Below are 72,089 nucleotides of genomic sequence, written 5' to 3' on the forward strand. Positions count from 1 at the left end.
ATTATTACCTTGAAAAGAGGTTATTTAAAAAAATTATTATAGAATTTTTATAACTTTAATTTCTTTTGATAGTGGTTTTTAAGATCAGTTTTGATTGATAGTAACTTCTAAATATTTAGGATCACCTTTGTTAGACATTGGTGACCTTTGAAAACTTATTTTGGTTCTCTTATTTGGTGTTTAAAGCATAAATTATATAAATCTTATAAGAAAAAGGGTTGAAGAAGGGTTTTAGTAGCAAAGACAGTTTAGAGCATCTATATAGATGAATGGAGATGGATGATAAAAATCTTCATTCCCATTGATCAAAAATCATGACCAATAGGCTTTGAGGAGGCTGTCCGAGGCCATATTAGAGATTAGAACTAGTTTTTCGGAGCCATTTGAGCTTTGAAGACTAAGATCAAAAATTTTAGGTTTTTGGCTATGGTTTTGGTGAAAATCTTGTATGATTTGGAGTTTATATGAAGGAGATATAGGTGCTCAAAGTTAAGGTGTTGATTTGGGAGCTATTGTCACTCTTTTTGACATAACGCACGCGTACAGAGGGCAATTGAGGAGTGGCGAGTGCATCTAAAGAGAACACTTTTGAAGCTACACTTTTTGCATATTTCTTGCTAGATTCTAAGTTGAAATAAAGGAGTTATTGGATTTTGAAGTCAGCACATGCAATCTAAGGGTAGTAAATGACCCGATTTACTAGTGGTTGTGTCTTGAGCTATATCTTGAGCAATTTGATAAGATTTTGGCTCAAAATATCAAAAAATGTGTAATTTCATGTTAATAAACTTTGTACATAAGTTTGATGATATTTGAGTATTGGGTTCTTGAGTTATTAAGAAAATAGTGCTCAAGTGCTTGTCAATTAGGATTTAGAGCATCTGCTAGGATTTCTTAGATGCCAAAAGATTGGAAGTGAATTTATAGTTGGTTTTTTTGTGATAAAACTTAAGGGTGAATTCTACCTATTCTATAAAACTGAAACAAACTAAACAGTTAGATCAAGAGTTATGAATTTTTAAAGTCTAAGAAGAAAAAATCCTTCGTGAGAAAAATATGTTTTAAAGGAATTTTGTTATATTTTGAATTTTATGCAAATCAAAGGAGTTTTAGAAACTAAGACAAGATTCATATAAAGGTTTAAGCTAAATTCTCTAGAGCTAGATATACAATGTATTTCTAGATAAAAAATCACATCATACAACAATGCTTTGCAATACCTTGGATACCTCCTTCTCACTTGCTTGTATTTTTTTTGTCTCTCCATGAACATTCTCAAAGCTAAAAATAAATCATTGGAACTTGTTCCTTTATTGCTACTTATATTGACTCTTCCAAAATTGTCCATCATCTTTAAATATCAAAAAATCTTTTACTTTTTTCTTTTTATTCTTGAATGTTTTTTTATACTCCAAACTTGCATCCTAGCTCCATAATTCCATTATGCTCCACTTATACTCTCAATTGCCTCAAAGATGCTCTCAATGGAAGCACCAAATTTATGTCAAGAAGATGAGCCTCCTCAAAAGAACACAAGGTCTTTGAATGCAAGTAGGTTGTATGAAGTACAATATTGCCCAAATGAAGTCAAATATAAAAGGATAGCCAAAGATCAAGTACAAAATTTAGACTAATTTCTTTCTTGTACCAAGATGAATCCAACCCTAATTCAAATCTTAAATCCAAACCTTATCTTATTAAAATATCTATAACTCACTTATTATTAATCTAATCTATGTAAAGTTTAGTTTGTCAAACTTAACTCAAGCTATAAACTTTAAATTATTAAAGTCTATAAATAAAATCTTGAAAAAATGAGAGCCAAATCAAGAAAAAAAAATTGGTCTCTTGCTACAGTCACTGCCTTCAAAACCTCCATCTACAAATTAGCTTGGATCTCTTTTATTATAGCTTTTCTTCTTGCATGCTAATGCTTCTTAAAAAGCTAAAAATTAGTTCTAGTTTTCACCGAATTCTTAGAATAAAAAGAAGAAAATCTAGTAAATTGCATAGAAAGTATCAAACCAATCTTGAATTCTACTACTTGGAAATTCTAGTAACCTTCTTTCTACAAATTCATATATATCTCCTTCATCATAGCTCTTCTTCTTGCGTAAAATATCTTCTTAAAAATCTAACAATAAGATCCATTTTTTTCCAAAATTTTAAAATAAAAAGATAAAAATTCAAGAAATGTAATAAAAGAACCTTGAATTAGTCTTGAATCTTGCTACCTAAAAACTCCATCAACTCCCTTCTTAAAAAATTTCTTAGATCTCCTTCTTCATAGCTCTTCTTTTTACATAAAATAGCTTGTTAGAAAGCTAACAATAAGATCTAAGTCTTTACAAAATCTCAGAATAAGAAGAAGAAAATACAAGAAGTGGCATAGAAATCCCTACTTAGTCTTGAATCTTATCGCTCAAAAATTCTAGTAACCTCACTTTTTACAAATTTGCATGGATTTCGTTCTTCATAGCTCCATTTTTTGTATACTATAGCTTGCTGGAAAGTTAACAATATAATCTATCTTCTTTAAAATTTTAGAATAAAAAGATAAAAATTCCATAAATGACCTTCAAAACCTCAAATGAGGCTTGAATCTTATCCCTCTCTAAAAATTTTCAACAAGCCTTCTTTTTTCTTTTTTCAACCTCCAACTCCCAAAAATTATAATCCTTCATACCAAAAATTCTTATTCCTAATCTTCTCCCAATATCCTTCTTGAACTACTATAGAGCTAGGTTTCTATCCTAAATGGCAATACCTTCAAGCTTGAATAATCCATTCAAGATAATAATTTTATATTCTAAACTCTATTCAAATTTGTAAATATATTAGCATTATATTCTTTCTCTTTCTTATAAGTAAAATTAATTATCCTCTAAATATCTTTGATATACTTAAATTAAGTATATCACAATACCGAGTGCTTAGATATAGAAGATAAAATGGAACTTATAATAAGATCCTAAAAATTCTAATAGAATCTTTAAAAAATTCTAATTAAATTATAATAATAGTAATAAATCTTTAATTAAACTATGAAATAGTCTTAAAAAATAGATAGAAGAAATTTAAAGAAATTATAAATTAATTTTAATAAAATACATATAATAAAGAAATTCTAAAGAAATATTTAAAATAAATATCTTAATTTAATTTTAATCAAATTCTAATATAATCTTCAAAAAATCCTTATAAAAATTCTAAATTAATTCTAATTTAATTCTAATAAAATCCTATTGAAATTTTAAATCAATTCTAACCAAATTCTAAACCAAATCTTAATGAAATCCTAACCAAATTCTACATCAAATTTTAATGAAGTCCTAAATAAATCCTAATCAAGTCTTAAATCTTAAATCCTGAATCCTAATGAAATCCTAACCAAATGCTAATGAAATCCTAATAAAAACTTGAACCAAATTCTAATCAAAATCTAACCAAATTTTAACCAAATTTTAACCAAATCCTAATCAAATCCTAAACCAAATCCTAATGAAACTCTATTGAGCTCTATTCAACGTTTAAATAAATTCTAAATTCTATAGTACATTTAAATATCAATAATTCATAATCAAATTATTAATTTTTATTCAAAATTCGTAATTTTTTTACTAACTAAGTTGATAATAAGTAAGAAAAATTTGGAAAAGATCAAATATACCAAATAAAAGATAATTCCTAAAATCTACTTGGATATTAGTCAGCCTCTTTATTTAATTTGATGCTGATATTTTAGAGCCAAAATCTCTTAATTTTACCATTCAATAGATTTTAAATTTTGAATAATTTTTAAAAATTAAGTTTATTACTTATATACAAAATTTTATTTCAATCTAATAGGTAAATTGATGGATATCTTAGAAACCCTCACTAGTCTTCTAAATCCCACTCCTAAGACCTCAATATGTTTGAGCTTCAAAAAACTTTGAATTAACCATTAAATCAAGCTTAAATAAGTAATACAAATGATATACAATAATAATCACTTAATTACAAAATTTCACCTATAGATCATCTACAAATCTCATGTAATTGTTTGAAGTACAAATTCCTTGAATTTTTTAAAATTCAAAGTCACTTAAAAATAATCTTAACTTTACAAACTCTTTATAAAGATCTTACGTACTTAAATCACTTGAAACCAATGCTTAAAAAACCCTAATTTGTTTACTCTCTAATCTTCTTCTTTAATCAACCAAAGAACCATGGATTTATCATGGGTGTGTATTTTTGTGCCTTGAGATTTGATTTTGATCTTGGTTTTTAATTGGTCCTTTCTAAGTATCAATTCTGTATATTTTAAGGTAATTTTTGCTAAAAGTTATTTTTAATCTTTTTCTAAATATGTCTAAATACTTTGATTTGGCTCATTTATAAAGTAATTACTTTGATATAGTAATTACTTTGATTTGGCTCATTTATATTTCTATAAAATAAATAGAAGTTTCTTCTACAAAAGACAATATTAAGAGTAAAATTTTTACTATCTTTTTATTATTTATCTTTATTTTTTAATATAATAAAATACTTTATTTCTTCTTTTATTTAATGGCTATATCACTACACAATAATACCTATTGCTATGGTTTGAACTCTATCTAAGATTTTCTAATTCATTCTCTTGGCTGTTCCATTTTGGTACAAAGTATGCAAATAATGCAAAGTAGCTAGTTGTCTTTTTATTCATGTCTATTTATAAAATATCAAAAAAAAATTAAACTTAAACTTACTATTCCTATTTATTCTAAGAATTTTAATCTACTCATAGCTATCATTTTCTCCATGTGCTTGAAAGCTCTTGAATTTTTTAAATGTTGAGCTTTTGGTCTTTAAAAAAATAATCCATGTCATCCTATTAAAATTATTTATAATAGTAAAAAAATACCTAAAGCTTCTTTAGAAGGTTTATAAGAATGGAATACATAGGTCAATAAGAAACAACTAATTTTTTTATTATTATACAAATAAAACTCTCTTTTAATATAAAATTTTTAGTGAACTTTTTTTAATTGTTTTTGTAGTAGAATGGCTTAAGAGATGAAATATATAGCATCTTTCTAACATATTTTATCATTGATAAATTATGAAAAGCTTAAAAATTTGAATGTCCAAGCTTTTTGTATAATAAGTTTGTAGAGATTAGCTCAGCAAGGTTTATTTTGATTTACGATAGTGTGATTAGCTACTTTGGTGCTAAGAAGCAATATAATCTAATGAGTAGATCATAAAATCTTTTTATTATTACTATCTTTGATTTTTTTTCTTCATAATTTAATATCTATTTTATATAAAAATCACCATGCACCCTTTATCAATAATTATGTCTATTGACAAAAGACTTTTCTAAACTCTAGATACATGAAGCACTCTTAATACTTCCTTTATCAAGTCTTCATGTTGGACTACCATTGTTTCTTCTCATTTGACTTCATGTATTTTTCTTGCTACTGACCTAATTTTATAATGTGATTTATATGGCATAGTGTTTGGTCTTATTACTACTGACATAGATGGTAGCATCATTATCTAAGTACCAATTTTTATTGTCATGATTAAGGTTGAGTACCAAAATTATTACATCAAAAATTATGATTTAGCCTTATTTTTTAGTTTCTATTGATTTTGATATTATTCATAATTTTTTGTTATAAGGTTTGCTTGAGCTTCCATGTTTGTATCCATCCATCTAATCCTTTTGAGCCATGGACATTCTCTACTGAAATCTCTCCATTCATTGTAATTATTGGTCCTTTTATTTTTATTTTTATTATTAATCTTAATACAAGAATCTACTACATAGTATTTCAAAGATCAAAAACTATTCTTGAGCTAGAATAGCTTGTATAAAATCTTTATAGCTTGATAGAAAAATATTGAATATCAAGTGGAGCAATCTAGAATCTTTGATGTTTTCACCAATTGTTGTGAGTTGGAATATTGTTTCTTTTACATGTGGTATAAACTCTTCAATTGATATTTTTTCTTGCATCCTTAAGATATAGAAAATATTAAATAATTACATTGTGTGTGCTATATTTTATCCTTTGTACATCTCATATAGGATTTTCTATGCTTTTACTAGATTGTTGTACTTTGCAATGTGGTGGATCATAGTATGCTTTATTGACATGATGATGATTAATATTGCCTTGTATTTGTTTTTTTCTTCTTTGACCTATATGTCTAGTGGTTTGAAATTGATGGTCATTAATTCTCCTTCCTAAATTGATCTCATCTGCAGTAGCTACCAAAGCCTCTTTCGCTACATCAATGTATAAATTTATATCTTTTAAACTAAGAAGTTCAAGATGTCTTTTAGCTTTATTGATTCTTATATAGTAAAGTTTTTTTTTTAATTCATTTTATTTTGTTGTGATAATCCTTGTCTTTTTAAAAATAAATATATACTTACTTTGATTACATAACTTTGTTCCAATGTCATTAATAAATATACTTTATGTAATTAGCTTCTTCTTTATAATCTATAATCATCTATGGCTCTAAGAAGCTTTATTAATTATTACTAGTATGTGACATCTATTTATGTGTAGTAGAAATTATCTTCTAATGTGGAATCTATTTCCTTTATTTTTGAATCTTATTATGATATCATGTTGTTGCAATTATATATTCTTGTCTCTTGAATGTGGAATGAAAAAATATTATCTTTTTGCATTAAGAAAGTCAAGCCTCAAGATTAATATTTATATATATATCAAGTTGCTAATCAACTTGTTTTTATAAGTGACAGCTATTGTAATTGTAAGATGATGCAATATGGGCATTGTTAGGTTGCTACAAGAGAAGCTACAGCCAAACACATGATAATAGCCACCTAGGTTTATTTTATTTGATTGTACAATCTAGCTAGTAGTAATTAGTTGTAGGTAGCAAACTACTTCTAAGTAATGTTAGATGGTATTGGAAATTGATGTGTAGTTCTTGCCGATAACAAGTTATTAGTTATGTCTCAAAAATAATATTGTAAAGTGAATCAATGTAATTGTACAAAATAAAAAATTAACTTATTTTGTATTACTGCCATTTAATTCATATTTATACATAATTAACTTTAATAGAATATGAACTTCTTTAACTTTATTGAATAGTGTAAATTACTCTTTTAAATTAATCTTTATTATGAGATTCTTTGAAAACAAGATTCTAGTATTTAAATTTTTTTTTTTTTTAATGATATTTTTACAAACTTCTTATTCAGTAGTTTTATTTCCTATTTTTATATTATTTTTTAAGTTTTATTGACTTCTTCTTTTTTACATATTTTTATTTTTTACTAAATATTTCTACCAACTTTTGACTAACTTTAAGAAAAATTCTATGTTAATTATACATTTTAATTACATTAACATTTTTTATCTTCTTATACTAACTTACATTTTTTACTATCTATTATCTAATTCGAAAACTTGTGAGTCATCAAATTGACTCACTTGTTATTTCAGGATAAAAATATGCATTTAGAATGCTTTAAATCATAATATATAGTGAGTAGTGTAGAAATCCTTTGAGAAATAGAAAATTAGAATGTTAGTGGTGGAGATGGAGTCTTAGTAAGTCTTGGAGGTAATTATCTTTATTGATTTAGTATTTTATTCATTATTGAGTATTAAAGATTATTTATTAAGACCAATATTTATATTGGTCTTCTATCTATATGTACTATTTATAAAAACTATAAATATTAGTAGTTAGAAGAAGCATGAGAAAGAACCTCATGACATTTTAGTTATTGATATAAAAAATAGGATTTATAGTGGATTTAAATTGATGTTTATTATTATTAAAAATTATGAAGGTAGAAAAATGTAGCTTTACATGGATATTAATATTAAAGAAACATTATAGGATTTTTCAGAATTTATTTAGAATTTACTTATAATTTTTTAGAAATTTTTAGAACAATATTTAAGATCTTAGTAAAAATGAGTTTTATCACTTCGGAAGCCATTGTGAAGAAAGAGAGTGAGATTTGAAGGCCACACTAAGTTCTCAAGCTAATTGGGTGTTTTTTAATACCATGTTGAAGTCAAAAATACAAAAAAATGAATTTTACTAGTAGAAAATAGGAGGACCAGCAGCTAGTCTAGTCCTTGTAGGAAGGAAGGTGCACAAGTTCCATATAGGTTGTATCACCTTGGATATAGGTAGGAAGATAAGACTAAGGCCTCAAGGCCTCTTTAGACAACTGATATACACTACAAGTGAGCCTTGGTGAGGTTCGAACCCTTGACCTATAAGCAAGTTACCCTTGAGGTAAAATATTTTTACTTAACTTTTATTTATTTACTTGTTATTTTTAAACCTTCATAACTTATTCATAGTAACTCGGATTTACATGTTTCTTACATCATTGGAAAATTTTAAAAATTAACTTCCTAAAAATATACTTTTACTTTTACTTTTTATTTTTTATTGGATGAAAACTCCATGAACAATATTTTGGAGTGTGTATTTGCTTATATACATTCCTTTCTCTGGTTTGTATTGTTTCTTCTTTTGTTCTTATTCATTGCATCTTCTACTTCACACTACCTATTACAAGCAACTCTTAATTGATGCCATCTTATAATTTGGATAGAGGGGTGAAATTTATACTCACAAAACTCATAAAAAAATGTAAGAAGTTTGGGATAAAAGTATTCAATAGTGATCAATTTTTTGTTTGAAATCCTCATATGAAAATCATTTTTTAAGCCAAAAAGATTTTTAGTGTTGTTACAAGACAAGAGCATAGACCAATTATGCCTGCTACATATAACAATCCAAAGTTTCAAGATTAAATAGATGTTTGGGATCAAAAAAATGTCAATACATGCATATTCATCACTTTTGGTATTTTTTTGTAATTTATATCAAAGTTAATCAGTTGTTCTATCGCCAAGATTATGTGAACGAAGTTATGTTTAATATATCTCTAACAAATTGCAAAAAACTTTTTTCAACAATCGTCAAATTTTCTAATTATAAAATGTCACAAAGTGATGACATTAGTTCATATATCCAAAAAAAAATTGAAAATATGGCTTTACACTGAAAGGATTTGCAATACAAAATATCAAAACACATGTTAATATCAAAGATAATGTTGAGCCTCCCACCAAGTTACAAGTTACAATAGTATCCTTGCCACTTGGACAAAAATTCCAAAGGAATAACAGACCATTACCACTTTGCAAGGATGCCTTCTGTGCTACAAAAGTCTCCTCCAAATGCAGAGAACACATGATGATTCAAGAAATTTAGCCTTTTTCACTTAAGGACGAGATACAAAAAATTCACGCCGGTAAGTTACTGGGAACAGCACCAGCCAAATGTTAAGTATATTAGTGACTTGAAAAGTCGGACCTGATGTTTTAACGGTGGTGTGAAAAGCCACTGGTCAGCTCATTGTCCGAAACCAAAGAAAAAGACTAAGGTGTTACTGCCGTTAAACCGATGCTTGTGCGTAATTAACTTCAATATATGCGCATCCGTTCAGATATTGGATTGAAGGTGGCGTTTTCTTTATGTTTATGCAGCTTGTTATGAAACCTATTCATTCACTGAGATTGGCCCTATTGAAATCGTACAGTTTCAAAAAAGCGAGGGATTACTGCGAATGCCAGGGGTCTCATTTTTTTGCGACGGTATATATGATGAGAGCTATTTTCACCAACAACCTGGCCCCGAGAAGTTTTAACATTTTCCATTTTTCCCCTTGAAATAAGGTAGCCTTCGGTTTTTCAGGCAGACGGTTGTCTGGGTTTCATTCTGAACATATCGATCATCATCATTCGATCAGTTCTTATGCGGATCTGTTGATGAAACCATGCTTGCGATACACTCAAATTCAGATCTCTATGGTCACAAATCGTAATGTCAGTGCTGCAATTTGTACGTCAGGCACTTCACCGGCAGGCTTCGAAACCGGAACAGTCAGCATTATCCGTAGGTGGTGTTTCAGGCATCTTTACAGTTGACCTGCGTGATGATATGTTATGAGGGATGTATGTACCGAAAGGACCAGTCAGCCTCATTGCAGGAACTCAGAAATGCAACCTGCAGGGTGCATCAACTCTGTATCGATGCCGAGGGATAGACTGCACTAGTAATCAGCCGATGTTCATGTTCGTATAGTAGATCGCTATCTTTTCCTGCCCTCTTCATCAAAATCCTTTGCTAGCCAGGAGAATATAGCTGGCCCAAGTGACGTATGGTTCACGGAGGATCTTGCAGGTTCTTCGATCAGAATCCCAAGAATCGACTCCAAAGCAGCGTAAGAGCGATCGTAGTGCTCAATGACAGCTTGGACTTTGTGGCTCAATCCTTCATTTCCGAAACGAAGATCGAGAGCGGGGCCACACCCTCAAATCCTCGCTGCCTTAGAAACCACGCTTGTAGTGTGTGTGTGCATCAGATTGGGAATCCTTCGTCGGGTGTTGCAAATTTCGATGGAGAACTAACTTTATCGGCTAAAGCAGTAGTCTTCTTCTTCTTCTTCTTCTTCTTCTTACTATCATTATTATTATTATTATAAATTTTATGACTGTTATTATTGTCTGCTTTCTGTGCAACACTTATGAGACATGTGCTGAGGTGAGGCGAAAGGATGACTGCCTCGGTATGTGCCCGTGTAGATGTTCCACTGCTCAGCAGCCCAGCTTTCTTCCTATTTTGCACAAGTGACATCCTTCTGATGTACTTCCGTTCCAGAATCGTCACATCTGAATGAGATCTAGTACCCAAGCCTTCTTTTCCATTGTTTCTTCTGTGCACAAACTTGTTAAAGCATAATAAAATAGCCTTGAAAGAAACATATTTCCGGCAATTTGTGCATGGTGATGTGGTAAGTGTGCTGAAATATTATAGTCAAAGATTTGAATATCTGTTTCTGAATGAATATGATCAATAACTTCTCAAGCAACTTCAGTATTCTTTGTAGAACTTATGTCTTCAAAGTAAGAAATGTAACCAATGCCTATATTACTCAGTAATTAGAATAAGTAGGAATAATTATAGATAAAAAATTTCTTTAAAAATTATTGAAGAAGTTTATTAGATGTAGATTAGATATATAAATTTTTTTAGATATATCACATGATCGTAATTTTTAGTTTTAGAAAAAAAAAATTATCTTAAAGAAGTTGTTAAGTGATTGGACTACAAGCCTTTTGGTTCTTAAAAAGCTTTCACTTGGCTATTTTGGTAGTTAGTAATATATAGAAGTAAGATTACTATTTTAGATATTTTTAATCTTGAATATTTTTACTTTATATTTTAAATTTAAGTCTCTTTAATTTCTTTGTATTTGATGATAGCCATTTTTTAAATTAAAAATCCAAAATTTAATATTTCTTCTTTATTTTTTTGATATTTTTTAAAGATTTATAAGTGTATTTGTTTTGATGATAAAATTTACTTCTCAACTTAAATTAAAAGAAAAATTTAATTAAAAGTTTTTAAAATTAGTATTATAATTTAATTGAAGAAAAAAATAAATACAAGTAAAAAAGGATAATAAAAGACAATTGAACTTAAAAACTAATTATAATGTGTACATTGCATTTTTACTTAATAATTTTAAAAAATAAAATAATATAATTAAATTAATAAAAATAATATAATATACTTATAAAATATTTTAATTTTTCTAATAAACTTTTCAAAGTAAATTAGAGTTAATATGATTAAATTATAATAATTTAAAAAATTATTTTAAAAATTAAAAAAATAATGAAATACTAAGAAATTCTAAATAAATTATAAATAAAAAAAGTAATATTATATCTACAACAATTTAATATCATGTCAAGTTTCCTCAAATGCATTTTTCGTGATTTATTTAAAGCAAAAAGCCCAAAACCAATAAAAAAAAAAAAAAAAAACAAAAAAAACAAACAAACAAACAAACAAACAAACAAACAAACTGAAAATCCCATTTTATACATAAATAAAATAAATTTTGTATTTTTATGCTTCTCTTATCTACTAAATATAATTCATGATTCTCTAAAAAGTAAAAAATATAAGAAAAATAAAATTTTAGATATTCTTTCAAGAACTTAGAAGAAATTATTACATTAAAGAGAAAAGCATAAAAATATAATACCAACTAGTGTTGATGCTTTTAAGACTTACTAAGAATTTGACTTAATAAATTATTATTCATTAAAAACCATTACATAAAAATAATATTATAAAACTAAATTAATACTTAAAAAATTAAATAATTCCTATGATATAATATTTAACTATCTTGATAATACTAAAGATAGATTTTTTGATGAATCTACTAATTAAAAAATATTTTCTAATTTATGTCTTAATTTTTTTTTTCTAATAATTTTTAAAAATTAAAAAATATATAATACCAAAATCTAATATTTTTTATAAAAGTAAATAATTAAAATATTTATATTAAAAGTAAATAATTAAAAGATTTAGAAATATTAAGAATTTTTTTAATAATTATATTGTCCTTATTAATCAATAAAAATTATCTATTCATACAACTTAAGTATAATTTTTGAATTTATCATCTCAAATGATAGTTTGTACATTGATTCTAAGAAAGTAAAAATTAGTGTAAATTAGACAACTCCAAGAAATTATGAAATATTTAATAATATTTATAATTTTAAAATTAAATATTTTTCAAATCTCTAATTCTTTTATAAGATAAATTATAAAGAAATTTTATAGTAGAATAGAGTTGTAAAAAAAAATCAATGCTTTAAAATAGTTTTATCTTAATTCTTATTTTATATTTTCCATAATATTCAAAGTTAATATATATATATATATATATAGATAATAAAAATTCTCAGAATATATATTTTTGTTACAAATAAATAAAATTCTAGAATTTATTTTGTAGCTTTTTATCCAAAAAATCTTTACTAATAAAGATTAAATATAAAATCCATAAAAAATAACTTGTCATTGCAATTTCATTTTAAATATTAGCACCGCATTTAAGAAGGCTCTTCTAATCTACTTAAATTTTATACATATTACAAGAACCTTGAGCATTTTATATCAACATGTGTCTTAAATCATCATCTAGCTAGTTGTCATGTTGCACTTAAGTAAAAATTTAGACAAAGACAAATTATATGGAAAGTACTAAAAAAAGATTAATAGATGTTTTTTTAAGGAATTAAAAATCATTGAACTAAGCATAGTTAAGAATTTAATTTTTTATATTTTTTAAAAGAGATCATTATTATTTAGAAATCTATAAATAGATAAAAAATATAGTGGAATAAAAAATATTAATAAAATTTGAAAAAAAAAGTAAGATATTAAATCTTTTACTAAATTTTAACTTTTAAACATTCTTTAATTTTTAGAAACTCCTTAAATTTTAAAAAGTATTTTAATTAAAGAATTTATAATCATTATACTTTCAAAGATAATAAAGATTAATGTGATTTCTTGAGAGATATTTGAAAATTTAAACTTAATCTATAATTAAATTTTTTATAAGTATATAGATGTACAAGCAAGGAACTTGACACTTGATTTTGGTTTTATTTTAATAATTTAATTAATAGATATTAGACTCCATGTACATGGAAATATTATAAAAAAAACAAATTGATGTGAGTTTCTAATATCTAGATATTAAAGCCACACAAAAATTGAGGTATATATTGAGGTATACTAAAATACAAGATTTGAGTATTAAAAGTTTCTAATAAATTTGGAGTAGAGATATAATTATTAATAGAAAATTTTATTTTTCATTATTTTATAATTTATAAGAAAAATATTTTTTTAATTGTGAGATTATATAAGGCTTATATAGAAACTTATGTATAAAATTTAAAAATAACTATGAAATGACATTAGAAGTAACAATCCATTAAAAGTTTTTTCTTGAAATCTATAATTTATTTTAGATTTAATAAGAATTTTTTGAAGATTTTTTAAATATTAATTTAGGATTTAATAGGATTTAGATATTATAGAATTCTAACAAAGATTCTATCTCAATAATAGTATCTAACTAATCATAAAGTTTTAAAAGATACTTTCTAAGATAACATAGCTAGATATTAAATTATTTTAAAATTTTTATTTTAAAATTAATCAATAAATAAAATACATATAATAAATATTTAAATAATATTATATATATATATATACTATTTTTATCTTATTTTTATCAATTTTTATCTTCTATAATTTCTTTAAATATAGAAATTATATAAATTTTATTAATAAAATAAATAATATTATATACAGATAATAAAAAATATTTAAAATGGTATTCTTTATTATGACTTACAATCTTTAGTTGAATCTATCTTCATCATCAATTATCTCAAGTTTAATAGAAACTAAACTTGAGATATTATCTCAACTTAAATATATTTTTGTAATTCCAGAAGTTCTTTTTCACTAGTTTTTTTTATTATATATAGAATGACTAAATTATATTTTTTGAATTTACTTCTATATTAGATATTATAGAAATTATATTTCTAATATTTTTTTTTAATTCAAATATATTTTTAATTCTTTTTTTACTTATCACCACATAAAATATCTTAGAAACTTTTAAATTTTTATTTTTATTATCTATTCACTACTAATTTAATCTAATATATCTAAAACAATAATTTTTTTTAAAAGTTTAAAGCATATTAACTATCATTTAATTTTCTTATAATTTCATTAAAAAAATTGATACTAACTATGCTAATTCTTATAACCTTATATTTAATGGAATTTTTTAAGAGTATATTTTTATTATTATATAAAATATAAGTAAAAAATCATTAACTTTAAGAGCATATATGATATAAGCAAAAAAAACAAAATATTTATATATTTCAAAAAAAATTATTTTTTTATGGTAATAATAAAATAATATCTAAATTCTTTATCTACATCTGTAAAAATACTTGTTTAAATTTATAAGTCTTTTTATCTTATTTTTTTAATTTAATTCTATATTTTTTTAAATATCTCTATTATCTTTAGTTATTCAAAAAAAATGTTTCAATATTGACATATTTTGAAAAGAATGGTGTATTATAGATGAATTGTAGTGAATAATGTCACATGGTTTATATAGCAAATAAAGTACTCCTTTACATCTACCAAATAATCCTAGGTTAAAAAGAATCTATTAAGTGATTGCACAGCTATAACCAATCTAATTTGGAATAGTATAGAAATAATTTTTTGAGTGTGGTATCTAATTTTTGGATTCTATCAATTACTCAATATTATAGCATTTTATCATCATCAGATATACTATGTCAATATTATTAATAATCTAATGACATCATTAATACTTATTAGCAGCTATAAAAGCACCATTCTTAATCACAATTCTTGGCATGGATATATTCCAAATTACCACATTCTAGGATCTTCTAGAATCTTCTATAAATTTTTAAAAACTTCCACAATCTTTTAGAAAATTCCATAAGCTTGTAGAAGCCTCTTTAGACTTCCAAAAGCTTCTCTAGACTTTTAGAAACTTCTATAGAAAATACCATAGACTTTTGTAACTTTCATTATAGTATAAATAGGAGCCTTTGGAACCACTTTTGCTATCAATCTCATTCTTTGTCTTTAATCTTGACATACTTCTTTATTAGATTCTCGTATCGTTGAAAATTCCTTAAACAACTATGAGATCTATTCTCTGCTCTCTTCAAGGCAACATCACCTTCAGTAAGACTATTTATGAGTTAATAAGTATTAATGTCAAAGAGAATTACCTTTAGTATGCCATATATTCAAAAACCTTCATATACGAAACATAAGATTTCTTGCCATTCCAAGCTTCTTATAGAGTCGTTGATGTGAGTGCACTTATAGGGCACATATTCTTTATATATGTTGCTATAACCACAACTTTTATCTAATATTCATACCTAAGATTTCATACTTGAAGCATATTCTTTGCCATCTCTACAATGGTATAATTTTTTCTTTTAACAACTTTATTTTGTTATGGCATATAAGGAATAGAAGTTTATCTTACAATGCCTTAAATCTTTAAAAAGTCATAAAAATTCTTTGACATATACTTACCTCCATTGTCTATGCACAACACTTTGATCTTGCACTCACATTGCTTTTCTACAAGTGCCTTAAATTCTTCAAATCTTAAAAAATACTCATTCTTAGCTTTAAGGATGTAAATCTATACCTTTCTTAAAAAATCATTAATAAATGTAATAAAGTACTTTACTCCTCTAATTGATGGCATCTTTATTGGTCTACAAACATCCAAATGTACAATCTCCAAAAATTTGGTAGCACATATTGCAATTCCTCTTAGAAATCAAGCCTTTTATTGTTTGCCTTAAATACAATCTTTACAAGTAAGTATCATGGCATTGTAATTGAATTGACTAAGTTCCAAGCCATATACCATGGATTAAAGCTCTTTTATGCTTTTGGCATTCAAATGACCAAGTTTTTGATGCCAAATTCTAAAATTTTCTTGTTTTTGTGGAAATTGAGCAAATATTGTCACTTCAATTCTATTCACCTTCTTATAATTGATAAAATAGAGGTTGCCATCTCTTAAGCCTTTGGCAATATGTTATCTACTCAATGTCTTTACAAAACAGTCATTCATATCAAATTAAACTTTATAACCATGTGATATAAATTTGCTCACCAAAAAAAGATTTTTCTTCATCTTTGGCATATGTAAGACTTCCTTCAATCTAATCTTTTTTATTTGATTTTTCTTAGTGATCTCCACTATAATAGAGCCAATTTTAATGGCTTGCACCATGACATTGTCTCTCAATCAAACATTTATTGCTGAAATTTCTTCATAAGTGTCAAATGAACACTTATATGGTATCATGTGTTTAGTAGCACCCGAATCTATAATCCACTTAGACATGGCAACCATGGAGGCTCTTTCACTTACCATGAAAGTATAATCATCTCCACCAAAACTATCACTAGCATTGTGTGCATTCTCCCTATCTCTTTTCTTACCTTGTAGTAATTTTTGGCAAAGTGACATGATTTTTTATAAATATAATAATTTTTATATTACTTTTTGAATTATTACATTGGTGAAAATAGCTACCTTTGCCTTAACTTGAAAATAGAACCGAATCATCACTTTGAAGCTCCTTTTCTTTCCTCTTAGTCACTTTATGGACAAATTTTGATGTGACATAATTCATGGTAAGTTCTTTCATGTTGATAGACTCGAATGCCACAATGAGGTAGTTATAGGACTTGAAAAGGCTCACAAATAATATCAATACAATGTCCTTATTATCAATTAACTTGTCAATAATTGCTAGTTGCTTTGCAAGTGCTTTTATCTTGTTGATATGAGCCATAAAATCATCTTCTTCTTCAATCTTTATCATTAAGAACTTCTTCCGTATCCATAGAATATTGACAAGGTTTCTACTCTCATAGATATGTCAAGGATAAGAACTCGATGAAAAACAATTCAGACAAGTGAGCCTTCACTCAAAGAGAGGTGACAAAATATAAATAAACAAGTATATATATTGAAAGAGAAACTGGAATGGCTATTGCCAAAAGACAAGAAAACTAGAGACCCTTGAAACTAGACTAGAAGCAAGAAAGGAGTTGACAAGAGTGAAGAAGCCTTCACTCTTGTCTCTATACATACTATCTAACTAGGGGCTACGTGGCGGCATTTTATACGACCTCTAATATGTGTTGACTTTGTAGGACACATGCCTTGACTTACAAGGCAAGTTTTTCTACGTGTGGGCCACATAGTTAGCTTGATCTTCAAGCTAACAATATGTGTGGCACATGGTCAACTTGTTGACCACGTTTCTAATCCAAAAAGTCAATTAAAGACACCTATGAAGTCAAAGCAGCATCTATAAAGCTTCTAAGAAGCTTCCATATTAAATATTATAGAATTAACTTACTTTTACCTAATTTTACTTACTTCTATCTATTTCTATATGTAATTATTAGCTTACATGATTATGGCCGTGATATTACCCCTCCTTCTAGAGACGAGTTCCATAAAGAGCGGTCATCATATGTTGAAGAAATCTATGATGCGACGAATTGAATTCGCCACATACTCTGATCTCTGTTCTCTTCGAAGATGATTGATAGGGCCTCTCAACCATCGGTAGTATCCCATATCAGGGCGGGAAGACCACCCAGTTATTTGATCATTGTTGAGGCCTTCGTAACTTCCTTCAAATAGAATATTTGGAACACCATTAGGAGTTGTTCCTACCTCTAGCAAAATCACCAAACATCGAGAGTCCCTTTCTAAATCGTGATACCAAACGCGTTGTATCTCACCATCTATTCGAAGAAGAATATGTCATTCTTGAAGATCTTCATCTCAATTGCGTCATCTTGAAGGTTGTGACAATCGTAATGTCTCGTCCGGCAGGTCAACAAATGAAGGCTCTTGAGTTGAATCCGCTGGTTGTTGGTTCTCCATCTCTTGAGTGCCAATACTACAACAAAGCTACGAACAAGAATTGAAAGTAGAATGTTATCTTACCTAGATGTTGTTTCTTCTATAAAGAAGGTTTTCATCTTGATTTTGATGGATTTCGTCGATGAAAAGCCTCCACCACCTTTGCTGCATTTACAAGATTCTTTATTGGCTCCCATGTGCGTTCACTCATACCATATTTGCGCCAATGGACAAGATATTCTAATTTATTTTGGCGTCGCCTTGAATCTAAGACTTCTTTTACTTCAAACTCTTCATTATTGTCGACTTCTATATGAGGAGTTGGAGCTTGTCATCTTCTTGATATGTCCACTTTCTTGTATGGTTCAAGAAGAGACACGTGGAATACTGGATGGATTTTTATTGACTCTGGTAGATGTAAACGATATGCAACTGGATTGATTTGTACAGAAATAGAAAATGGTCCCAGCCTTCGATAGTCCAACTTGTCACAAGAACGAGTGGTCTTGATATTGCGACAAAGTAGCCATACCTTATTACATAAGACAAATGATGGTTGTTCCTTTCGATAGACATCGGCATTGGCCTTTTGTTGTTCTTGAGCCTCTTTTAACTGCGCCTTCATCGTTGCATGTAGCTCTGATAAATGAATTGCCAAATCTTTCGCAGCAGGATTATCAACTTTTGAAAAGTCAAAAGTATCAAGTCGTAGATGATAACCATAATTAGCAAAGTAAGGTGTTTGTTTTATAGAAGAGTGTACCGTGTTATTCTAAGCAAACTCTGCCAATGGCAAAAGAGTTGTCCAATCATCTTGTTGGTAATTAATGGTACATCTTAAATATTGCTCCAAAACTTGATTAACACGATCCATTTGTCCATCAGTTTGAGGATGGAATACCGAAGATAGTTTTATATCCACTTTTAGAATCTTGAAAAGAGTCTGCCAAAATCTTGATACAAATTGAGTTCCCCTATCTGATATAATATCCTTGGATAATCCATGATAGCGATAGATATTGTCAAGAAAGAGCTTAGCTGTTTTTTCACCTGTGATAGATTTTGTACATGGTACAAAATGTGCCATCTTGGTAAAACGATCTACTATCATGAATATAGAGTCATAAGAACCTGAGATTGGAAGATCCGTGATGAAGTCCATAGAAACAGAAGACCATGGTTGTTTTGGAATGGATAATGGCTGAAGAAGTCCAAAAGGTCGATGACGAGGAATTTTCGATCTTGAGCAAACTTCACATGATTATACAAAATCTTTAACTACCTTCTACATTTGAGGCCACAAAAAATCCCTAGATATCAGCTCCAAAGTCTTACTATATCCAAAATGTCCTACTGCTGGGAAGTCATGACGAGCTTGAAGAACACGTAAACGAGCTTCTCCTTCTGGCACATATAGGCGTCCTTCGAAATAGAGTAGGTTGTTCTTGAATTCAAATTTAGATGGATCATGAGATTTAGAAGAATTATTCTTGATATCATGAACAAGAGGATCTGAAGACATACTTAACTGGACTTGCTTAAGGAAAGTTAAATCAACAGTCAATGTTGATTTTATTGCTCAAAGCTGAAATTGTTCCGGCTTCAAGAGAATCATTCTTTGTTACTCAAAAGCTGCATCTCCTTCTTTTGGTGCAAGTTAAGAACGTCTAGACAAGGCATCGGATAAACCTTGTTGTTTTTCTAGCCGATAAGTAATGATGAACTCGAATCTTGATAAAGACATGCTTCAACGAGCTTGGCGATGATTTAATACGCGTGCTGACATAAAATATTCGAGGTTCTTGTGATCCGTATACACGGTGACTAGACTAGAAGCACCTTCTAGATAATGACGCCATTTTTGAAAAGAATCCATAAGTGCAAGAAGTTCTTTGTCGTGGATCTCATAATTGATTTCTGTTGCTAAGAATTTTCTTGAATGAAAGGCTACTGAATGAAGTTTGTCATCTGTTCCCATTTGTGATAAAATCGCACCCAGAGCAAAGTCTGATGCATCTGTTTCCATAAAGAATGCTTTGAAAAAATCAACACGATACAAGATTGGTGAAGAAACAAACGTTGTCTTTAAAGATTCAAAAGCAACTTTCGCTTCTTGATTCCATTGGAGTTTGTCTTTACAAGTCAAACGTGTAAGTGGAGTTGCAACTCGAGAGAAGTTTTTGATGAAGATCCGATAGTAGTTGGCAAATCCCAAAAAACATTGGACATGTCTTACCATTTTTGGGATCTTCCAATCTATAATAGTTTAAACTTTCTTAGGATCCATCATAAGTCCATCATTTGAAATGATGTAACCTAAGAAATCGACTTGAGTAGTGTAGAATACACACTTTTCTATCTTGGCATAGAGTCTTGCATCTCTTAATTTTTGTAACATACGACGAACATGAAGTTCATGTTTTTTTGGATTCTTAGAATAGATCAAGATGTTGTCTACATAACAGACCACAAAATCGTCCAAAAACTCTCGAAAAACATCATTCATTAGATGTTGAAAAGCTACTAGTGCATTTGTAAGTCCAAAAGGCATGACGTTGTATTCAAAATGTCCATACCTAGTTCGAAACGTAGTCTTCCATTCATCTCCTTCTTTGATGCGTACTAGATTGTATGCTCCTCGAAGATCTATTTTTGTATAGATCTTAGCTTAATTCAGTTGATCAAGAAGTCCGGATATTAAAATTAGTGGATACCTATTTTTGATGGTAATCTTGTTGAATCCTCGATAATCAATACACATCCGCAATGATCCATCTTTTTTCTTCACAAATAGAATTGGAGCTCTTGCCGGAGATTTAGAATGGCGTATGAAATTCTTGGCTAGATTTTCTTCAACATACTCCTTGAGTTCAGCCAACTCATTTTGTGATAAACTATAGATTGGTCCGAATGGTGGTTGTGCTCCTTCTTGAAGGTCAATTGAGCAATTATAGGGATGATGTTCTTGGAGTGTATCCGCATTCTTTTTTTCGAATACATCTTGAAATTCTTGATATTGGCTTGGAATGCCACTTGAAGTCTTTTCACTAGTAGAAACGGGTATAACATAAATAATGTATGGTGATTCTTTCATAGCAGCATGCAAGAAAGCTTTTGCACCTATAAATATGAGTTTAATTGAACTGGACTTATGACTCTCTACTTGCTTAACTACACTGTTAGTTATACTTTTAGAGAAAGTGAGAGTTCGAGAAATCCAGTCTATTTGATGGTTGTATTTTTCTAACCACGATAAACCTAAAATGACTAGATTAGAGGGAGATCTAATGATATTAAATACTACAAAACTATTATGACCATTGATTATTACTTCTATAGGAAGGATTTCGTGAGTAATATCTCCAGAAGACAATGGACGACCATCTATGACTTCTACATGAACAGGTTTATTTTTCTTTACTAAAGATATGCTATGTCTTTTAATAAATTCTTCATCTAAAAAACACGCTGAGGCTCCTGAATCTAACAAGGCAGAGACTTTGTAATGTTTAGGTCCTAAAATAACATTTAATGTAAAACAAAGAGAGGGCTCTGAGGAGAGAATAGGACCTTTACTAGAAGTTGTGCAAGGTTCGAGCCGCACGGTCCCTATTGTAGCTGGACAAACTCGTTTTTCGACATATTATCTTCTTTCACAGCCATACTCCTCATTTTGTGATTGCGTCATTTTTTTGGACAATGTTGAATAGTGTGCTTTGGTTCTCCATAATATAAACATAATCCTTCTTGACGACGACGAGTCTTTTCTTGCTCAGTAAGAGGTTTGAAACGTACTGCATCAATTTGTATATATCCTCTACTTCCGAATGTATGTGTTGAAGATGTTGGTGTTGCCATTGAATTATAGTAACGTTGAGGTGCACTTATACGGTTCTCAGATCGAAATTCAAAAAGGCGATTGTTGCACTTCACAGCAAAGTCAATTGCTTGACTCAATGTTTGAGGATCAAATAAGTTGAGCATTAATTTTTTTACCTCATATTGTAATCCGTAGAGAAATTGGCTAATAAGTGCATTATCATCCCACTTGATATCAGTTGCAAGTTGTCAAAATTGTGAAGCATACAACGTTATTGATCAATTGCCTTGTTGTAAAATACGGATCTTATTGGTTGCAACACGAATTGCATCATGTTCTCCATACATGGATCAAAACTCCGCCAAAAAAGCCTCTAGATTATCTAATATTGGATCTCATCTTTCAAGAAAAGATGAAAACTACGATAGTGCCGAACCTGAAAGAAGCCTACCAATGAATCTAACTTGTGATCCTGGAGTTGGATAGCTTTGGGGTTGAAGTTCAATCACAAATTACACTTGATTGATAAATCCTCAAAACTTGGATCTGGTGCCATCAAATTTCTCGGGTAGGACAATTCTTGGTTCTCTAACATTTGAAGGGCATTCCACCATAGGAAAAAGGACATGGTTTGGTACAAATGTTGAAGCAGCTCCAACCATTTCTATATCTTCACTTCCTGCCAATCTTGTTGCTCTTTGTGGTGGTAAATTGAGTTGATGCATTGCAAGCATTAACTCTCTCAGTTGCTCTTGCATTTGTACCATTGCACTCTTCATTTCAAGAAGTTCTGCCATGATAACACTTAGAAGAGAGAAGATGTCTAATATCACTCAAGATAAATAGAAGAGAGGACTTGGGGACAAAGAAAATACTAAGGACAATATCAATTTAGAAGAGGGTAATTCGCAACTTCTAATACGCTTATATCTTATCAAGAAAAAGGAGTAATCCACTCTTAATCAAGATTAGACAAAGCTCTGATATTGTAGGTGTACTCTTGTCAATCTATCAAGGATAAGAACTCGATGAAAAACAATTCAGACAAGTGAGCCTTCACTCAAAGAGAGGTGACAAAATATAAATAAACAAGTATATATATTGAAAGAGAAACTGGAATGGCTATTGTCAAAAGACAAGAAAATTAGAGACCCTTGAAACTAGACTAGAAGCAAGAAAGGAGTTGACAAGAGTGAAGAAGCCTTCACTCTTGTCTCTATATATACTATCTAACTAGAGGCTACGTGGCGACGTTCTATACGACCTCTAATATGTGTTGACTTTGTAGGACACATGCCTTGACTTACAAGGCAATTTTTTCTACGTGTGGGCCACATAGTTAGCTTGATCTTCAAGCTAATAACATGTGTGGCACATGGCCAACTTATTGACCACGTTTCTAATCCAAAAAGTCAATTAAAGATACCTATGAAGTCAAAGCAGCGTCTAGAAAGCTTCCAAGAAGCTTCCATATTAAATATTATAGAATTAACTTACTTTTACCTACTTTTACTTACTTCTATCTATTTCTATATGTAATTATTAGCTTACATGATTATGGCCGTGACAAGATATTACATAGAATCTTCTATGCTTTTGAAAGTCTATTGCAAGCAATTACATGTGAAAAGTTGGCATCATCCAAATTTGATGCAATCATATCAAAAGCCTTTCTTTCATGACATTTATACTCCTTCTTTACCTTGACATCAACATTATTGCTTAGAGGTTCTTGACTTTTATCAATAATATCCTAAAAATCTAATGAAGAAAATGGAGCTTTTTTTATCTTTGAAGGTATGAATCAGCTTAAATAACATCATTTTAAAGTGATTGATACCTTCAAAGTCAATGAATACACTTAATAATTTATAAGAGACAAAAAAACATCAACAACTAAATACAAAAAAAGTTCAAAAGATATCAAATTCTAAAATCAGCAACTATAAGTTTTATTCTTTACAACAAGAAAGACTTCAAAGAACTTCAAAATTCATAACTAAAGGTGAGTGGATCCATAACCTATTGAAGAAAAAGAACTTTGAAGTTACCAATACATAACATCAGCAAGATTGCTCACAAAAAGTGTATAGAATAAGATATCTCTTAATTCCAACACCCATTACTTATAAGTAGTGGTTACTACCTATGAGTCATCAAATTGACTCACTAGTAATTTTAAGACAAAATAATACATGTAGATTTTCAAAATTATAATTATTAGGTGAAGATATACTTAAAAGATGGTAAATGAAGGAAAATAGTATTAATGGAGAAGAAATAAAGTCTTAGTAAGTCTTAGAGTTGGTTTAGGATTTTTACTTATTGTTGAATAGTGAGGATTAGTTACTAGGGTCAATATTTATATCGGCCTTCTATCTATATATATTACTCATAAGAAAAACTATAAATATTAGTTAGTAGTTAAAAGAAGCATAAAAAAGAACCTCATGTCTTTTCAATTAATTATATAAAAATTAGGATTTATAAAAAATATAAATTAATTTTATTACTATAAAAATCATCAAGATAGAAGATTATAACCTTCAACTGATATTAAAATATATTGAACCATTATAGGAATTTTTTTAAACAATAGAATTTATTTAGAGTTTTTTTGGAAGTTTTAGGGTTATTTCCTAGACTTTGGTAAAAATGAGTTTTATCACTTCGAGAGCCATTATGAAGAAATGGAATAAGATTTGAAGGCTAATCAAGATCTCTAGCTAATAGGATGTTTTTAAACACTATAGTGAAGTCAAAAATGCAAAAAAATAAGTTTTACTAGTAAAAAATAAGAGGACCAGCAGCTAGTCTAGTCTTTATACGGGAGGAGGTGTACAAATCCCATATGGGTTGTAGCACCTTGGGTATAGATAGGAAGATAAGAATCAGGCATCAAGGCCTCTTTAGACAACCAATATACATTATTTGTAAGCCTTGGTGAGGCTTGAATTCTTGATCTCTTAAAGTAAGTTATCTTTGAGGTAAAATTATTTATTTAATATTTCATTCATTTACTTGTTATTTTTCAAACCTTCATAACTTATTCATAATAACTCGGACTTATATGTTTCTTACATCATTGAAAAAATAAAAAATTAAATTTCTAAAAATAGATTTTTTACTTTTAATTTTTATTGGGTGAAAACTTAGCGAACAAACTGTGACTAGTTTTATAATGTATAATTGTTTGATTGTACTTATTCCACTTATTTTGTGTTTTGCTTCTTTTTTTCTTATTCTTGCTACTTTCATGTCACACCACGTATTACAAGCAACTCTTAATTGAGGCCATTTTATAATTAAATTAAGAAGTGAATTTTATACTTATACTACTTTAATAGAAAACTTCTATTATTTGATGAATACATCCATCTAATATTCTATCAAGACTATTCATTGCTATCTAATCTACTATAAGAATATACTTTTAATATATTTTCTATATTCTTATGATTCTTGTTAGTATAAATTTCATTCTTTAATTTTAATTATAAGATGGCCTCAACTAAGAATTTCTTCTAATTGGTGGTGTGAAGTGAAGTAAGCAATTGGCAAAAAACCAAAAAATAACAACCACAATATAAGTGAAAGAAATGAAATCAAGTAATTAAAATACCCAAAACTAAATCACAGTTTGTTTGTTGGATTTTTAAAAAGTAAAAGTAAAAATAAAAATATATATTTTAAATAGTTAATTTTTTTTATCTTTTCAATGATATAAAAATCATATAATTTCAAGTTACTATGAATAAATTATGATATATTAAAGATAGAATGTAAATAATAAAAAAGTTAAGTGAATAATTTTTAATTCAAGGGTAACTTGCTCAAGAAATCAGGAATTTGAGCCTCACCAAGACTCACAAGTAGTGTATATAGATTGTCTAAAGAGGCTTTGAGGCCTTAGTCTTATCTTCCTACCTACATCCAAGGTGCTACAATCCATATGAGAATCGTGCACCTCTCTTCCTATAAAGACTATACTAACTGCTGGTCCTCCTATATTCTTTATAAATGCAATATTATTAATTACTATAGATTAAAAAAACCGATCAAAGAAGACATTTTACTAAAACAAGTTTAAACCAATTAAAGTATGATTGTTTTATAACCATTTAAAAAAATAAAACGCATATCAGTTATCTTCATTAAATATTTGATAAAAAAATATATTTAAAATACTTTATTCAGTTTTTTGAAGCCTCTAGATATCATAAAATATTAAATTTAATTTTATTATTTTCCTACCTCTTCTTCTAAGAAATGCAAGTTTTTTTAGCAATAGAAGATAAAACCTTAAGAAAAATTAAAAATCAAATATAATGGATTTTTTCAAAAAATAACTTGTTATAACTACATTGCAAAATATAAAGACATAAAAGAAATTGAAATGATTTTTATTGGCTTATTAATTACAAAAATAAAACATAAGAGAAACAATGATAGAAATTTTTAAATAAATAAGCTTATATCTATAAGTCAATGGCACATATAATTATATAAAAATAAAGCTTAATATCCTTAAATTAAAAAGGACATAGCATGACATTAGAATATCATGAGAATTTTTCTGTAAGTTCAACATAAAACTAAAAATACTTTAAGAGATATTAAATTTTAAAAAATCAAAAAACAAACAAATCACTCAAATAAAACAAGAAAAAAATCATTAAAGTTCCTAAAGAATCCACAATATACATGTAATGACTATTACTAAAAAGTTAATTGATGTGGCACCAAAAAGTTTTATAAGATAATTTCTACATTAAAACTAATGAAGAAAGTTTTTACTTGTAAGATTCAAATCCCAGTATAAGTATGAAACTAGAATCTATTTTTGATTTTTTTGATTTTTTTTTAATTGAATCCTTCTAAAATCAATTAAAATTAAAAAAGTGTTTAATAGTAGATTATATCAATTTTTCATTGCTATCTCTAATTCCATTTTTTACATATAAAAAAATTATTTTTACACTTTCAAAAAACTTTACTACAATTTTAACCTCATTAAGTAAGATCTATAGAAAAAAAAACTATTATCTATTAAAAATTAAAATAAAACAAATCTAGACTAATAGTCTACTGATTGATTACTTTGTATATACAAATTTTAACTACAATAGAAGAAAATTTAATTGAAAAATTAGAGAAGATTATAAAAATTAAAATTAAACAAAATATTTGGTGATATTTTTTTATTACCTTATAAAGTATATCATAATTTGATAGTTAGAAATAATTAATTTATTATATTAGAATATAATAAAATTTATACAACCTTTAAAATTAAAATATGTCATATCTTGCGACTTTATTAAAAATAATTATGAATAGAAATTTTTTATACTAATAGTATTAAATTATCAAAATTTATAAATATAAAAATTGATAAATTATTCTTTAAAGTAGCTACAATTGATATAATATTAGTCTATTTAGATGATTTTGTTTTGATCTTCTTAAATTTCTAGTATATATTTGTATTGAAGAAAAAAAAAAGAAATAATCACAAATAAGATGGTAACTAATAAAATGTATATTAAAATACATCTCACTTCTATCATCTTTTATTTATAAATAAAAAATATACACTAACATATTTTATTATTAGTTATCATAAGATCCTATTCAATAAAGATTACTTTTTAATGAAATGTTTTAAAATCCTTGTTATTAATAACTCTAACTATTATCTATATCAAAACTACTACTTGTCTTACAAATAAATGCAAGATTTATATTAACATTCAAATTATAATAAAATAACTTTATATTTTGTAGAAATTTTTATTTCAGATAAGCAATTGTAGATTACTTGATTTAATGTCTATATTTTTTGGTATTTTTTATTTTTAAATGTAGATCATTTTAGATAGAAGAAAAATAAAATATCGATCCTCTACTTACAAAAACTACCAATAACTTTTCAACTATTAAAAATTCATAAGATCTTATTAATAATATTTGAGTAGAAATCTCACATAATAGTAATTTCAACAATAAAAGTATTATTATTATATCTAAAAAATAATAAAATAATAAAATTTTATTTTTGCATCAAAAAGTTATGTAATAAAGTAAAGCATCTACAAGAATATTATTTCCTTGAGTTACGAAATATTACTAATATAAGTATAAAAATTAATAGATTAATACGTAAATTAATTTAGATAGAAAACTATTAAAAGTTTGATAAATATTTTTTCAACAAGTCAAAATCCTCTTATATTTATATTATTTTTGATATTCTAATAGTGATATTTAAATGAATTTTAGAGATATTTTTTAAAATATATTTTAAAATTATTTTTGTTTGATAAAAAAATATTTGTAATTAAGTTATGACTTAAATTTATTCTTGGAGGCATTTAATTATTTTTTAAAAAATATATAAAATAATATCAAAAATAAATCCATATTCTTTGCAATACAAATCATGTTGTTACAATGTGTGAAATTTAGTCTAGAAATGCACCAGGCATTAAGTTGTAGAAGGGTTTTAATTTACCTTGAAGTTCTTCTTGTAATGAAAAATTAAGGTATGAATTATTTAGAAACACATCTCTAAGAAATTTAATGCTTTTAAAAATATTTAAGAAAATCAATTCTTAAGTCAATGAATTTTAAATTATATTCTTATCATTACCTGCCTTATTTCTAAATGACATACTTTAAATAATTTTCAAGGTCATTTACATGTCTTTTATTCATCTCTAAGATAGTTGAATGTATTTCAAGCTTAAAGATATGACACCTACTAATACTTTACTTTAAAAGCCATTATAATTTTCATCTTCAGATAGCTTTACTTAAATAAATTTTAAGGTTATTAATATTTTTTATTTGTAAGATAGTTGAGTGTGTTTTAATACTTCTTAAATCATAAAATGGTTTCTATTTAATATTTTAATACCATTTTACTTGATCTTTATTTAATTTTTTTAATCATAAATTATTATCTCTACTTGATATATTTAAAGATCAAATGTAGTATTTACTTATTGATTTTAAACTATTCTACTTAAAATCTTTAAAAAAAATCAAACAATCTTATATCTTAATTAAATATCAAAAAACTAAATTCTAAGTAATTTCTAATGAACCTTAAAGAGCCTTATTTAGATCTTGACTGAATTTTAAAGAAACTCTAATAAAATCCTAATAAGATATAATAAATCCTAAGTATATCTAAAAATAAATTCAAATCTTTGTAACTTTTAAATAAATCATTGATTTTACATCAAATTTTTCAAAAATTTTAAACTTGTAAGCACAATAAATAGATTATAAGTTATTTTAGTATTAATATTTTTTATTTTTTGAATTATAGATTTTTTTTATCTAATTATGTTAAAAATGATGTCATAAGCAAGTTAGAAGTAAGTTAGAGGAAATTTAGGAGTAAATTCAGTTCAATTCAATTTATCATATTCATAATCTACATAAGTATTATTGATTCTTATAGATTAAGACATGTGAGTTGTCAATTCTTACTAGAAAATATGTTCCAAACACAATTATAAAGCTATTGGGCCAAAAAAAGTATTCATAGGATTTATTTGATAGCCATCATTTTTTATCTCGGATTTTGTTTTTAAATTTTGATCTTAGATTTTAATCCTTAGATAAATGAAGGCCTAGAATCTTAATTTGGGCTCTTTGAGATTCAAAAGTAGAGATGTAACTATCATCTTTAGGTCTTAAGGCAAGAATATAAGAGGTCTCATGGGATCAATAAGTCACAACCTTCTTCTTTTTTCTTGATGGATAAAGCCATGATAATTGTTTTATATGGTTACTACAATTTCTTTACATGGCTTTGGTCTTTTTTAGTTTTTTATTTGAGTTTTTATAATGAGTTTTTTAAAATTTAAGCAAGGGTAGATATTTTTGTTGTTATATTTTAAACATAAAAAACTTAGAGTTTAGAGTTAGATAAGAAAGAGCCCTTTAATTAAGAAAGATGGTATATTGCCTTCATAGTTTGGTAGTTCGATTTTGGAGGATTTTTGTTTATTGCTTATTAACTGGAAAGAAAGAAAAAAAAAAAATATTAAAAAATTCATGAAATCTGGTTTTCAAAAAGTTAAGAATTGATTACATTAGAGCCAAGATGTAGTAGAAGTAATGATTCGTGTAACAAAGGATTTGATGCCTTTGGATTCAAGTGGCCAAATAAAGTATCAACTTTGGAAGACATGATTAATAGCATTAAGGCAACTCAAGGGCTTAGCTTGGAAGAAGGTACTATTTGTAGTCAAGATTTTAATAAGCTCAAGATTATTCAAAGATAATTAGAAACCAAGCCATGGTACTTCAATTTGTAGAAGAGAATCTATTGTCTTGCCAAAATAAAGTATCAACTTTGAAAAAAAATATTAAACACATAAGATCAAATTTAAAAGAAAAATATAAAAGAGAAGTATCTTTAAGTCTTTTTTCTAATAAGACTAATTAATTTTAATATAGAGCTCATAATCAATTGTGGTACATTAATTTTTGAAGGTAGATGCATTAATAGCTTTAAATTTCTTAGAAATGTTCAATCCCTTTAGTTTACTTTAATGATGTTGTTAATTTTATAGTTAATTATTATAGATAAATCTTATATAAAAGATTAAAAAGGATGTAGATATCTATTTAGATAAATGATTAAATCAATAAATTAAAATTTTGATGGATGTAATATGTGGATGAAATTATCAATTTGGATATGATATATTTTGTGGATAAAAATTTGAGATAATATCTATTACACAAATTAGATGAATATATATTAGATGAATGTAAATTGAAAGGACGTATAAACCTTGATTAATTTATAAATTAATAATTTATAAAATTATCTACAAAATATATCATATTATTAATTTATAAATTAATAATTTATAAATTTATTCACACTATTATACATAATAATTAATTTAGACTAATTGATTAATATTAATTTGTATCTAATAATTTTTTTATATTCAATTAAATGAAATTAATTCCATTAAAATTTTCATATTTAAAAAAATATAAGAAATTTTAAAAAAATCATATATATTAATTAAAAATAAATAGAATATTTTACTAAAATACTAGACAATATCCCTCTCCAACCTTAATGTTGATCTTTTAATCTTAAGATATTTCTCTTAAACTATAAATTTTCTTCCAAAATTTATAATTTTTTTGTTGTTCATGTTAAATATTAGTCTACTAATTTTTGTTTCAATCTAATTGACTAATCACTACAAATCTTGAAAATCCTAGATAACCTTTAAATCTCTAATTTCTAATATTCTATCTACCTAGATTCTATTAATTTTTAATCTAATTTTCTATATAAATTCAAAATTTATGATACATTTAACACAAATATATTTACAAATGTTAAACATTTCACTTATAGATTTGCTATAAAACTCACAAAATACTCCAAAATATAAATTCTACTTTATTTTTTAAAAATGAAGACTTTCAAATCCAATCTAGATTTTTGATGGCTCTTACAATGATACTACAAACCAAAACACCTTAAAATTAAAATTTATAAAATCTTTTTTAAATTCTCTCTCTAATTTTACTATTTGATCAAAAAAAGAAGCTTGCATTTGCAATAGGTGAGTAATTTTGTGCCTTTAGATTTGGTTCCAACCTTGTTTCATAACCGATTATCTTTAGGTATCAATCCAATTCTTCTTAAATAATTTCTAGTAGAATCTATCTTCTAATTCCACCTAAAAATGCTTGTTGTATTAATTTTGCTAATCAACCTTGTTTTTCCTTTTTTATGATCTTTCAAAGTATGTAGAACTTCTTTTAACAAATAGAGCAATATAGACACTATTTTTCTAGTTTCTTCTATTTTTTATTTATAATTTTTAAAGTAATTTTTAATTATATTTTTAATGAATTCTTTTAGGATTATTGGTCTTTAGATATTCTTTCAACTAATTGATGTATCACAATATAACAAAATTCTAATAACTTATTTGTAATGTAATTAGCATATTAAAACTCTTAATAATAAATTTTGATATGATTTAAAAGATAATATCAAAGATATATTATTAATAATAGAAAAATTAGATTTATTGGAGAATTTCATTACTTAAGTAATTGCATACAATAATCATCTCATTAAGAATAAAGGTTTAATTAGAAAAGAAAATATATAATTATGACAATAACTTCTAGAAATCTAATAACTAATTTTATTAAACCAAAATATATATATAGATTGAGAAAATTTAATTTAAGTAGTTAATTTAAAATTTTAAAAAATATTATCTTAAATTATTATTTTATATTTTATAAAATTATGTTATTAATTATAAATTTTTTATACAAAATCAAATAGATTTAAGACTTAAAATTTTAATTTTTAAAAATTAAAAATAAGTTAAAAATATTATCATTAAAAAAACCTCGAAATTAGACCAAAATCATGAAATATATATCTCATATTAATATATTTTATAAATAAAGATTTTAGATTATAATACAAATTATAAATATTAAAGAAATTTTGATCAAATATAATAGAAGTAATTGACATACAACCTCTTGCATTTAAAATTATTATAAAATAAACCAATCTATTAAAATAATATTACAATAATATGTATTAAAAAAATCCTATACTATTTAATATCCTTTCGATTCAATGGTATTTAGTTTATTTTTATTTAAATTATACAATCTTAATATATCGTAGAAATTACAAATATTTACTTTAAGATTTAGTTCAAAAGTCAAAAAAAAATTTCAATCTATATTTGTTAAAGCTAAAAAATTTATGCAAGTTGTAAAAAAATAAAAAATAAAAAATACATAAACAATATCAAGTCCTCATTTAAATAGAATTTACAAATGAACATTAGTATATTATAAGATATATCAAGATATATTTGAGATTTTTTTCTTTGATATGTTATCATATTATTAATCTTATAATTACACAATTAATCTTCAAGAAGAAATTCAACTACTTTTTAGATCAATTTATAACTTATTAAAAATTTAATTTGAAAGAATATATTAATAAAAATATAATAAAGAATTTTATCCAATATTTAAAATCTTATATAAATATTCCGATTTTTTTTGTGAAGAAAATATTTAGATCCTTATAAATGTATATAAAATGTTGAAAATAAAAAAAATCAACCATTAAGTGTTATTATAATTTAATTTTTATATTAAAGCTTTAAACTAATTGAATGAACTTATAATTTATATTAAAATAGAAATATTTGAAGTATATTATATATTACCAATCTTATACTATTAGTCATTTAATATTATTATTAGTGAAAGGATTGGCTCTTGGAATATAGCAAAATCATCTTATAGATAAACGACAATATCAAGGGCTAAGAAATAAGGTAAAGAGGATAAAAGATCTATTAGAAAATATTCAAAACATATATAAGACCATAAAGTATATGTCAAGATATATTTTTGTGGTAGATGAAATTTCGAAGAATATTTTAGGTACATCCAATAATAGATGTAAAAGTGAAGGTATGGAAATTCTCTGTAAAAGCATAAACTACAATCTATAAGTAAAGATTTTTAGAAGTAAGAGTCATCTTATTCCATACTTCTCTTTGTATGCAACCTTGTTGATACTAAATATTACGACTTCTAATTTATTTTATTTTTTTCAGAGATAAATATATTATTTATTACATATTTAAAAATAATTGGAATATATGTAAGTCCAAAAGATATAATAGTATATTCAAAGCAACCATATTTAATTTGAAAGAAACCCCTCTATTAAATATATATATCTTTGATTGTCACACTTTAACAAAATTGCCTCCAGTTGCACACATCCAATGTCCTCCAAAACTTGTCTTAGTCAAATTTTTGTCAAGGACAAAAAACACAAAAAATCAAAAACTAAATACACTCTTGTGTCACTAAAAGAAGAGTAGATAATGATTCAAAGATGATATAATATTAAACTAGAATAGTTGTTGCTAAAGACAAGAAAAACTTGAAATTCTTAAAATAAAACTAAAAATAAGAAAAGCATTGACAAGAATAAAGAAGACTTCACTCTTATTTCTATATATACTATCTAACTAGAAGCTATGTAGTGATGTTGTTGTGTGGTAATATGACTATATGGTGAAAGAAGAAAGGAAAGATTATATTATAGAAGAGCTTAAATAAAATTACTTTAGAAAATTATCTTAGAAATATAGATAATAGATGAAATAGTAAAAAATAATAAATACTCATGTTGCCTTCTTAAAGAAGAGACTTCTACTTACTTTGTAGGAACATAAATGAGCCAAATAAAAATAAATGAGATAAATATTAATATTGGTATTTTAAAAAAGAGATTAAAAATAGATTTTGGTAAAAACTATTTCATAATATGAAGAATTGATACCTAAAATAGACCAATTGTGAACTAAGATTAAAATAAAATATTAAGAGACAAAACTATGCAGCTACAATAATTTTGAGGTTTTTTAATTGATTGAAGAGCAAAAATTGAGAGAAGATTGTGAGAAGATTTTTAAGAGATGGTTTTATGTGATTTAAAGGCATATTGAGGTTTTGAGAGCTTTTCAAAGTGAGAGATATATTCAATGGATTTGGATTTTAAGAAATAAAAAGAAGTTCAAAAAATTAATACTTTTATGAGTGTTGTAGCATATTTATAGGTAAAAATTAGTGAATTTGTCACTGTACTTGTTTTAAATGTATGAAAAATTTTTGATATTAATTATATGATTGGATTGAAGGTTGTAAAAGTTTTTGTGGATTATAGTCTTAAATAATTGAAATTTAGGATTAATGAGGATTTTTGAAAAATTGCAACATTTACTAGTTCAATTGAAGCAAAAATTGGTGAGAGCCATTAAGACTTAAAAATTTACACAAAAATGAGATTTTGATACAATTAAATAGTTTAGAAAATAGAAATTTTTATTGGAAGCTCAATGTTCAACTTTGAAAAGAAAGGTAGCCAACATTCAACACGTTTTGAGAGCATTGCTTTCAATTGGCAAGTTCAATTCTTTTTAAAATTTGTGTGCTTATCAATTATGTATAGATTGAAATCTAAATGAAATTTTAATGAAGATTAATTATTCAATTAATTTTTTATTAAAATTTTAAAATATATAAATTTATTGATTAATATTTATTTAGGATTTTCTTGAAAATATTTAGGTTTTGATTTGGATTTGATTAGGATTTAGGATTTTATTATGATTGAATTAAGATTTAGTTAAGGTTTAGAATTTTATTAGGATTTGGTCTAAGATTTTATTAAGATTTTATTATGATTTTATTAGAATTTTATTAGATTGTTTTTAGGATTTTTAGAGCTTTATTATAATTTGTTTAGGGCTTCATTAAGATTTAATTAGTATTTATCTAAAATTTATTTATCTTTTCTATTTTTAGTATTTTAATTTTTAATTTTTTTTAAAAGATTTTTTTTTGGATTTTTTTGGATTTCTTTATTAATATTTTTTAAAATTAGTTTATGACTTCATTATTTTTCTTTTGTAATTTCTTTTAAATATCTTTTGGATTGATTAAAGTTTGATTAAGGTTATTAGTGATTATTTAGAGTTTATTTAAGATTCTATTAAATTTAATAAGCTCTTGTTGTTGTATTTTTTATTTACCTTCTACAATTAGATACTTGATGCATTCTCAAGTTTTTTTACAATTGAATTAAGATTTGACTCTAATTTTTAAGGTTAAATTAAGGTTTCTTTATAATTTTATTAAGATTGTTAAGTTCTTTCTTTATTGCAAATACAATCTACCTTCTACAATAAAATTTATAATGCATTTCTATGTTAGTTTTATATAACACAATAATAGCCTTTTGCTAGAATTAAAAACAGATTGTGTTTTTATAGTTTTTTTTTTTTTTTTTTTTTTTTAATTTATGCACAACTTTTCAACAATTACTACATATATCTAAACTTAGATTGTAGAGATGTAACATTTTTGTTTTTATTATTATTATTTTTAATAATTTCTAATCTTTCAAAAGCTACTTTGAAGAATTAATTATGGTATTTTTAATATAAGATAAAAAGAATTTAATATAAAATTTAAAAAAATTGAACCAAATCATATTTATAAAAGTCAAAGGAACATAAGAAAAGATTGGATTTCAATGGATCTAAATTTCAAAATACATTGGAGTACTTTAAATAGGATATCCAAAATAGAACACGTTTTTTTTGTACGTCTTATTTTTGCAGATTGGGACTCGATAAAACATCAACTATATCTGAACATGATTCTGAGAGCATTGAAATCAATCAAAAAACATCAATTTAATTCATATAGAAATAATTAATCATTTCCATTATCAGATTTAGTGCATGAGAAGGTTCATTTACTAATTTATTACAAACATTAATCAGTTCCCAAGAATATGTCATGTTCCATGTATCGATTCTATGTAAGATCATAGACCTAAACTCCATTGGGTATAACCACAATGATTCCCACATAATTTTTTTTTTAATAATCTCCATCACGCATGTACTTGGTGTTTGAATTACACGTTTGCAGAATTGCCGATCATAACAGTATTTGAGGAAATTGATGTATCCTTATGAGTCATGTACATTCAAACATTGAATTAGAAGTTGCAACAGCTGAACTTCAGGAATGACCTGAGTGTACCAGGGCCTCAGTGGCTTGGTGCCAGAGTTGGATGAATGATATGCAGCCCAACCAGACGTTAGGGTCCAACCCTCATCAAACGGTCCATCTGTTCCAAAGCCCACTTCATCCATAAATCTGTCCAAATGAGCGGGGGAGGACTACCGACCAGTGTGAACAGGCAGAGTAAAGTAGGAACGGGGGGAAATAAAATGTGAGTGACCGCAATCGTCACAGATGATTGATATGCAAAATAGACCAAGACAAACAGCGAGTGTAGAAGGCACAAGAGCGCGAGCGAGAGAAATAGAGAGAGCGAACCAGGGCGAGTGGCGTCAACTGAGCTCATCGTACACCTGGCGTCATGCTATTCCGCCTACCCCCGGATGGGAGAGATGAGGCCAGGTGAGGTGAAGCCCTTCGGTCACGGCGAAACGTTTTCAGCTCCCCTGAAGCAACGGCAACACAGAAATAATGGAGGACGGAAGGCGGCCCAGAGCAGAAAGCGTAATGATGGGCAGCAGGACGCGACGTCGTGACAGTCAGACTGAGGCGCAGAGAGGGTATCAGACTTTGCAATAACTCAGCTCGAGTGCGTCATCACCACACCCAACGTATATTTACAGTCCCTGCTTCCTCATTACGAGAACTCCGTTACAGTGCCAATGGAGGCTGCTCACTGGAATCAGGGCAGCGGATGGGAGAAGGGCTCTGATGGGGTAATGCGTGGGTTAATCGTGCTGATGCAAGTAGACGACGAGGGACGAATCTCCTGTCTCTGAAGCTACCACAGCGGATAGGCGCTGAAGAAGGACGAGGATTGCAGGTGCTCTGGGAAGCAAATACTGGGACCCACGGCCATACCACGTTCTTCACATCGGCTCCAAAACACTAGATGCCAGACGTCGTTAGACTGTACCCATCCCCGTCACAGAAACCTCTCACTCTGCGCACATTTCGCTTGCTTAGGTTGCTGTATGTTACCAGCTACCCGATCAGCGTCACGCCCCGTTGGGCACAACTTCGCGCGACCAACCGTTGCTCGCACAGTTCGTCCTCAAGCAGAATTGATTTTCTACCATTACGCTGGGAGATGAGGCGCAATAGCAGGGGCAAGTACACAATGAGGCAGCTGGCATGTTGACTTGATTTGACCGAGGCGCATGTCAAAGAGCGAGCAAGCGAGCGAGCGAGAGCGCTGTGGGAGACTTGCGGTACGTCGCTTCGTCCAGTGAAGGAGAGGCCAGAGGAGCAGCATTACCTTGGTACATGGTGCAACAACGTCTTGTCAGTCTAGGTCGTGTATGGTTCCGAGGGGAGGGGCTCATGTTCATCACAGTTATGCAATATCGACCAGCTTCGTAATTGGATTCCCTATTCATCCCCTCATTGGATGGTGCCTTCCACAGTCTGACCCCTCCGCCTGCTCCTACTATCAGACATCCCGCCTCATCAAGGCTACCAGTCAGTTGCTGCTGCTGCTGCCTAGAGTAGGTTGACGCAGATGGGTTAGCAAAACTAATCTACATGTGAAAGTGCTGGAGAGACACAGAGAGAGAGAGACAGAGACAGAGAGACAGAGACAGAGAGAGGGAAATAGAGAGACACACAGACAGACAGGGATGGTTGCTGCTTGGCGCGAACCTGGGTGGTGCCTGGTATCTAGGCCATTATAACGTTCGACGGGTGTTTCGGTGCTTCCTCTAGTTCCAATAGCCACGGAGCGCACGCTTCGCAACTGCAGCTGGGTAGTTCACCCAGCCAAGCGCGGCCGCGCAGAGAATGGTGTGGTTCTCGCCTTTCGAAATCCAGGCGCTCCCCTTCGCTCCGACGCCGCATGTAGTTGCTGCACACGCAATACGTCCATTGCCGCTGTAACGCCGTAGCATTAGACGCCCAATGTCGCTGTTTGCGGTGGTACCTCGGTTAAGAGGAGAGCGTCTTAAAACATGGCATGAAGTACAGTCAGTGTAGCTATTGCTTGCACGACACGCTGACGCCCCCAGTGCGGTGTCCGCGCCGATAGGAGCGTGGTAAGGGTTGGCCATGGCGGTGATATGAGTGCGGTTGTGAGGTAACGTGTTTGGCCCTTCTGGCAACGGACGCTACAGCAAGCACCTTCTTGTCCCAGCGACGTGGATTGTGGTCAGTGTTCCGGACATCCTCGGTAGGGCGAGGTCACAATCGTGTCCAATGTTTGAATGCGCGTAGGCATCACCATGGGTTGCAGCGAGAGATGCGGGCCGAATGAGAGCGGGACGTGGATGTGGAGTGTTGAATGTGTGGTGAGCTTTGAAGCCTTGGTTTCCGTCATTGAGGTTGCCACATTGTAAGCGTGGTGTCGCCTGGTTTTGCAGGAACACAGGCATGCAGAGATAGAAGAGGTGTGAGTTGTACGGGGAGATGCACGCGACGTCGGGCTTTGGTGCAATGCAATGCGGTTCAGAAGCAGGACGAAAGGTGTGTGGGATCACCCGCTGGAGGCCGGATGTGAATTGATGCCAACAGCGCATCGGACGGAGTTGGAAGTAGCTTAGTATCTGGAGAGGATTGCCATGGATAGACCCGGGTGGGTAGCGGCCCAGCAGCACCACCGGCGGGGGCACAGTATGGGCGGCGGGGTGAGAGAGAAAGACGAAGATCTAGCATTGTTCAAGAACATGGGAAAGCGGGCGGACCAGACACCCTTTCTGTACCCCGGCAGTGGCGACCAGTTCATCGATGCTAACCTATGTAAGTGTAGTTCTTGCACATTGTGCATCCAACCCTGTGGGCGCGTGGGTTCTTCCCGAGCTGGGAGCATTTTGCACTCCTGGAGTCCATTTGGACATCCAGAGAATTGCAAAAGCGGACCTTTACCTGTTGTAGTTATGTTTGTTAGGACGATTCTCAATTTCTATCATCACTTTGAAAGTGACCCCGCGTATCATGACTAGGCAGCGATCACGTTGCCTGTCCCTGTTTTCCATTTTTTGCTGCACCAGCCGCTGCAGCGATGGTCCGGCAGGTTGAGAAGTTTGTTCCCTTACAATCGTGTCAGACCCTCTCCCCTATCCTTGTCTCCTTCAGTGTCTTGTGCTGCACCAAGAAAAAACGGAAGTTCCTGTAGGAGCAGCAATTCTGAGGCGAATGTTTACCTACGCGTTCTTCGAATATGAATACACAGCAGTGAAGTTCCCACATGACGCAGTTACTGGGTTGGAAATTACAGCCACTCTAACTTGGGTTGTGCAATGCAGCTACCAAATTCGGAGGGTTCTCACACCCACACTCGGCCCCGCCGGTGCAGAGGAAAGGCATCGGAGCAGAGTTGCTGAACTCGGATGTCGACAAGACTGACTATGACTGGTGAGAATGCTTGTCCACACCTTCCGACCCATGGTTTGGAGCTGGTGGGAGAATCCCTGCCTTGAGTGGTTGTAGAGGAAGATGGGCTAATTCAGAATGTTGGTATTTGCAGGTTGATGACCCCGCCAGGGACGCCTCTGTTCCCCTCGCTGGATGCAGACTCGCCGGCGCTGCAACAAGGCATGATCGTGAGTCGATCCCTGGCTGCCATCAAAACGTCGCGGGTGAGGCGTGTCTCATTGACCTGATTCCTTCCAAAGTAGAAACAAATGTCGAGCCTGCGTGATAGTGTGCAGCGACGGTCGCGGGTGTGCTCGTCGTTGACAACTTGGTTTGGCGGTGAATTGCAGGTGAGCGCTGGCGGGCGTGGCGATGTGGGCGGCGCAAAAGGGAGTAGAGGCAATCCGAGCCCTGGTCGCAGATCCAGCACTCCTCAGAGCGGGCAAAGCAGCGCAAGCGCAGTGGCAAGATCTCAGAACCAGGCCATGAGCAGAAGTGGCAGCAGCAATCGGCCCGCCACGCCCACAAGATCTTCCACGCCTACCTCGATCAGGGCGTCTCCGAGCAATCGTCCATCGACACCCACACGACAGAACAGCGTGGGTGCGCGGCCCGTGACGCCGTTGGGAGCGAGGCCTGCAACCCCGACCAGGAAGCCTGGCACCCCGAGCTCATCCGCAAGGCCGTCTTCCACGCCCACCCTCCGACGGTCGAGCTCGAGTCCGACGGGGAGCCAAACCCACGGGGGAGTCTCGGCTCGGGGCAATCCTTCCCCGACGAGGAGCACTGCCAGCACTGGAACCAGCGCGCTGCGGGGAGTATCTCCTGTGAGATCCACGAGCAGCCGCGGCGTGTCACCCGTGAGAGGAGTGTCTCCAGCGCCATCGGCTCGGGGGCGGTCGCCGTCGCCCAGCTTGAGGGCTCCGTATCCGGTGGACGCGTCGGACGACATTCCTCCCAATCTTCGGACCACTTCGGAACGCCCCAGCCCTGCGCGAAGTCGTGGAGCCGCGTATGGCGCGAGCCCGGGCGAAGCGCCCGGCAGAAGTGCCAGCCCAGCCCCACCGCAGCGACGAACTGCGTCCCCTGCCAGATCCATTCGAAGCTCGACGTCGGTGAGCCAGACCGTGGACAGGTTGAGCCGAGCCGCGTCGTCGGACAGTGAGAGCAGCTTTGACACGTGCTCTCAGTCGGGTATATCCAGTCATGGGATTCTGACGCCAGACAAAGCCGGGTCCGGGAGGCGGATGTCGTATGGGCGAGGGATTGACGAGCATGGGCGGTCGAGCAGCTTGCAGAAGGCCAGGCGAGGCAGCTCGACGTCGCCGCAGTTCGGGCCTTCGTCATCCAAAAAGTCTCTGGAATCAGCCGCGCGGGTAACGTCTTGGCCTTTCTTGCTGACGTTGGCGTGAAACCATTTCAGGGTGGGTGCTGGCTCCCGTGAAAAGAGAGTGAGAGGTTGCAGTGGCGCTGTTACCCAACAAGGTGGTCTTGCGTTTTGTTCGTTACTAATGCTGTGGTGAACAGGAATACCATCGAGGCCAAGTTGCGGCGTTTCGGCCTCTGATGACCAACAGCTCCATTTCCACATTCTACACCAGCAGGGCAAGCGGGCTGCTTCGGAGGCCACTGACGCCGAGCAGCACGGCAAGCTCCTCCGAGCACGGTGCCACGGTGGCGCATGACAGTGAGGTGGACGACGAGGATGCCGGCAGCCAGTGGAAGGGGTCGATTGGACGGGGATGTGAAGCTCAGTCCCCTCTGCAGCTGTTCGACAAATCTCTGGGCAGCGCGCACGAGAGTGGCACCCTGGATGGGAGCAGCATCGCGGACAACGAGGAAATGAGCAGCTTCTTCAAGAACTCGGAGCTTGCTCTGGAGGTGGAACCGAAGCTGGAGGAACGGGTGGGCAATGCGGAGATCAATTGGTTGTCCAGAGATGAAGCAGAGGATGCGGAGTATCTGTGCTCGGGGGACGTGAAAGACGGCGAGTCTCATCCTGCTTTTGACTCGAGGAATGAGGGCAGCCGGGTTCCGGCGGGGCTGAGCAAGGCGGTAGAGGACGCAGGCAACAGTGGTAATGGAGTCGGGGCGGGTTCTGGTAGCAAGCCAGGCAGTTCATCAGGACTGGAGAAGATCAGGGATAAGTTGAGGCATCTGAAAAGCAGCACTGAGGCCGAGACTGAGGGTGAAGGCGTGGAGCTCGCAGCCACGAGGGCGCATGCTGTGAAATGTGTGCTCGGCAGTTCCACTGATGCGCTCAGTGGTCCGAGAGTCGCAAGTCCGACGGAGGGGTTGGTTCAGCTCAGTGGCGGGGAGGTTGAGGAGGTATGTGTTGTTTGCGGTCTCGGGAAGACTCCGGCAGGTCGTGTTGGAACGTCTGAGAGGTGCGGGTGTCGGTGCGACTCGCTCGCAGGCGGGTCACTGCAATCGCAGGAAGGGGTGTGTTCAAGGCCGTTTAGTGGGGAGGGAGGAAGCGCTAAGGAGGAGAAAACGAGAGGCCCGTCCAGGGCGGTCGACATGGTTTACGGCAAAGAGCGAGACGTGTGGTACATATACCGGCAGTCGTCCGAGAATGGAGTTCCATCAGCAGGGGCGTCGGAAGCAAAGATGGAAGTGGAAGCTCCCGAAGTGCGTGGGATGGAGGCGGATTGGAGGGTCAAACCGTCAGTGAGTGGGGATCAAAGCAGCAGGGGTAGAGACTTCAGCCCCAGTGCGGTGAGTGCACAAGAGAGTTCCCAGGTTGTGAGAGAGGAAATTGTTCCAGCTGTGGTTCCTGTGAGTGGTGATGTTGGGCGTGTGGAGGTAGACAACAGCATTGTGCAGAGCGAGCATGGCACATCGGGTCAGTTTTCGGGTGAGTGTCGCCCCTCGGGTGCGGGTGAGCCGAGGAGCGTGCCTGATGCAGGTGCTGGAGCAGGTGGAGAGGGTGAGGATGTGACGAGAATGGGATATTATCGTCCACAAGCATCAAGAGACGATGCGGGTCCAGGGAGCGAAGGCAAGGCGCGGGGCGGAATGAGTACTGAGATTGCACACGGGGTGAAGGCGTGTGAGCGGGTCATGCAGAGTAACGGCGAAGCAGAGAATGGGAAGCAGAATGGCGTGCACCAGGGCGTGAATGAAAAGTCACGGGATTCCGTTTCTGTCGGCGAGGCATGCAAGCCTGTGGACATGAACCACGGAGTTGTGGAGGTGCCTCGCACGCTAGCACCACAATCCAGCTCGGTGCCGCACCCTGGCAGTGTGGTGAACACCGAATCGTGCGTTTCCGAGTCACCGACAACGCTCCTGATAACCGTGCACACGAGGTCCACAGCAGAAGGTGGTCGCACGGATGTTGGAGCCAGTAGGGATCTGTCCTTGAGCAACAGCCACAGCGGAGCGGCGGCGGCGGCGGCGGATGTTGTGTGGCATGCTGAGTGTGCAGACCCGTATACTCCAGGTAAAGGGAGAACGCGGGTGGCGGTGGATGTAGTGGATATCGTACGTGAGCCAGCTTCGATGAGCACAGAGTCATGCGCTGGGGTGAATAGCAGCGAGGATGCTTCCACTGTAGTCGCGCCCAGCAGCAACAAAGCACGGCGTGAAGACGAAGTGCAATGCAGGGACCAAACAGCGGCACGAGGTGCAGCCTCGGATGAGAGTATGGATGAGCGTGATTGTGCAAGCCATGGGGACGACGATGCTACATTCATCGACATCCCAGTGGCCCCTCGTGAAGAGGTGACTGCGGAGTTGGGGGTTCCTGAAGCGATCTACAAACAAGCGACGCACAGGGGATTGTTGAGCGAGTCACTCCAAGCTGAACCGGTTTCGATCGCAGGGGAGAACCCAAATCTGTTGCGTGTCGAGGAGGTGGGGCGCGTGGACTCGGAGAATCTCATGGTGGAGAAGTACAGGACCAGTGCTGATCATGACGTGTGGAACTCACTGAAGTTCCCTCAGTCGGTGCACCAGTCAGATCGAGAAGCACGCAAGGAGAGGGAGCCGACAGGGGTGAGACGTGATGGACCGGGTGTGCGGAGGTTCGGAAGCGGCGTCCATGCGGGGTGTTTGAGCAAGAGCAGCTCGTCGAAGTCTTCCTTCAGAACCCCGACCTCCGGGAGCAGCATCGACTTGTCACGAAGCACCGACACGACTTCGTCGTGCCCCAGCAATGCATCTTGGGAAGATCCGCAGTACGTGGGGTCCAAATTCTGGGACTCTCGACCAGCTCCAGACGTGGGTCGAGTTTCCGACGCCAGCGAACGTGCAGGTGCAGGTTTGAGAAGTGATTCGACGGCGGAGCAGATGGGTTTGAGCGCGAGAGGTGCAGGATATGAGGCGAGAGTGGGAGAGGTGGCATCTCAGAATGGCGAGGTGCAGCATTGCAAGCGTGAGGGTCCCATTCACGACGCGGATGCGAGGTGTGGGGTTCCCTTCGATGAGGAGGCTTCGGAAGAGCACTTCGACTACATCTTCGAGTACCTGGGGTCGAAGCGGGACCCGAGTCCGAAGTCAGCGGAGGTTTCCGTGGTGTCGAGAGTGGTACCGTCCAGCGCGGCGGAAGAGAGTTCAGGTGAGGGCGGCACGGTGAGGAGCAGCCTTCCAAGCGGGATGAGCGGTGAACGGACGTCGGAGGCGAATGGCGGCGCCATGGTGAGGGGCAAGCACTTGGAGGCGTGGACGGCTTCGAAGAGGGAAAGCGTTGAGGGAAGTGGTGAGAAGTGTATGGTTCCCGGTGTGAGCAGCAGCATTGAGACGAAAGTGGTGACGACACAGGCAGCGTCGAAAGAGGAGATCGTGGAGAGCACCGTGTCGCCAGGGTCGAGCACGCGGAAGCACTTGTCGTCGTTCAAATTCAGCCACAGGAAGTCTGGGGATGCGGAGTTGAAGCGATCGGCCACGTCGAAGCAGGCGAGCGGGAGTGGCAACTCGCAGCAGCAGCTGGATGCGGGCGCCCCGAACGGGAGGAGCAACGGCAAGGCGAATGGGAAAGCAGCAGCCACACCGCCTCACCCGCAGAAGGGGAAGTCGACGAGAGCAGGTACCCCTGGGCGGGCGTCGGGTGCGGATGCGAAAGCCCGGGGCCCGGCGCAGGGTGCAAACGGAGAAGTGGCGGAGGAGCTAAGCATCCAGAGTCGATTTTCCAATATCACAGTGCGTTCTGGCTCCGATCCCGAAAACTTTGATTGGGGCCGTAGTTCTCTAGGTATCTTCTCCATTCGTAACGTAGATGACCCAATTTGCCGACGCCTGAAAATCTGGCACATGAATCTGCTTTGGATGACGAAGTGAGACTCATCCTTGTTCAATGGTGGCACGAGGTATGGGGCGGGGTTTGGATTTCTGATGGGGGGATGGGGGCTTGACGGTGCTTTGGACTTGGATGATGCAGAAGAGACTAGCAGCAGGCGTGGCAGCAGCTCGGGCACAAACACAGCGCCGGTGGCCGTTTTGAGGAGCACGGGTGCGAGTGTCCGGGGCGGAGAAGACCCGGGACACGGGGATGCAGAGCCTTCGCGTGTCAGAGAAGGAGAGGGAGGAGGAGAAGGCGAAGGCGAAGACGAGCAGCAGCCACGGCCGAACCAATTTTGTCCTTCACGGAGGAGCGGCGAGACGAACTCAGAGGCGAGCCCCAGTTTTGAAGGCCCTGCCCTCTGCACATCGGCGCAGGTCGGATCGATGCGTTGTGCAGCGGAGAGCAGGGATCCTGCGGACGCGAATGCCCTGGAACCGGGCGGGTGGACCAACGGCGATCATCTGGACGAGAGATTCTGTCCGGAGAGTGGGGTGGCACATCCCATGCGTCCCATGCGTGGGAGCCTGAACCACGCCCCCAAGCAAAACCTTGACAAACTCAGCGAGAAGCTGGAACAATTAGAAACGTTCGGTGCGCGAGTGGTGTTGCGGAATCCCCAACAGCAGCTCATGCACAGTCCTAGAACAGATAGGAAGCCACCAGCAGGCAGTGGCACACAGGACTGTGGTCGGTCGACGCAATCAGCTCGGGCCGAGAAGTCGTCAAAACAGAGCAAGTGTCGGTGCACGATCATGTGATTCGCTGGCTGTAGTGTGAGAAGTAGTGGATTGTGGTTGCATCTGTTCCGATCGGTGGTGACGGGCTGTGAGGAGCAGGATGTCGTGCGCTGGTTGGACGATGGGAGTGTATCGCTGAATTGAGGCGAAATCCGATGTGGGGAGCAGGGCAGGTGCAGCGACCTGCTCCATGGGCATGTCACCTTGAACTGACGTGATGGGTCCGTGGCGGCGCGGATTTATTTGTGCGACCGTAGTTGAGCTGGGAAGGGTCAATAGCATGCGCATAGATGGAGCACAGGAACAGTTCACAGCAATGGCATGCGGGCTTGAGACAAGAATGGCAGCCAACGATTACTATAGTTTTCATTGATTCAGTTGTTGTTGGGGATTGAAGGGTATTATTCTGAATGTGCTGTTTTAGAATAAACACCCTCATCATGAAATACGTCCAATTTCATGAAACCCTTGGGGTATTAATATTGGACGTATATCTCGGAGCATGTTTATGAGTGTTGGCAGTGGCCAACATTTTTTCATGGGAGTGAACTCTTTCATAATCTTCAGTATACCTGGTTTAGTTGTGTACAAATCGATGATAAGATACACTTATTGAGTTTTTTGTTTAAATCTGTTTTTTGAAAATGCAGTATTTCTAGAGTAGCGTTTGTTAGGCAAGGTTGGAGTATTATACTGGGGATTTGAGTCTGCAGCATTTTGATATTAATTTTTTTCTGTTGGTATTGCAACTTCAGTTGTAGGCCAAGCAACGCAATGACTGGTAATTTATGTTGAAAAATGTGTACTATGGTATGAACAAGTAATGAACTGTTTTAAATGTTTTAATAATTTTTAACATCGAATATTATGAATCAGGTATGATGTTGTTTCATTTTGAATATTTTAAAATTTTACTAAATATATTTTTATTAAACCTTCTATTGTTGTAAATATTTTCAACCTTCACCAGTTTTGTTTACTTAATACATCATTTATAAAAAATAATATTTAGCAACTGCAATAAAACTAATTAGATTTATTACAGTTACAGAATAAGAACAAATGTTGTATATTATATAAATGTTACTTTTTCACATTATGTTCTTTTATTTTCAATAATCATCTTTTATAATAACGTTGTGTTATCTTTCATTTTTGTATGGTATTATTGTAGGTATAGATTTTTTTTATTTATATCTTAGATAAAATATATCTCTGCCTCATTAATTTGTTTCTTTGGAATTGAATGTGACCAATAATAAAGGCATTAGAATTCTTAGAACTGTTTATATTGGAAATTTAATTATAGATTCAAAAATTTATAATTCCAAAAGAATAATTAAGTAGAAAACTTGAGAGTTTAAAAAATTTAAATCAAAATTACAATTATGAGCTTTATAAGTTTTGTATTAGAACTTTCAAAACTTCTTCTACAAATTTAAAAAGTAGATGAAGAGAACATACTTAGAATGCATTCAATAGCAATGTATCAAAAATAAAACAAATTCTAGATTTTTTAAGTAATATTGAGATTTATAGAATTATTAGAATTTAATTAAAGTCAAATATAAATCAAATAAAAATTCTTATTAAATATTATTCAATCTCAATTTTTAGTATTATAGAAGATGATAAGATGGATGAATTAATAATTTATTTTGAATTAGAATCAAGATCTTAAGTAAAGATATACAATTATATACCAAGATGAAGAAGTATATATTTTACACTACTCTATTTGACTTCTTAGGCTACATCATTTTAAATAATAGTCTTATGATGGACCCTAAAAAAATTCAAACTATTATGGATTAGAAGATTTCAAAAACAATAAGAGATGTCCAATTTTTTTAGAATTTATAAATTATTTTTGAATCTTTATCGAGAACTTTTCTTTATTTATAGCTCTACTAACATGTTTAACTTGTAAAGATAAATATGAGTAGAATAAAGAAGTTGAAGCATTTCTTGAAGCTTTAAAGATAACTTTTATTTTTGCACCAATTTTGTATTATATCAACTTCTTCAAGGTATTTTTTATTGAAAGAGATGCATTGAACTTTGCTTTGGATGCTATATTGTCACAAGTGGAAATAGACAAAAAATTCCATTATATAACTTTTCATTTAAAATAAAATTTAAAAATCAAGATCAACTACAAGATCTATAGCAAAGAACTTCTTGCAATTATAAATTTGTTTTAAAAATAGAGCCATAATTTGGAAGGTGCTTCAAGTCCAATCATTGTATGCACAAATCACAAGAATTTTAAATATTTTATGGTAATACATGTTTTCAATTGTCACCAAATCCATTGGACCATATCTTTATTAAGATTTAAATTTAAGATCATTTATCAACCAAAAAACCAACAAGGCTTATTAAACACCTTTTATAGATATTCTTTTCTTATATCAAAATAATAATAAAAAAAATATAACTTTTATTAGTAATTTTTTTTCTTTTAAAATTACAGCAATTTTATCTTTGAGCAATAAAATTAACATTAATATTTTTTAATCAAGTTCAATCAATTATATCTTTAAATTCTTTTATTCATGGTATTAAGAATAATCTAACTAAATTGTATGATATTGCAAAGTTCAAGTTCCAAAATAATCTGCTTTATTTCAAAAGATGTTTATATGTTACAAAAGCTGAAATATGATTATATGTTTTTTAAACTTGTTGAAACTTTCCAAATATAAGATATTTTAGATATAATAAGACTTTGGAGCTAATATCAAGAGATTTTTAGTAGCCTCAAATGTAGAAGGTAATTGAAAGCTTTGTAGAATCATGTAATTTTTATTTAAAGTCAAAAATTCCTTGTTATTGATCTTATAAACTTCTCCATCTATTATCTATATTGAAACAATCATAGTTTTTATAGATTTTATTACATATTTGCTAATCTTATCTTCATATAACTTTATATTTATAATAGTAGTGTCACAGACATACATATGTAAATTAATAATTATTATATGATTAGATAGAAGTAAATAAAAGTAAGTTAATTCCATAATATCTTCTATAGAAGCTTCTTAGAAACTTTATAGATGCTATTTTGACTTTATATGTGTCTATAACTGACTTTTTAGATTAGAAACGTGATCAATAAGTTAGCCATGTGCCACACATGTTTGTAACTTAAAGAACAAGCTAACTATGTGGTGCTCACATAAAAAACTTGCATTATAAGCTAAGGCATGTACTTTGCAAAGTCAACACATATTAGAGGTTTTATAGAACATTTCCATGTAACTCCTAATTAGATAGTATATATAGAGGCAAGAGTGAAGCCCTCTTCATTCTTGTCAACTCCTTCCTTGTTTCTAGTCTAGATTCAAGAGTCTTTAGTTTTTTTTTTTTTTTTTTGACAATAGCTATTTTAGTTTCCTTTTAACATATATATTTCTTTATTTTTATTTTTTTATACTTATTTATTTACTTTCATGAAGTTCTTGTTCCTAATAGATTGACAAGAGTATACTTATAATATCAAAGCTTTGTCTTCTTTTGATTAAGAATAGATTATCTCTTTCTCTTGATAAGACATAAGTATATTAGAATTTGTGGATTACCTTCTTTCAAATTGATATTATTTTTAGTATCTTCTTTGATGTCCAATCCTCTTTTCTATAGGTCTTGAGTGAAATTAGATATTTTTTTTATAAGTATTATCATGGCAATGCTTATTAAAATGAAGAGTGCAATGGTACAAATGTAAGAGAAATTGAGAGAATTAATGCTTGTAATACATTAACTTAGCTTACTATTAGAAAGAACAACAAGAATTGTAGGAAGTAAAGATATAGATATGATTAGAGCTGCTTCAACATCTGCACCAAATTATATTTCTTTTCCTATGATGGAACATTCTTTCTGTATTGGAGAATCAAAAATTGCCTTACTTGAGAAGTTTGATGGCACAAGATCCAAATTTTGAGGATTTATCAATCAACTAAAACTTGTGATTGAACTTCAATGCCAAAGCTATCCAACTTCAAGATCACAAGTTAGATTTATTGGAACACTTCTTTCAAGTTTAGCATTATTATGGTTTTTATCTTTTTTTGAAGGATGAGATTCAATACTAGAAAATTTGGAGGCTTTTTTGGTAGAATTTTTGTCCATATATGGAAGATATGATGCAACTCATGTTGCAACCAACAAGATCCATATTTTACAATAAGGCAATCAATTTATAATATTATATGTTTTATAATTTTTATAACTTGCAATTGATATCAAGTAGGATGATGTTGCAATTATTAACCAATTTTTCTATAGATTATAATATGAAGTAAAGAAATTAATACTCAACTTACTTCATCTTCAAACATTGAGTCAAGCCATTGATTTTGCTGTGAAGTGTCACAATAAATTTTTTAAATTTTAATCTAAGAGTTGGATAAGTGGGCCTCAATATTACTATAATTCAATAGCAACACCAATGCTTCTTCAACACATATATTTAGAAGTAGAAGATATGCAAATTGATGTATTACGTTTCAAACCTCTTACTGAGCAAGAAAAGATTCATCTCCATCCAAAATGATTGTGCTTGTAATGTGGAGAACTTAAGCATATTCTTCAATATTGTCCAAAGAAGCACCAATATATTGGGGTAAAGAGAATTTTCTTTAAGAAAGTTCTAGACTTTTGGCTATCAGTAATTACTCAATCAAGCCTCAAGTTAAAAATAAACACCAATTTTATGTATAAAATTATTCTTGTAGGAACAATTATATCAATATATAAATCCTAAGTACCAAAAATCACCAAAAATGTGATAAAAATATTATAAAATCTTGTATATCCTTAAGGTGAATTTTTTTCAAACTTCAATAGCTTTTATCTCACAATCGGATTATCCAAACAAATCCAAATTTTACATAAAGTATTGATGTAATTTTAATAACTACCACAATAAATTTCATTTGTAAATTTGTTACAGATTTCAAAATATTTTTAAAATCCTAAAAATAGCTTAAAATCCTTACTTATATATACTTGTGAGCAAATTTCTTTATATCTCATAAATTAAGTATTTAAATACCATAAAGTTTTGATATATAACTTTTTAACTTAATAATACACATTTCTGAAAATTTTGAGCCAAAAATTCATCTGAAAACTCAAAATAGGGCTCAAACCATTACTATCAACAAAACAATTGGCTTATTGCCTCTAAATTATATGTGCTATCTTCAACGCTCTATAACTTCTTTATAGAAACTCCAAATGCAAATATTCTTTGAAAAAAGATATAGATCCTAAAATCACCCTCGTTTGTTGCATAACTCAATCTCCAAAATCTATCATAAAATTCCTTATATCTTCAAAATAGTAATAATATGTCTTTAAAAGACACCTTAATTTTAAATGGCTATAACTTCATTACCCTAATTCCAAATCTTCTACAATTTATATACAAATTATAGTCCAAATCCTAAAATTTATAATTCTTACTTTTGATTTTCAAATGCTCCTTTTGAAGTCACCAAAATTCTTGTTATGGTTGCAAATAGCTTATTGAATGTCTATTAAACATGGCCTTTAACCAATAGAAATGAAGATCTTTACCTTTTGCCTTTATCCAACCATGCCTTGATTTCATTCCTCTCCATAAGCCTTGTAGTAGTTTAGATTTTCATCCTTAGGCTTCTATCTTCTTTTAAAGCTCTATACTAAACATCTAAATCTTATATAATTTAAAGACTATAATAAAAATAGATCAAATATAAAATAAAGTTTTTTATATTTACTTTCTTTAAATTAATTTATTAACCATTCTAATATATATCAAGACTTATGAATATAAAATATATTTTAACTAACTTATACATATTATAAGTATTTATAATATGACATCTACTTCTTCCTAAACTTTACATCTTTTGGCATGTGCCAATTTAACCATGCTTATTATTTTTATCATCTTTATCTATTTATGCATCTTTCATTTGGTCTAAATCTAATGCTTCGATATTTCAAAGATTACTTAGAATAAATCTGCCATCTCTTCTCTTCAATGCCTTAATTTATTTTTCAACCATAAGTATCTTCAACATCATACCATCTAATTCACAAAGCAAATATGTAACATTATCATGTACTGCTACTATTATATATGGTCCAAACCATCTTTGAGAAAATTTCCTAAAAGTGCTATGTTGATGTTCCAAACTACTATCAAATACTAATATTCAATTCTCAACTTCAATTGATTTGTACCTCAAACAATGGATTTTGTCAAACCTCTCTTTATTACTTAATCTCATAGCTTTTAGTTTCTCCAATGTTATTTCTTGATCTTCATGTAATCTTTCAAACTGCTGAATCTGGAGCTCCAATAATCTCTTTTTTGTGATACCATCCTTTTAATCCAATAATAATCAAGTAGGTACAAAATTTTCTATAGGTATAATTGGCTTTTGGTCTAATATTAACTCATTAGGCATATAATCAATAACAGTACTATGAGTGGTTCTATTTGTCCATAAAGCAAATGATAAAAGTCTTGGCTATTGCTTTGGCTTACATCTATAATCTTTGACAAGAGTATTAATGATGGGAAGATGTCTTCTCTTACTCTTGCCATTAATTTAAAGATTATATGCAATTGTTAGCTTCAACTTCACACCATATCTATGAAAAAAAATCTTTGGCTTCTATTGCATTTAATTCTCTTTAATGAGCTATCATCCTTCCAATACCACCATATCTATTAAAGATATCTTCTTAGATGAATCTATATACTCTTTATGTAGTTTTGGTCCTCAAAGCTTTGACTTCAATATAGTTTGATAGCTCTTCTCTTGCCTAAATAAGATATTTTATGCTCCATAATCCTAATGGCATAGCCACCAAGTCAATCATCCACTAAAAATGCATAGCAAGTAAATAAATAGGATATAATTCATCTCTAAATCTAACTTTGGACTGTAATTGGCATTCACTGCAAGAAGCTATAAATTCCTCTACATCTTTGTAGAGATCCTTCTACCAATATCGCTCCTTGATCTTATGATAGTTGGCCTAAATTCTTCTATGGCCTACCCAAAGTGTATCATGAAACTCCTTGAAAACTTGATTCTTTGTTTCTATACCATCTATTACTTTCAATGGTATTCCATCCAACCTCTTTGGCTTCTTCTATAAAAAACTATCTTTCAAAATATAGTCATAAGACTGGTATTTGATGTCTTTAAAGGCATTGTTTGACAAACCTTCTTGTCTCTTCATGGTACTCAAATAGATACCAATGTTTCTTAATTTTTTTCTACAAAGATCTTCTCTAAAGGTCAAATCTTCATCACTTGTGCTTATTCCATTAGTATCTAATATATAGCGAGAGTCCACACCTTCACCATCTTTATCAATCTCTTGTATTTCTATCTCTTCTTTACAAATATATCTGGCTCTAAATAGCATATTTTCCACAAAATTCTATTTACTAGAAATGTATACTAACATAGGATTGAATGATCTAATATAGGCTATCTATTTTAGCATAGCAATATCAGAAATAAAACAATTGGCAATCATATCCAATAATGGTAAGCAATTAGTTTCTAACACTATATTGGTACAAATTAAATAATTTTTGTTTATTTTCATAGCTATAAGTGTTTCTGAAAGCTCTCTTTTTTACTTATGGATATGCTCTTTGTTTATCTATAAAAATTCTTATTCTAAATTTGATGGAAAACCTCCTACTTTTTGCATCACCTTGACCAATAGCCTATCTAATAGCAATAAGACTTCTATCAAAAATAATAACAATTGGCCTACCACAATCATAGTGAACTTGCCTGAAGACTAGCAGTAACTTCAAAATCTCTTTAAGACCATCTATGGCAAGTCCTTACTTTTTCTCTCATCATAACTTAGTTCTTTTTTTTAAGAGACTATATAATGGCTCAATTATGTGAATAAAGTGAGGAATCCAAATCTTATAGAAGACAATAGTTCCTAAAAACCTCCTTACTTTAGTGATGCTACTACATACTTTCATCCTAGCAATAGCATCAACTTTTTTAAGGTTAGGTTTTTTGCCATATCTTCTACATAAGTGTCCAACTATCACAATCTTATTAATTCCAAACTTCGACTTGTCAATGGATAAGGTTAAGTCCACTTCTTCAAGCCTCTTTAAAATCTTTTTCACAACTTCAATGTGATTCTTCACAAATTTTTTGTATCTATTAATATCCAACATCACGTCTTTAGCCTCCTCTTTCCAACCTTTGATAGGTATATCATCCATAAAAAGAACAGTCTTCTCAGGTATAGAATCCTTTAAGATTTGATTCATAGCATTCTATATATGAACTACTGAGTTAATGGCACCTTGAGTTAAAGTACACATCTCCACAAGTCCTAATAGAGTTTTTATGGTTGTCAAATCTCTACTTTCTAATGAAACTTGAAATTGATCATAACCAAAATAAAGATCTCTAATAAAATAGATGGCATATCTTGTAAAAGCCTGAGTAACTTCATCCACAATTGGTCTTAATCTCTTATTTTAAATTGTCACTTTGTTGGCTGGTTGCATGTCTTGAATGAATTTCAAAGCTGCAGACTTCTTTAATACTATAAACCATCAATTAGAATATGGAGCCATAGTTGGTTCAAGTATTCTCATTTCTATCTTTTCCTTCAATAGACTCACCAACTTAGGTAGCAAGTGTCATAACATATAATTAAAGAAGGTCTAAGAAGATTCTTATAGATCCTAGAAGGTTCAAGAAGATTCCAATAGGTTCTAAGAAGGTTCTAGTAGATTCTAAGAAAGTTCTAAGAGGTCATAGGAGATGCTAAAAGATTCTAGGAGGCTTTAGATGATTTAGGAAGTTATCAAAGAAGGATCTTAGGCTTGATTTGTTCCCAAGCCTCATAAAAACTTCTCAAGAAGTTTTTTAGGACCTAATATATATAAGAGTTAAGGCTAAATAGATCCTCAATCTTGACAATTCACTTCTTGTGGTTTAACCATGATCTTCTTGCTTTGTATCCAATTATTCTTTTAATGTTGAGCTAACTCCATTTCTTAGTCTTGAATCCTTATCTTGTATATAGTTTTTAATAGTTTGTCAAGATTACTATAAAAGAATATTAGAAGCTTAATCTTTTTTTAATAGAGAGTAGATTATCTTTCTTCTTGGAAGTACTATAGCATTCTAGAGATTGGAGATTATCCTACTCTAGACTAATATTGTTTTTATTTTTAATATTCTTTTGATTTTTTTTTTTTTATACAATAGATCAATTTTTTTTTTTTTTTTTTTTTTTTTCTTTGAATGCATATGTTTCTCTGATTTTCTACGATAGAAGGTGGAAAAGTCAATATGATAGACACTAAAGAAATCAAGTTAGATTCTATTATTAATGCTCTTGAAGTATTGACTATTAGGACATAGACTTTGTTGAAGCAGTATGAAGAATTATATATGATCATACATAATGGTCAAAGAGTCAAAGTGCGTCAACTACTACATTAAATGACAATAGAGGTTCCAAATTTTTGACATATAACATGTGATATAAATTGGAGAAAAGATGCATTGATGAACCAATTTCATTGGAGATTATTGTTGTCTATACCAAATGTTCAAACACTCAATGAAGCCATTTGTCAAGCTAAGAAGTACGATAATCAATTACTTCAACAATGACAAAATAAACATTCTTCAATTATGTCACATGTATACACCAATTATTTTGTAACTTTTTCACCATCCAATTCTAATGACCATTTGGAAGTAGAAGATATGCAGATTGATGCATTTTGTTTCAAACCTCTTTTCTAAGCAAGAAAAAAAAAACATCGAAGGGAACTTGGCCTATGCTTATTTGTAAAAAAACTTGCCACAAGGTTAATAATTATTCAGAGAAATGCTAGCATACATATTGAATGAAAAGTGCGGCCACATCATCAAAAGCTTTGCACAAAAATGAGGGCGTCTACTGTGACTCCTATCAATAGATCTTAATTAGTGGATTGCTTAAAAATATAGTATTGAATAATTTAATGAGATAAATACTAAGTTTAAAAATTCTTTTTTATTATTTATATATTTATTAGAATTTAGAAGTATTTATAAGTATAAAAGACTTATTAAAAGAAAAGTTACAAAAATGGAGTCTTAATAAGTCTTGGAGGCAATTATCTTAGTTAGTGTAGTATTTCCATTCATTATTAAATATTAATGATTAATAATTGAGACCAATGTCTTCATTGGCTTCTTATCTCTATGTATTACCTATGAAATCCTATCAATGATTAGTTAGTGGTTAGAAAAATCATAAAAAAGAACTTCATGTCTTTTTAATTAATTATATAAAAAATAATATTTTTAGTAGATTTAAATTGATTTTATTACTATAAAAAATCACCAAGATATAAAAATTTAGACTTATATGGATATTAGAATTATAGAAATATTATAGGATATTTTTTAATTTATTCAAAATTTATTTAGGATTTTTTATGAATTTTTAGAGAAAATTTCAAGACTTTGGTAAAATTGAGTTTTACCACCTTGAGAGCCATTATGAAGAAATGAAGTAAGTTTTGAAGACTATACTAGGTTTTTAGGCTAATTGGATGTTTTTGAATACCTTGGTGAAGTCAAAAATATAAAAAAGTAGTTTTACTAGTAGAAAATAGGAGGACCAGCAACTCATGTAGTCCTTGTAGGAAGAGAGGTGCACAATTTCCATATGGATTGTAGCACCTTGGATATAGATAGGAAGCTAAGACTAAGGCCTCAGGGCCTCTTTAGACAACCAATATATACTACTTTTGAGCCTTGGTGAGGTTCGAACTCTTGATTTCTTAAGCAAGTTACTCTTGAGGTAAAAATTATTTACTTAACTTTTTTATTATTTATATTTTATATTTAATCTATCATAATTTACTCATAATAACTTAGAATTATATGATTTTTATGTCGTTGAAAAGATAAAAGAATTATCTATCTAAAAAAATAATTTTTTCTTTTTACTTTCATTTTTTTCTGAGTGAAAATCTAATGAACAGACTGTGATTAGTTTTGTAGTATACAATTACTTGATTGCACTTGTTTCACTTGTTCTGTATTTTTCTTCTTTTGTTCTTGTTTATTGCTACTTCTACTTCAAACCACCAATTACAAGCAACTCTTAATTAAGCCATCTTGTAATTTGGAGTGAGGGGAAAATTTACCCTCACATCCATCCATAGTAGGGATTGTTTTCATGTTGTAATACGATTATATGGTGAAAGATGATATATGGATCTTATTATAGAAGAGCTAAGTTAAAAGATAAAGTAAAAAAATATGGATAAAAGATAGGAAGGTAGTAAAAAATTTAGTAGTAGTACTATCTTTTTACAAAAGTGACTTCTATTTACTTTGTAGGACCATAAATAAGGCAAAATAAAGTAAATTATAAAAACAAATGATATAGGCATCTTTAGATGGAAGTTAATAGTAAATTCTAACAAAATTTACTTAAAAATACTAGATATTGATACTCAAAGAGGGCCGGTTATGAACTAAGATCGAAATTAAACCTTGAGGTACAAAACCAAGTCTCGATGACAACTCGAGGGTTCTTTTGCACATTAAAGAGTGGGATTTGATAGCAGATTGAATAAGGTTTCTATGAACATTAGTTTTGGAAAATTTACATTTGTTATTACTTTGTAAGAGCTTTACAAAGTCAAGATTATTTTTGGATGATTTGGATTTTGTGAAATAAAATAGGATTGATATTTCTAGTGATTTCAAGAGTTTGGTAACAAATCTACAAATAAATTTTTTTGGATTAATGGTCATAGTTGTACGTAATATGTATTATGAATCTTAGCTTGATCTAATAGTTGAATTGAGGATTATTGAGGTTTAAGTGAGTCAAGCTCTCAAAAAGTAGAATTTTAGGTCCAGTGAGGGTTTTTAAGATTTCTTACAATTTACTAGTTGGATTGGAGTGAAATTTATCTGAGAGCATATTAAACTTATTTTTCTATGTGTATGAAAATTTTGAAATTAATTGAATTGTGAAAAGGAGAGATATTGGCTTTGGAAGATTGGCATTAAGGTTAAAGAAGGAGGCCGGCCAATATCCGAGCACTTTTTGAGGTTATTGTCTATTTGATAATTTTGATCCTTTTCAAAAAAAAATTGTGCTTATTTTCAACTTGGTTTTTAAGAAGTGTGAAAAATTTGAGTTAAGATCAATGGTTCATTCATTAGTTATTGAGGTTTAAATCTGTTGTAGAAATTACTAGAATTTAGTTAGGATTTGATTTAGGGTTAGGATTTGGTTTAGGATTTAAGATTAGGATTAAAGTTTAATTAGGATTAGATTTAGGATTAGAATTTGATTAGGATTTGATTTAGGATTATAATTTGGTTTAGAATTTAGGATTTGGTTAGGATTTGGTTTAAGATTAGGGTTTGATTTAGGGTTTAGGATTTGGTCAAGATTTGATTTAAGATTAAGATTTGGTTAAGATTTATTTCATAATTTAGGATTTAATTAAGATTTGATTTAGGATTTAGGATTAAAGATTTGGTAAAGATTTGATTTAGAATTAGGATTTGGTTTAGGATTTAGGATTTGTTTTAGGATTTAGGATTTAGTTAAGGCTTGATTTAGGATTTAGGGTTTGGTTTAGGATTTAAGGTTTGATTAGGGTTTGATCAGGATTTGATTTAGGGTTTAGGATTTTATTTAAATTTATTTAGGATGTAAGATTTAGTTAGTTTTTGGCCTAAAGTTTGAATGAATTCTAATAAGATTTCAACTAGGATTATATTAAGATTGAATTGAGATATATTTGAGATATGTTTAAAATCATTCTAATATTTCTTTAAGTTTTCTTAATATTTCTTTAGAATTCTTTTGAGGTTTCTTTGAATTTGATTAAAGCTTATTTAGCATTGTTAGTGTTCTATTAGAATTAGGATTTTGTTGTTGTAATTTCCATTCTACCTTCCACAGTCAGGTGCCCGGATCATTCTCAAGTAAGACTTCATGTATTATGACACTGTGTGGATGGATTCTTCACTATCACAAATAAAAAAAGGTTATATATTCTTTGTCAATTCTTCCCATTATTTTACTATACTTATACAGTTGATACTTATAATATTATATTGATTAGAATATCATGCATTACTTGACTTGAGAGCCTTTGCATGTTTTATTAATAAAGGATATTTTAAATCACACAAAATTTGTATGGTCAAAAAATCCAAAGTTGTATAAGTGTCAAGGACATGAATCTCAAAGAAAGTGAATCCTCAATACATTCTTCTATCACTAAAGAGAACTAAAAAGTCTCTCAAAAGATGATGTAATATTAACTAGAATGGCTATTCTCAAAAACAATAAGACTAGAAAGTCTTGAAACAAGACTAAGACTAGAAAGGCGTTGGCAAGAGTGAAGAAGGCTTTACTCTTGCCTCCATATATACTATCTAATTAAGAGTTACATGACAATGTCTTATAGGACCTCTAACATGTGTTGACTTTACTAGTCACATGTCTTATCTTACAAGGCAAGTTATTTATATATGTGCCATGTAGTTGGCTTGTTCTATAAGCTACTACACTGAGGTAACTTGTTCCACAAGCTACCAATATATGGTTAGCTTTTTGGCCAAGTTTCTAACCTACAAATACATCTAAAGTCAAAACCACATCTATGAAGCTTCTAAGAAGCTTTTCTAGAAGACTTTATGAAATTATTCTATATTTACCTACTTCTACTTAATCATATAAGTAACTATTGACATAAATATATATGTTCGTGACAATAAGTAGAAGTAATAGATGGTCGACCTTTATCTTTTGGAGATGTCATTCATGAAACAATTCGATTAAAAATAACCTTCACAACCATACCAACTAAGTAGTAATCAACGTCATTAGATCACCATCAAGTCTAATTATTTTAGGACTTTTATGGCTTGAAAAATACAATCCATAGATAGATTGGATATTCCAAAAGTTAGAATTTCTTCTAGTAGATTATAGAATCCCTTGATCTGTGAAAAAGCTTCTAACACCTGATTAACCAAAACTTAAATAATATTTATTTATTAGAACTAGAATATTTGTGAGGGTAGCCAAATAAGGCACTACATTTTCTATCTATATAAATCCATAATCAAAACATGTGGTTGCTACAATAATAATTCTAGAGATATATAAGGATTTTATAAATGTATTTGAAAAGAAAAATGCGGACATACTGTTGAAGCATTGCTCTTACGATTATGCAATTGACCTTCAAAAAAGTGCTAACCATCGTTTAGACTCATCTACAATCTATTCTAGAATGAGCTTGTGACTTTAAAGGAGTACCTTGACAAAAATCTAGCTAAGAATTTTATTTGACATTCTAAGTTGCCAGTCAGTGCTCTAATATTATTTGTGAAGAAGAAAGATGGATCTTTACGAATATGTGTCGATTATTACAGTGTCAATAAAATCATGGAAAAGAATTGGTATCTATTGTTATTGTTATCCGGTCTTCTTGATCAACTTAGCCAAGCAAAGATCTTTACAAAGTTTGATCTACAAGGCGCATATAACTTGGTAGGCATTAAGAAAGAAAATAAATGGAAGATAGCATTTCACACCAAGTATAGACATTTTGAATACAATGTCATACCTTTTGGACTTACTAATATATCAACCATATTCCAATACTTAATAAATGACATATTTTGCTAGTATCTTGATGACTTTGTTATGATCTATTTGGATGATATTCTAATCTTATCCAAAAATCTAGAAGACCACAAAAAATATGTCCGTCTTGTGTTGAAAAAGCTATGAAGTACTAGGCTATATGCAAAACTAGAGAAGTGTGTATTTCATACACCTCAAGTCAAATTTATTGGATATATTATTTCCAACAAAGGCCTTTTTATGGATCCAAAGAAGGTACAAGCAATCATCGATTGGACAAAGCCAAAAAATGTATGTGATGTCTAATGTTTTTTTGGATTTGTAAACTTCTACAAGATTTTTGTTAGGAATTATTCTAACATTGCTACTCCACTTATACAATTGATATATAAAGACAAGTTTGACAAGGGTCCCAAAGCAGAGGAAGCTTTTCAAAGTTTAAAAGATGCTTTCATAATAGCTCCAATTTTGATACATTCAAATTTTAACAAGTCCTATTTTATGAAGACCAATGCAATAAATTTTTTTATTGAGAGCAGTCTTGTTGCAATATAAAGAAGATAGCAAATTTCATCTAATTGTATTTCATTTTAGAAAATTCTCAGTAGTATAAATCAACTACAAAATCCATGATAAAGAGTTTTTTGCCATCATGGATTCTTTCCAAGAATGGCACTACATTCTTAAAGGCACCTTTCATCAAGAGATTATATATACAGATCATAAGAATCTTAAATACTTCATGTCAGCCCAAGTCTTGAACTGTTGCTAAGCGCATTGGAATATATCTTTATCACAATTTGATTTTTGTATTACATATCAATCTAAGAGCCAATAAGGATTATCAGATATATTATCAAGATATTCCTACCTTGAACCAAAAGTAAGCAAGGCAGCATATGATCAACAATAGGTAATCTTGTTAGAGCTTGAATAATTTCATCTTTAAGCAACCAATGTATCAATGCCTATGGATTTATCATTTCTTAATCAAGTTTGTAAAGCCTCAAATATGGACCTTCTTGTTCTTAATATCAAGCATCTTGCCAACAATCTTCCTAAAGAGTCTTCTAAATTCAAATATGAAGATAACTTCTTATTTTTTGAAGAATGTTTGTTCATTTTTGAAGAACCAACTTGCTTACACGTTCTTCAAATACGCCATAACTTCTTTGCAGTTAGATATTTTGGATTTAATAAGACCTTGGAACTTTTGTCTAAAGACTTTTGGTGGCTTAAATGTGGAAGGACGTTAAAGAATTTGTACTATCATATAATACTTGTTTATGATCAAAGAACCTTTGACATTGGCCATATGGACTTCTTCAACCTCTTCCTATTCCAAGACAACCATGGTCATCTATCTCCATAGATTTTATTACAAATCTTCCACCATCAAGCTCATTTGATACTATATTTGTAGTTGTTGATTAATTGACCAAGATGGTATATTTTATACCTTCTAAGAAATCAATTACTAGTGAAGAGATGACAAGATTCTTTATTAATAATGTCTATTATTATCACGGATTGCCAAATGATATTGTGTCAGATTATGGGCTATAATTTGTATCAAGATTTTAGAAGGAACTCTTCAAGATTCTAAAGGTTGATATCAATCTTTCTTCTACCTTTTATCTTAAAATTGATGGTCAAACAAAGTAGATCAACCGAATTCTTGAACAATATTTGAGGTGCACCATCAAATATCAATAAGATGACTAGACTTCTTACTTGTCGTTGTCAAAGTTTACATATAATAATATAATCCATGTATCTATGCAAAAAATGTCATTCTATTCAAACTACGATCATTATCTAAAGTTGGATATGCTAGAGCCTTTAAAATTGGTAAATCCAGCAACAAAGGAGTTTGCTATGAAGATGGCCAAACTTTGAGCAACTATAAAGACTCATCTAAAAAAGGCTCAATAACATTATAAACAATTGGTAGATGAATTAACAAAAGAAAATCCTTCATTTTAAGTTGGTGACAAAGTGTAGTTTCTTCAGTACAATATAAAAACCAACAAGCAATGTGATAAGTTAGACTATCAAAGGTTGGAACCATTTGTGATTCAAAATCAAATCAATAACGCAACTTATCACTTGGAGTTACCTTCATCTATGAAGTTTCATCCAATCTTTCATATTTTACTTTTGAAAAGATATAAAGAATTGAACATATCAAATCAAAGATAACTACCACCTCCTATGATTGAAATAAAAAATTATTTTGAATTTGAAGTAGAAGAGATATTAGATTCAAGGATAAGATATGAATGGCTTGAATATCTAATCTATTGGCATGGATATGATATCAATAATTACACATTGGAATCAGTTGGCTATTCTATAAAAGTACAAATGATGGTTCAAAAGTTCCATCAATAACATCTATCCAGACCAAAAGTAACAAAATAAAGAACAATAGCTTGGTAAGATAGCTTCACTATGAAGATTTTTAGTTCTTGGCCTCATAAAGAAAAGAAGGAGGTAGCCTCTGAAGAGGCAGTTTTTCAAATATTTAAAATAGTATAAATCAGTACTTTGAGTTCACGAACATAGCCTGTTTATATTCTTTTGGTCTCTTCTACTTTATGTGATATGAATAATCAAGAGATAGTCACTCTATGGATTATACCATCTCAACCAAGTAGCTCGCAAAAATAATTCCAAAATGAAGAACTGCATGAAGTACAAAGATGTCAAAGGATATTCATTAATATGTCACTAATAATTATATTTGAGGTAGAACATGCCTATAAAAAACGTCCAAAAATAATGTTTGCACAAAAATTGATTCAATTAACAAAGATATCAAAATTCATGCTTGGACATAAGTAGAAGGCTTAGGGCATTATCAATGGCTATAGGGGCCTATGAATCATTTGCCTTACAAAAAAACAACTAAAATATATAGCAGATACCATGTGACAGACCTTCAACTTCTTAAACATATGTTGATGTGTAACAACATTGCTTCTTGAAGACCTCAAAGCTAAAAGAAGAGGTGATGTCATGGACATACAATTAAAGAAGGTTTTAGGAGATTCAAGGAGGTTCTAGAAGATTTTAAGAAGGTTCTTATAGATTCTAAGAAAGTTGTAGAAGATCATAGGAGATCCTAAAAAGTTTTAAGAGACTTTCGATGATTTAAGAAGTTACCAAAGAAGGATCTTAGACTTACTTTATTTTCAAGCCTCATGAAAACTTCTCAAGAAGCTTTCTAGGACCTAGTATATATAGAAGTCGAGGTTGAGGGGATCCTCAGTCTTGACAATTCATTGCTTCTGGTCTAGCTAGGACCTTCTTATCTTGTATCTAATTATTATTCTAATGTCGAACTAACTCTATTTCTTCATTTTGAATCCTTGTCTTGTATATGGTTCCTAACTACAAGGCTTTTGGCATAAGAATTGGTTTCAAATTCCAATGCACATATAAAATAATAAAAATAACCATTAGTACAATAACCTTTGGACTAATACATCCAATCTCATTTAATAAAGATGCAAAAGCTTTACAATACCTCGAGATGATTTCTTGGAATCTTTTTTTTTCAATTTCTTTTAAGAACTCACTCCTTCTAATCTTTAACTTGGCCAATGTCTCCTTTGTGAAATTGTGTCTAATGCCTCTTATCTGAGATTGTTCTTTTTCTTCCCTTGGAGTCCGATGGCAGTTGTGTTGCTACTAGCCTCATCTTCTTTGACACATGCTTATGCTTGGTATTCACCATTGTCTCAATCTCTAAGTCATAACTCTCAATCAAATTTTCATCAATAGCTATCTTCAATATCTCTTCATACAATCTTCTTGAATGAATTTCTACCATCATATCACTAGATACAATGTCTTCTCCTTGCAAAGTTTTTAAAACTTATAAAATATTATTTGAAAATCTTTCTTCTTTAATAATTCTAAAAATAGACTCATCATTTAAAATCACATCAATTCTTTTTAATTTTTCTTCTATCTTCTTAATTGATCCTCTATACTTAGAATCTAAATCTTTAACCATTTAAAAATTCATACATCCATCTTCTGTCAAACTCCAAATCTTACAACCACTTCTCTATATATTAAAGCGCTTTAGTAGATAATTTCTTTGCACCTATGGCTTTCTATAATCTGTGTGTGTAATCTAGAAATCTAAAAAATTATCATGGTCATGGTTTTTAAAGATACAAATTAGAAGAAGATACATAAATTCATGGAATCTATATAAAAAAAAAAAGTAAAAAAGTAAAAGAAAGTATGTATATTCAAGGAAGAACTGGAATGGCTATTACCAAAGACTAAAAAACATAAGACTTTTGAAACTAGACTAAAAACAAGAAATGAGTTGACAAGAGTGAAGAAGGCCTCATTCTTGCTTCTATATATACTACTTAACTAAGAACTATATGGCGACATGCTATAGGACCTCTAATACACATCCAACTTATAAGACACATGTCTAATTTGTAAGGCAAGTTTCTTAAGTGTGTGCCATATATCCAATTTGTATTAGAAGTTATCAACATGTCGACATATGGCATCTTTCTTGGCCAATTTTTCAACCTATCAATCACCTATAGACATGTATACAAGCAAAGCAATATCTATGAAGCTTCTAGGAAGCTTTCTACAAGATATTATCATATTTATTTACTTTGACTTACTTCTACCTATTCTTATTATCTAGATAATTATCAGGATAAATATGTATGTCTGTGACATTACTCCCACATCTAGGGACGAGTTTCACAAGGAGCAATGATTACATGTTAATGAAGTCTAAGATGCGTTGAACTATATTTATCACATATTTTAATCTTTGTTCCCTTCAAGGTAATTGATAGGTCTCTTCATCCATCGATAATGTCCCATACCAGGATAAGAAGACCACCTTAATATTTGGTCATTATTGAGGCCTTCATAACTTCCTTCAAACAAAACATTAGTAATACCATCAACATTGATTTTTACCTCTAAAAGTATCACTAAACACCAAGAGTTCCTTCCAAGGTCCTAGTACCAAATACGTTGTATCTTGCCATCTATTCAAGGAAGAACATGTCATTCTTGAGGATCTTTATCTCAATTTTGACATCTAAAAGGTTGTGATAGTCACAATATCTCGTTTGATAGCTCAGCAAATAATAGTTCTTCAATTGAATATGTTATTTGTTTATTCTCCATCTCCTCAGTACTAAAAAATCCAAAGAAATAATGATATAAGATAGAATAAAATTTCCATTGGGCTTGCTTTGCTTATAGCAAAGAATTTCTTGACTCTTCATTTGATTTTGATAGATGTTGTTGATGAAAAGCTTTAACTTTGACTGATGCATTTACTAGATTCTTGGATAGTTCTTATGTATATTCATTAATGTCATATCATTACCAATGTACCAGATGTTCTAACTTATTTTGGTGCCACCTTAAATCTAAGACTTCTTCCACCTCAAATTCTTTATTATTGTCCACTTCTATAGGAGGTGGTGGCATTTGTTTCCTTCTTTGTATATCCATTGTCTTATATGGCTTAAGTAAAGATACATAGAACACAAGATAGATTTTTATAGATTTTGTTAGGTGTAATTGATAAGAAATTAGATTAATCTATTTACAAATGGAAAATGGTCCAAGCTTATGATAATCCAACTTATCACAATGACAAATAGTTTTAATATTATGACAAAATAACCATACCTTATCTCTCACATAGAATTGATGTTGTTTCTTGTGATAGATATTTGCATTGTCTATTTGTTGTTCTTGAGCTTCTTTTGATTGTATCTTCATTGTTGCATATAGCTTTGAAAATCAATTTGACACATATTTTGCCACAAGATTATCAACTTTTAAAAAATCAAAAGTATCAAATTATGGATAATAACAATAATTGGCAAAAAATGATGTTTGTTAAGTAGAAGAATGTACCAAATTATTATAAGCAAACTCTGCCAATAGCAAAAGAGTTGTCCAATCATCTTATTGGTAATTGATGGTATCTCTCAAACACTACTCTAAAACTTGATTTATCCATTTTGTTTGTCCATCAATTTGAGGCTAAAAAGCCAAAGATAGTTTTATGTCTACCTTTAATATCTTGAAAAGAATTCTTTAAAATTTTGATAAAAATTAAATTCCTTTGTCTGTTATAATATCCCTTCATAATTCATAATAGCAATAGATATTATCAAGGAAGAGTTTAGCTATTCCTTCACTTGTGATAGATTTTGTACATAGTATAAAATGTGCCATCTTGGTCAAACGATCAACAATCATGAATATGAAATCATATGAACTTGAAATTGAAAGATCTATGATAAAATCCATAGAGATAGAAGATGATGTTTGTTATAGTATAGGTAATGGTTGGAAGGGTCCATAAAATCATTGACGAGGAGTTTTTGATCTTAAACAAATATCACATATCTGCACAAATTCTTTAACAGCCTTCTATATTTGAGGCCACTAAAAATCTCTTGATATAAGCTCTAAAGTCTTATTATATCCAAAATGTCTTACTAGAAGAAAATTGTGACAAGCTTCAAGAGCACATAATCATGCTTCTCTTTTTGGAACATATATGCATCCTTCAAAATAGAGAATGTTCTTTTTAAACTCAAACTTGGAAGTATCTTGAGACTTAGAAGAATTATTTTTAATATCATGAATAAGAGGGTTTGAGAACATACATACTTGGATCTACTTGAAAAAAGTCAAATCAACAATCAATGTTGATTGTATTGCTCGAAGATGAAATTATTTTGGCTTCAATAAAATTATCTTTTTTTGGTCAATTTTTTTTTTTTTTCATTTGATATTAGATAAGAACGTCTAAAAAGGGCATCAAATAAACCTTATTATTTTTGTAGTCAGTACATGATATTGAACTCGAATCTTGACAAAAATATGCTCCAATAAGCCTAACGACGATTCAAAATATGTGCTAACATGAAATACTTGAGGTTCTTGTGATTCGTATATATGGTGACTGGACTTGCAGTGCCTTCTAAATAATGAAGCCATTCTTTAAACGAATCCATAATTGTAAGAAGTTCCTTGTTTGAATCTCATAATTAATTTCGACTGCTAAAAATTTTCTTGAATGAAAAGCTACTAGATAAAGTTTGGCATGTACTCTTCTTCATGACAAGACTTCACTCAAGGCAAAGTCAAATGCATCTGTGTCCATAAAAAATACTTTAGAAAATTTGACATGATGCAAGATTGATGCAGAAGTAAAAGCATTCTTCAAAGCTTCAAATGATGCTTTTGCCTCTTTACTCTACTTGAGCTTGTCTTTACAAGTTAAGCATATAAGTGGTACTACAACTTGAGAAAACTTCTTGATGAAGATCCAATCATAATTGACAAATCTCAAAAAATCAATGTAAATTTTTTATTATTTTTGGAATCTTTCAATTTATGATTGTGTGAATTTTTTTAGGATCCATCATTAGACCATTGTTTGAAATAATATATCCTAAAAAGTCAAATTGAATAGTATAAAATATACACTTTTCCATCTTGGCATACAATCTCACATCTCTAAATTTTTGTAACACATGATGAACATGAATTTCATATTCTTTTACATTCTTAGAATAGATTAAAATATTGCCTAAGTAACAAATAAAAAAATCATCTAAAATTCACAAAAAACATCATTTATATGATGTTGAAAAGTAGTTAGTACATTTGTGAGTCCAAAAGGCATGACATTATATTCAAAGTATCCATACCTTGTTTGAAATGTAGTCTTCTATTCATCTCCTTCTTTAATGTAAACCAGATTGTATGCTCTTTGTAAATCTATTTTTTTATAGATCTTAGCTTAATTTAATTGATCAAGAAGTTGAGATATCAAAAGCAAAGGATATCTATTCTTGATGATAATCTTATTGAGTCCTCAATAATCTACACACATTCCTAATAATCAATTTTTTTCTTTTTTAAATAAGATAGTAGCTCCTATAAGAGATTTTGAATGGCGTATGAAATTTTTGGCCAAGTTCTCATCAATGTACTTCTTGAATTCAGCCAACTCATTTTGTGATAAACTATAGATTGGACCAAATGGCAATTGAGTTCCTTCTTTAAGATCGATTGAGCAATCATATGGATGATGCTTCGAGAGAATATCTGTATTTTTTTTTTTCAAAAACATCTTTAAAATCTTGTTATTGACTTTGAATTTCATTTGAAACCTTTCCATCATTTAAAATGAATGTGACGTAAATAACAAAAGACGATCCTTATTTTACAGCATGCAAAAAAAACTTTTGTACCTACAAATATAGGTTTGGCTACACTAGACTCATGGCTTTCTATTGGATTAGAAAATTTCTTAATGATGTTTGAAAAAAGTCAAGTTTACGAGAAATCCAATCTATCACAAGATTATATTTTTCTAACTACAATAAACCTAAAATGGCTCGATTAGAGAAAGATCTAATTATATTAAAAATTATGAAACTATTATGACCATTTATTATTATATCTATAGGAAGTGTTTTATGAATAACATCTCCAAAAGATAACAAATGACCATCTATGACTTCTATGTGTATGCATTTAGTTTTTTGTATTAACTATATATTATGACTTTTAACAAATTCTTCATCTAAAAAACAAGTTGAGACTCTTGAATCTATTAAGGTATAGGCTTTGTGATTATTAGATTCTAAATATACATCTATTATAAAATAAAGAGAAGGTTTTGAGGAGAGAATAGGACCTTCATTACGAATTGTACAAGTTTCTAGCTGCACTGTCTCTATTGTAGCTAGACAAATTCATTTTCCAACATGTTTTCATCTTTGACCGCAATACTCCTCATTTTGTAGTTGTATTGTTTTTTTGGACAATATTGAGTAGTGTGCTTAGCTTCTTCATAATATAAACATAGTCTTTGTTGACAATAATGAGTCTTTTCTTAATTGATAAAAAGTTTAAAATATACTGCATCAATTTACATATCTTCTACTTCCAAATATTTAGATTAAGAAGTCATTGGTGTTGTCATTGAATTGTAATAATGTTGAGGTATTCTTAGGCAATTCTCAGATTAGAACTCAAAAAGCCAATTATCACATTTTACAGCAAAGTCAATTGCTTGACTCAAGGTCTAAGGATCAGATAAATTGAACATTAATTTCTTTACTTCATATTGTAATCTATAGAAAAATTGGCTGGTGAATGTTGCATCATCTGACTTTTTATCTGTCACTAATTATCAAAATTATGAAATTTAAAATATAATTGATTGATTATCTTATTGTAAGATACAAATCTTGTTGGTTGCAACATAGATTGTATCATATTTTCTATAAATAGATCAAAATTCTACTAAAAATACTTCTAAATTATCTAATATTGGATCACGTCGTTTAAAAAATGATGAAAACCATGATAAAGCAAAACTTGAAAGTAGTGTTCTAATAAATCTAACTTATGATCCTTGAGATGGATAACTTTGAGGTTGTAGTTCAATCTCCAATTGTACTTGATTGATGAATCCTCGAAACATAGATCTTATGCCATCAAACTTCTCATGCAATTAAATTTTTGGATCCTTAAAACTTGAACAATGTTTCATTGTAGGAGCAGTAATATGGCTTGGTGTAGATATTGAAGCAATTTCAATCATCTCTATATCTTCATTCCCTAATAATCTTATTGTTCTTTGTAATGGTAGACTGAATTGATGCATTGCAAGTATTAACTCTATCATTTGCTCTTGAATTTGAGTCATTGCACTCTTAATTTTAGCAAGCTCTACCATACTAGCACAATAAAAAGAAAGGTGTCTATTCTCACAAAATATAATACTCAAGAATCAAAAAAAAAAATTCTAAAAATAATATTAGTTTAGAAGAGGATAATCTGTAACTTCAAATATGCTTATATTTTATCAAGAAAAAGAGTAATCTATTTTTAATCAAGAAAGGACAAACCTTTGATATTATGTGTATAATCTTGTCAAACTCTCAAGGACACAAACTAAAAGAAGATATATAAACTGGTAGAATTTATGTCAAAAGAAAAGTAACAAAATAGAAGAAAGTATGTATATTCAAGGAAGAACTGGAATGATTATTGCTAAAGACTAGAAAACATAAGACTCTTGAAACTAGACTAAAAGTAAGAAAAGAGTTGATAAGAGTGAAGAAGGCCTCATTCTTGCTTCTATATATACTACTTAACTAAGAACTATATAGTGGCATGCTATAAGACCTCTAATACACGTCCAACTTACAAGACACATGTCTAATTTATAAGGTAAGTTTCTTAGGTGTACACCATATGTCCAACTTGTACTACAAGTGGTTAATATGTTGACACATGGCTTTCTTGTTGGTCAAGTTTTCAACCTATCAATCACCTATAGACATGTATAAAGGCAAAGCAATATCTACAAGATATTATCATATTTATCTACTTTGACTTGTTAAAGTAAGTAAGTATTATCTTAAATAAGTTGCTAATGGTTAAAAAGTAGCAAAAGAGGAAGAAAAGTAACTAAGGTGGCGGCTAGGATTTAGGTAGTTGCTAGATTAAGAAAGAACTTAGAATTTAGTTGGATGAAGTAGAAATGGATGTAATATCAAGATGATGGAAGTTATCTCATTGGTTAGCAATGACTACCTATAAGTAAAGGATATTGGAAGTGGAAGGTATCTCATTCGACACTTCTCTTGTGTCTAATCTCACTGATTTCTACTTATTTGTGTCTTGCTTATTGTATTTATTCAATATGACTTACTTCTACCTATTCTTATTATTTAGATAGTTATAAGGATAAATATATATGTTCATGGCAATAGTCCATGGAAATTTTTCTAAGTTGATCTCTATGCCTTTCATGATCTGGCCTTATTGTGAAAAATTGGATTATCATGGCTACAAAACTTGGCATAGTGTGAATCATCATTCAACATCTTTATTTCCATCCTTTTTGTAGTGATATATGGTTGTTCCAAAATGATTGTATAACTTCCTTGATTTCTAACAAAGAAGTTTTGTTCTACTTTCACATCATCAATTTTGATACCTACTGTTGGACATGCTCCATAAAGGCTATTTCTTTTATCATTGGAAGTTCTC

At 31.2% G+C, this 72,089-nt stretch overlaps 2 protein-coding genes and 1 long non-coding RNA gene across 5 annotated transcripts; 1 reads left to right on the forward strand and 2 right to left on the reverse strand.

Moving 5' to 3' along the window:
- Positions 1-36,151: 36,151 nt before the first annotated feature.
- Positions 36,152-37,375, reverse strand: LOC149987578 (uncharacterized). Its single transcript, XR_016498044.1, has 2 exons — positions 37,233-37,375; positions 36,152-37,020 (listed from the first exon to the last, which is right to left on the reverse strand). It is a non-coding gene; the product is annotated as an uncharacterized LOC149987578 (long non-coding RNA).
- On the reverse strand, positions 36,152-38,959 carry LOC141046436 (uncharacterized). 2 transcript variants are annotated; one of them, XM_073540325.2, is made up of 2 exons: positions 38,556-38,959; positions 36,152-38,172 (listed from the first exon to the last, which is right to left on the reverse strand). In XM_073540325.2, the coding sequence occupies exon 1, from the start codon at positions 38,957-38,959 to the stop codon at positions 38,615-38,617; it is 345 nt and encodes a 114-aa protein (XP_073396426.1). In that variant the 3' UTR covers positions 36,152-38,172; positions 38,556-38,614. The 2 variants fall into 2 exon arrangements, with proteins under 2 accessions (XP_073396426.1, XP_073396427.1); XM_073540326.2 differs by having other exon boundaries at positions 36,152-38,396.
- On the forward strand, positions 37,978-46,910 carry LOC112294701 (uncharacterized). 2 transcript variants are annotated; one of them, XM_024545455.3, is made up of 7 exons: positions 37,978-38,125; positions 39,269-39,644; positions 40,151-40,259; positions 40,372-40,483; positions 40,610-41,635; positions 41,787-45,453; positions 45,640-46,910. In XM_024545455.3, exons 2-7 carry the CDS (start codon positions 39,467-39,469, stop codon positions 46,299-46,301), a joined length of 5,754 nt encoding a protein of 1,917 aa, XP_024401223.1. In that variant the 5' UTR covers positions 37,978-38,125; positions 39,269-39,466; the 3' UTR covers positions 46,302-46,910. The 2 variants fall into 2 exon arrangements, with proteins under 2 accessions (XP_024401223.1, XP_024401225.1); XM_024545457.3 differs by lacking the exon at positions 37,978-38,125 and having other exon boundaries at positions 39,467-39,644; positions 41,787-45,401.
- Positions 46,911-72,089: the final 25,179 nt, after the last annotated feature.

Source organism: Physcomitrium patens, chromosome 17 (genome assembly GCF_059467195.1).
Source record: "Physcomitrium patens ecotype Gransden chromosome 17, ASM5946719v1, whole genome shotgun sequence".
Taxonomy (NCBI): Eukaryota; Viridiplantae; Streptophyta; class Bryopsida; order Funariales; family Funariaceae; genus Physcomitrium; species Physcomitrium patens.

Excerpts from the sequence above, each read along its gene's own strand:
- LOC112294701 (XM_024545455.3), top strand. The coding sequence starts at position 39,467 with ATGGATAGACCCGGGTGGGTAGCGGCCCAGCAGCACCACCGGCGGGGG. Across the intron at positions 39,645-40,150 it reads GTTCATCGATGCTAACCTAT|CTACCAAATTCGGAGGGTTC; the intron begins GTAAGTGTAGTT and ends TGTGCAATGCAG. Across the intron at positions 40,260-40,371 it reads GACAAGACTGACTATGACTG|GTTGATGACCCCGCCAGGGA; the intron begins GTGAGAATGCTT and ends TGGTATTTGCAG.
- LOC141046436 (XM_073540325.2), bottom strand. The coding sequence starts at position 38,959 with ATGGCCAACCCTTACCACGCTCCTATCGGCGCGGACACCGCACTGGGG.